This window comes from the organism of the source record quoted next, unplaced genomic scaffold, assembly GCF_019419815.1.
Source record: "Pyrus x bretschneideri cultivar Hongxiangsu unplaced genomic scaffold, Pyrus_bretschneideri_v1 Contig28, whole genome shotgun sequence".
NCBI classification, from domain to species: domain Eukaryota; kingdom Viridiplantae; phylum Streptophyta; class Magnoliopsida; order Rosales; family Rosaceae; genus Pyrus; species Pyrus x bretschneideri.
This window is the reverse complement of record NW_025999590.1, coordinates 1525139-1583907: the sequence shown is the minus strand read 5'-3', so window position 1 is coordinate 1583907 and position 58769 is coordinate 1525139. Positions and strand designations below refer to the sequence as shown.

The 58769-nt window shown below is 36.6% G+C and overlaps 5 protein-coding genes, 2 long non-coding RNA genes and 1 pseudogene across 9 annotated transcripts; 1 reads left to right on the top strand and 7 right to left on the bottom strand.

Annotated features, from left to right (window-relative positions):
* Window positions 1-3375: 3375 nt before the first annotated feature.
* LOC103952086 (putative GATA transcription factor 22) lies at window positions 3376-5527 on the bottom strand. Its single transcript, XM_009363618.3, has 3 exons — window positions 4967-5527; window positions 4019-4483; window positions 3376-3854 (listed from the first exon to the last, which is right to left on the bottom strand). The coding sequence occupies exons 1-3, from the start codon at window positions 5222-5224 to the stop codon at window positions 3510-3512; spliced, it is 1068 nt and encodes a 355-aa protein (XP_009361893.2). The 5' UTR covers window positions 5225-5527; the 3' UTR covers window positions 3376-3509.
* Window positions 5528-15049: 9522 nt separating this feature from the next.
* LOC125479183 (probable beta-1,3-galactosyltransferase 12) lies at window positions 15050-17997 on the bottom strand. Its single transcript, XM_048588256.1, has 7 exons — window positions 17404-17997; window positions 17017-17169; window positions 16835-16917; window positions 16647-16746; window positions 16422-16535; window positions 16106-16248; window positions 15050-15544 (listed from the first exon to the last, which is right to left on the bottom strand). Exons 1-7 carry the CDS (start codon window positions 17832-17834, stop codon window positions 15456-15458), a joined length of 1113 nt encoding a protein of 370 aa, XP_048444213.1. The 5' UTR covers window positions 17835-17997; the 3' UTR covers window positions 15050-15455.
* Window positions 17998-18642: 645 nt separating this feature from the next.
* LOC103952105 (zinc transporter 4, chloroplastic) lies at window positions 18643-21404 on the bottom strand. 2 transcript variants are annotated; one of them, XM_048588518.1, is made up of 4 exons: window positions 21127-21404; window positions 20987-21044; window positions 20080-20810; window positions 18643-19370 (listed from the first exon to the last, which is right to left on the bottom strand). In XM_048588518.1, exons 1-4 carry the CDS (start codon window positions 21139-21141, stop codon window positions 18915-18917), a joined length of 1260 nt encoding a protein of 419 aa, XP_048444475.1. In that variant the 5' UTR covers window positions 21142-21404; the 3' UTR covers window positions 18643-18914. The 2 variants fall into 2 exon arrangements, with proteins under 2 accessions (XP_048444475.1, XP_048444476.1); XM_048588519.1 differs by having other exon boundaries at window positions 20080-20796.
* A 3559-nt stretch (window positions 21405-24963) lies between these two features.
* Window positions 24964-28019, bottom strand: LOC125479373 (receptor-like protein 7). Its single transcript, XM_048588617.1, has 2 exons — window positions 26896-28019; window positions 24964-26596 (listed from the first exon to the last, which is right to left on the bottom strand). Exons 1-2 carry the CDS (start codon window positions 28017-28019, stop codon window positions 24964-24966), a joined length of 2757 nt encoding a protein of 918 aa, XP_048444574.1.
* Window positions 28020-31022: 3003 nt separating this feature from the next.
* Window positions 31023-31438, bottom strand: LOC125479209. Its single transcript, XR_007259884.1, has 2 exons — window positions 31300-31438; window positions 31023-31220 (listed from the first exon to the last, which is right to left on the bottom strand). It is a non-coding gene; the product is annotated as an uncharacterized LOC125479209 (long non-coding RNA).
* Window positions 31439-33893: 2455 nt separating this feature from the next.
* On the top strand, window positions 33894-35579 carry LOC125479236. Of its 2 annotated transcripts, XR_007259894.1 has the most exons (4): window positions 33894-34267; window positions 34632-34703; window positions 34790-34858; window positions 35155-35579. It is a non-coding gene; the product is annotated as an uncharacterized LOC125479236 (long non-coding RNA). The 2 variants fall into 2 exon arrangements; XR_007259893.1 differs by having other exon boundaries at window positions 34790-35579.
* A 2016-nt stretch (window positions 35580-37595) lies between these two features.
* On the bottom strand, window positions 37596-41273 carry LOC125479372 (amino acid permease 3-like). Its single transcript, XM_048588616.1, has 5 exons — window positions 41165-41273; window positions 40788-41021; window positions 40582-40678; window positions 38721-38935; window positions 37596-38389 (listed from the first exon to the last, which is right to left on the bottom strand). Exons 1-5 carry the CDS (start codon window positions 41271-41273, stop codon window positions 37596-37598), a joined length of 1449 nt encoding a protein of 482 aa, XP_048444573.1.
* Window positions 41274-44168: 2895 nt separating this feature from the next.
* LOC125479234 lies at window positions 44169-49180 on the bottom strand (annotated as a pseudogene).
* Window positions 49181-58769: the final 9589 nt, after the last annotated feature.

Genomic DNA, 58769 nt, shown 5'->3' with positions numbered 1-58769 from the left:
GGCACCTATCGAGAAAAGGATAGAATTTGTTTGGAGGGTATGAAAAACCCACAAAAATAATGAAAATTATGGTTCATAAAATCATGAATGTGTGGGAGGGATTGGAGGAAAGGAGATTGAGTTTCAATGGATCTGAATGAATGGCTTTGTCCAAATAGTGTTGAGGGAGGAGGGGAGGGAGAAAAAACATGAACCAAAGGAGTGCTTGATGCATATCTGCTGGATTTGGAGTGAGAATTTGAGAATCTTTTCTGTAATTTGTTGGCAGATTCTCTAACACGATAGGCTTATCTTCATGTATCACCTCACACACAAGGGTTAGATTATGGGCCTTACGACTCGTGTAATATTACAAATTTCTAAATTTAAGTGTAACAAGATGCATATCATTCTTTTTATGTTATGTATGCAAATATACACACAGCTACACTCAAGATTTTTTTAAGTGTAACAAGATACATATCATTTTTTTTATGTTATGTATGCAAATATACACGCAGCTACACTCAAGATTTTTCCAAATGCTTTAGATCTAAGCTAATGAACAGTGATGAAAGACCTAAAAGAATTATCACATTTGTGGTAATGGAGATTTGGTTGAATATTCCAACTCCAATCTTGTGAATTATTTGCCAGATTGACTATTTGGTGGGGCCAACTGTATTTGGTGAAGTTAGGGTTGGTGGGACAGAGATTCACTCGAAATGTTATTGTCCGGAATTTAAGAATCAAACAATTTAAGTCATTCAATTGAATCTAACGTTCATTAATAACTCATTTTATTAACTCACTTCACACAAATTAAAAACTCAAATCTCTCTTTCACATGAACCAAAAATTCAGATTTTCTGGTCCTTAAAATTGAGGTCCGAAGAAGAACTAAATCCGGATTTGGTATGTAATTTTGGTAAAGAATGACAGGGGATCATCCTTGAGAGGAGAAAGATGTCTGTGGCTGACAGTGTACGTTTCAACTGAACTGAGTCAGATGCTGTTGTTGTGGTTATATATTTGACGTTTTTATTAGTCTGATGTATTAATGACCGTCAAACTGTCAGAATCAACGGACCAGATTGTTTTTTTTGCTAATGTTGGGAATCCTGATTGGGTAGGTGAATCTAGGACTTGGTCTCAGCCTTTTAGTTTTTAATCCCTGGGAAGTGGGAATCCACTACAAAGGGCACTATGTGCATTTGAGATTAGAATTCGGTTGCAGCGGCATCATGGTATTTGTGGAAAATGATCGGTATCTACAGATTTATCACAATATAGAATAGTTTCAATTAGCATTAAGTGACATTATTGGATTGATTCTTAGCAAAAAAAAAAATATTATTGCTAGTTCATTGTGAGGTTAAGTCCACCCCTTCCCTTAGTGTAAATAATATCGACTGTTCAAAAAAAAAAACTTATGTGGTTTTTTTGTGAAATATTGACATCTGATCATTCATTTAAATCTCACTTAACAGTGTTAATTCTTCAACTTATCTCCTCAACAAAAAGAAGAAGAAATTAGTATTGGTCCCTAGTTACTAATGTTCATTGACTAAAACCTTATTAGTTTTTTTATTTTGATCGAAGTCCCAAACATTAATATAATAATGAATTTGCACGTCAGGACATCCAAAATCTAGTTTTCGAGTCGGTAAAGATTGATGAATGTTCAGCAAGTTTTAGGTGATCATGATAGATGGTAGGTGAAATTAATAAACTCCCATTTTAGTTCTTAAAGTTGGTAAATGAGAAGGAGGTCACTGTCATGAGGTAGGTTCAGTTTGATAATCTTTGACTACATGAGGCGGCCATGAAGTTTCCTTTCATGTCACAACATTCACTTCTGGGCTCAATTTCATAACCTTCCTTTTGGACCTATTATTTTTCAAATTTTCTTATCCAATAAGCGCAGCCCGTTGCATATGAAAATGTTTTACTTATTTAGAATGAGAGGAAGTAAGGAATCGAGAATGAAAAATTTTATTTGAACTCATCTAATATATTTCTACACCTAATTTATTTTCTACACCCATATTACTTTTAATTAAATTATCGATATCTCTTTATACCCAAATTTATTGCTTAAATTACCCTCACAAACTCAATTCAATTTATAAATTTATCTTTACACCCATTTAGAAATAAAAACTCAAAAACCAGTGTTCTGCATCGCATTCAAGAATTATGTGATGAGATGAGTGAAAAGGATGAGGTCACTTATGGCTCATTAGTTTCGGGGTACATGTTTCATGGTTTTGTTGACAAAGCCGTCGTTGTTTTTCGAGACAGTAAGAAGCCAAAGTTAAGTAATTGGAATGCTGTGATTTCTGGTTTAGTTCAGAACAACTGGCATAAAGAGGCATTAAATTTGATTCGCGTAATGCAGGCATGCGGTTGCAAACCAAATACCGTGACATTTTCAAGTATTCTTCCCACATTATCGTATTTATCAAATCTGAAAGTCAGGGAGGAAGTACATGCTTATGTTGTTAGAAACAATTGAATTTGTCTGCGCACAAAGGGATTTTGATCAAGCAAAAATCAGTGTGCTGCCAGTGCTATTATACATCGATACTCATGCAAAGTCGAGTTTTCTTTACCAGGCACAAAGAGATTTTGATCAAGCAAAATGTAAGAGTTTAATCATTTGGACATCAATAATCTCAGCCAATGCATCCCACAAAGATGCTGACACGTCTCTTGGCTTCTTTTATGAGATGCTGAATAGTGTGGTTCAACCAGAACAAGTGACATTTACAATATTATTAACAGCTTCTGCAAATCAGTGTTCTTCAAAATCATCATCCATTGGGTAGGGTTTAAAGTGACATTTAGCTAAAATGAACATAGGATAAAGATTGCATAGTGGTAGGGTTTGAATGTGAGTTTATTGATAAATTTTAATTTTATTGTTAGTTTTATTTTGTGTTTAATGGTAATTATGCAATAAAGTAAAAAAAAACAATTAACATTTAAAATTTAAGTTAGGTGTAGAAAGAGGTTATATGGGTTTAAATAAAATTTCTTATCCAGAATTTAAGAATAAGAGAAGTACGGAGTTCTTAATTGATTTGATTTTTAATTTTTCAGTATTAGATTATGAAATTTAAGGAAAAAGAATGAGAATTATTCTCATTCATCTCATTCCCTATAAATAAACATATTATTAATTTATGTATTCAAATATGCTAATTTTTATCATTAATGAAGGGAGGTGTTATTGGCACTCCAAAAATCTTATTTTACACTCCTTATAAGTGTATTTTTCTTTTCTAATATAGAAAGTTTGGAGTGTAGAATGAAATTTTTGGAGTGCTAATAACAATTTCCTTAATTAATAGCTCACAGTTTAACAATGCATAAAATAAATTACAGTTACAATTTCAGCAAACTCATGTTCTTCAAGTAACTCTTTCGATTTTTTATTACTCCTACACGTTAGCAAAACCACATAAAAGAGGGAGAAAAAATCCTCCTAAATAAAAGATTACGGAGAGCAAAAATGTAAATGGAAATCAAGAGTGATTAATTAGGCCACAAGACAGCTCCATAAGGAGGATTGCAGCTTCAGCAACATCCTGAGGAAACACTCGTTGAAAACCCAAACCTTTGAAACAAATCTTATTATTATTACTATTAATTTTTTTGTTGGGAGATACTGATGGAGTGTCGGTGACGATGAGCTTGCTCTTTTTCTTGCTATGGCTTCCCCGCGGTTTCTTCTCCTTGTTGGCCACCTTACCCTTGGCAGATGAAGTGTCAGTGGCGCCGACTACAAACCCATTTGCAGCAGCCGCCGCAGCCTCTGCCATGGCTCTTCTCGCTTTCCTCTGTCGGATTCCACATGCATTGCACAGCGACTGCAACAAACACATATACACACACATGAACCCAAACATGTATTTGCTTATTTATCTCTTGTCAAACAGTAAATTAATTTGAACCATTAGTCATGTTTATTTATGTGTCAGTATGTTCGGTTCAGATTCAGTCTCACAATATAAAAATCTTAGACAGCAACTACCTTGGGGCCGCGAGGACCGCTCCTCCAAAGTGGCGTTGTGCTTGTGTTACAGTCAGAACAAACCCTAACAGCTGGAGTAGTTTTGTTGCTATTTCTGGAAAAGCTGGTTTCATCACTGTTTTCTTGATACTGAACAACTCGGAATTTATGCTCAGCTATCTCCGCAGCTGCAGGTATATGATTTCCAGTGGTACCGGCCGGCCCGAGATCCGGGTTGGTCATCTTTTCCATCAACCTCATCTTGGAGGACATCCATTTTACTGCCCTTGGCCTAATATTATTATTACTTTTACCCTCCTCTTCTCCTCCTCTACCATTGATCTCCCTTTCATGATCAGCATATGCCGACATCAATCTATGGTCCTTGTTGCTTATAACGTCCACCACATGAGGCTGAACTAAAGAAGATGACGAGGATGCTTGATCATAAATACTTGTTCCACAATCCCGTATGTGCTTATCAACCTGAGATAAAAAAAATATATATAAAAAAAATAAAAAATAAAAACAAAAAAAGAGAACAAACGTGGCTTTTGGAGTCTCGGACAAAAGTCTTTGTTAACTTACTAACTGATTAACAATTTATCTAATGTAATTATAAGTGTGTGTCGTACATGCATGTGACAATCATACAATGATACAAAACGCTAAAAATTAGAGAACGAATATGGCTTTTGGAGTCTCGGACAAAAAATCAATGTTATATATATATATAGATGGTAGCTAATTCTGGAGAACAAATAATTCATTTGCCTATTAGTTTTAACTTTTATCTAAGAAAAACCCATCAAAATTAATCAATTATGAGATCATCAGATCACAGAAGTACCAAGTTTGATCATGGACTTGTGAAGAATCAATTAAAGGAAGATCGAGCTATATGAAAATTTAATTAAGATAATTAAGTTTAATATATACGTTCGTAGCTATATAGCTAGGTTTTCTTACCTTGTGATGGTATAATAGTGATTGACCATGACCAAGAGTAGTGGTAGTAGTAGGGGTGCTAGAACTCCCAGCTCTTTGATCTTCAAAGGAGTCGAAGAAAGTAGGAAATGATGAGATCAGAGAAGAACATGATGAAGCTGCAGCTTGATTAGTATATGATGATGATATAAAAAGTTTCAGGCGTTGATCCTGATCATTTGCTTGCTCGACATGGGAGAAAGGAGAGGATGGTGGGTTCAGATATACTGGAGTCATCATGTGAGGGAGAGAGAAAGAGAGAGAGATCTAGAGAGAGAAGAGAGGGAGAGAGAGATCTAGAGAGAGAAAGAGAGGAGGGAGATCTAGGGCGAGAAAGAGAGGGGTTAAAAGGGTGTTGTGTGTCGAGTGTCCAGCAAAGGAGGACAATATGGGATAGGGTAAAGGCTGATCAAAAGGTCCTGAGATATTCTGAAGTCTTATAAGAGAGAAAGAGCAAGAATCCGAATAGAGAGAGAGACAGAGAGAGAGAGACCTGAAAGGCTGAAAGACATTCACGTGACATCGTGTCAAGAGGACTCAGATAGATGGATAGATAAACAAGCTGCTGCTGCTGCAAGAAAATGACAAATACAAAGGAGCTATTGAACTCGCAATGGCACTCCAGTACAGTATGTATGACAAACCCTATTAATTTTCTGCGGTTTTCAACCCCCACTATTTTATACAACTTGATAATAAAAAATTCATCAAATACATACATACACGAGAGATTTTTTTAGTATAATCGGTACACGGAGTGGTACACCACGTGTCACTATACAAATAGTGAGATATGTGTGCTAAAAAGTTAATAACTTAAAAAATAAAATTTCTCATCACTCCTATTAAAACACGTGATGTACCACTTGTGTTTCCGTCACAACTAAAAATTTCTCACATACAACACACAACATGTAAAACTTTACCGCGCGTAAAATTCTATTTATCATGTGCGTGTTGTGTGCGTGTGTGAGGTCTTAGCTAGGGTTTTAGAGGTTCAAGTATCTATACTCATCACTGTTATTCCTCTGTGCACTGTTAACATCTTCTAAGTATTCTCTCACAAGTAGTCACCGCCAATACACTTTTTTCTTGTTTAGAGTATACGTAATGAGATCTTAATCTTTTCGTTTTTATAATACAATCTTATTCCTCTTCTCAAACTGGCAATAGCTAGAAGATCTTATATATGCTATTGTTTTTCCAATTTCGAGTTTAAATTTTGAGCGTTCACAATTCAATCTAACTAATATGTGAGGACGTATAAATATCTCACATCGATAGTTAGGAAGATTTTGTCCAATTAGATCTTTTAACAGCTTGATATATGCTCGGCAACAAAGTGAAATTTCAACTTCCTTCCATGTATAGATTAAAAAATAAGTAGTTTGAAGAATAGATTAGTACTCAGAGAAATTAAACCTAGAAAACTGTGCAGATATATATGAAGAGATTGGTATGGAATGGAATGTATATGGATAGCCTATTTGCATATGGGAGCGTCTCTCATGATCTCATCCTTAACCTTGCCAAAACTCATCAAATGCTGGCACAGGCTACAGACAGTGACAACCTCTCTTTCTCTCTCTTTCAATTTCTGATATTTTTCTTTCATTGCTCATCTTTATATTTCGATCTCCCTCTGTCCTTTTTTTTTTTTCTCACACTGATGACCAGGTCACATGGAGCAAGCAATGATTACTTCATCTGAAGGATATATGAAGGCAATTTCATTATATTCATTTATTTAGTCGTCTCACAAGATTTTTCCGTTAATTCTTGTCCGTTTCTAATTCGAAAAATCTTTGCTGCATTTTATAAGATCACATTGGTTTATACAGTGGTGCAGGACCAGGGGACCCCTTTTAAATCTAAAGCTGGCTGCGAGCACAATACCACTTGGTGAGGTTTGTTCTACAGTTTAACAATATATTGTTTTGGCTACGCCCGACTCAATAAATTTTGTTCAAAAAAGCAGTATAAACTCCACATCTACAGTACACACATATAGAAAAAAAATTACCCCAAGTTGCATGCATGTAAAAAAAATTAATTGGCAAAGAGTGGTAATATTCTTAAAATCGTGCGTTTGGATGAGGGACTTTAAAGTTCCATGAAACTTAATATATGTAAATTTGTTAAGAATGAAGTACAAAAATTTGATAGAGGGATTTGAAAATGCCAAGATGCAATACATTTGAGAAAACTTTCAAATGATTCTCATAAAGATGTCGTTCAAAAAGTTCTTTGTTTACCTTGTTTGTAGTGCATATGCAGTCTTTAGTAGAAGAATTCTAGTGATTAAGTAATTAATTAGTGCTATTACTGTTGTGCATTTTTAACAATTGAGTCTAAAATCTTTTGGTAGGTAAAAGTTCGTCATCCAAACATAAGGTCGAGAACTTATGCTAGACTTTCATCCTTGGAATCACTTGAATCTTGATCACACCCCATGAAATTATCTTGTTCGTACAATTAGTTATCGATTCCTATATCTAGTATGGCTTACTTCTTTTCCTCAACCATAACCATCCTATCGATCGGATCCCATCTTATATATTTAACACTATCTCGATCACTAAGAGAAGATGAAGAAGAATACAAATAGTGCTGTCTAGATTCCTAAATCACGACCATGAAATACCTAATCAACAACAATACCTAATCATGATCACAAAAGCTTAAAAAATCAACATCTTCGTTATAATTCATGAACATATGAGATCAAGAAACTTGCTACGTAATATGAGTTGTGTGAGTAAGTAGTGTGCACGAATGTTTGAAGTTGATTGGTTGATTAATATTGTCATGATATGGCTACAGATCTATATATTATATATTTGTGTACATAGATCTCAGTCGATCATAATATATATCATTTAGCATGCAACAAAAATATGGGGGATGATTTTATATAGGAATGTAGTTATCATCAAAATCTTGGTTTTGTAATTGGGGGGACAATTTGAGCTACGTGACACGACGACTACTTGTGTCGTTGCTTGGTGGGCATGCATGCATCGCTGTGTTTTGGCTTAAACCGTGTGGTAGCTCACCAAACCACAAACTAAATATTCATCTCCAACCTCACAATTCGTTATCTTTACAAATTAGTGGAAAATTCGATTAAGTTATATTATTTTTGGATTTATTCCCCCTGATTATTAGTTTTTGTTGAACTCTGATTATTATTTGTTAATTTTTAGGGTTTTAGTAAAACTCACCAGTATCAAAGTCACACAAATGGTAGAGTTAGGAATTTAAATAGGGGTGGGATAATTTATTTTCCTTGTACATGTAGTGAAATTTAAGCGTTGAGGGTACGCTAAATTTTATTTCAAGCAATATTAGACCATAACATGCTTATTTTAACGGCAAAATTTTTCATCGATAAAACTTGAGGTGTGCTAGAGCCCAGGGCAGCAACTGGCTGCCTTCCACACTCACTTTATCAAACTAATACTGCCTTATTCGTATCACACTCACTTAAGAGCACTTCTAGTGTAGGAAGGCCCTTGGGCAATAGACAACTCAATCTCCTTAAATGAATAATAAGTGCCTGCAATGAACAGTAAATGTCCAAGTGTATCTCCACCTCTAAATTGAATAACCCAGGCAATTCATATTAAAATATTAGTATTTTTATTTTATAAAATAATAAATGTTAACTTTACTTGTAGTTTCGGATAACAATAAAAGATTAGTTGAAAGTATTCGAAAATATTGAAATGTAGTGTAAGGTAGAAGAACATGGTTATGTATTTATATAAAAAAAAATTATAATTTTTATATTTATAATTTTTTTAATAATTTAAATTGTGTCTGACGTCATGAGATGACAGCCTTATGTCACATAGATAGGGCACTAGGCTAGGTGATTATTGTCTAACTTCGCCATGGGACTCGCCTTAGGTCTAATTACCAGAGTACGCTGTAGTGTTTTTGGGAGAGAGAGAGTGGATTGGGTTGCCTATCCCCAAAGTAATAAGCAACGGTGAAGCTGCTCTAAATCACTGTGAAAGGCTGAAGGCCTTAGCGGGGTGTTAACTGTTTTGGTGTATTTGGATCTCAAAGAATGGGTTCAAATTTTAAGTGTACATTCTGCAATTTCATTTCCTGGCCCATACTTGGCCTTCATTCACACAAAAACCAAACGAGCCTAACCAAGATTGGGCCCAGTGCCATGAGTTTATAGTACGGCTTCTGAAAACTGATGTCGTTACCGACTTCAGAAACCATAACTATGGTTTTACCGTGGAGATGTAAACATGGAATTGCTTGGAGACCACTCTAAACACAGACACAAATGTTTAATTATCTAAGAGCTCGTTTGTATGTATTTTTAAAATAGTTAAAAGCGTTTTTAGAGAAAATATTTTTTGGTTTCAAAAATACTTAAAGTTTTTTCTGGAAAAAGCACAAGTTAGCAGGAAGCACTTTAAGTGATTTTCCATAATTTAATTGCATTTTTACTAAGAATTGGTTCTAAAACCATTTCCACCAAAAACGCTTTCTGTCATTTTAGGACCCTCCTCAGTCCTCAGTGTCCTCAACTACCACAAGACCTTAAACCTGAAAGAAAATGAAGATATATATGAAAGGAAGGAAGGAGAAGGACCACCATATGGTCCGATGGTCCTGCACCGAAACGACGACAGCGACCACTACTGGCTTGGTCTGTCGTAGTGTGGACCATCACAAACCAAATCTCTAATATTAATTTTAATTAATAACAGCAGTGCAGAATGCAGATGGAAGTTGTAATAGTCATTGTAGTAGAAGCTGCTGTGCGTACTTGCTGTGTTGGAAACTCCTAAAGCTTTCTGCATAATTATTTCCAGATTTTCCATCAAAAGACTCACAGCATATATAATTTGCAATGGGGTTTGCTCTGTCACGTCCCTTTCAAATTATATGATCTCATTACATGGAGACATAACATGTATGACACGCGTTTATCGCTACTGCGGTGTTCCGATCCAATAATGCAATGACATGTAAGGAAAAAAACGTATACACGACATTGTATTATTGAACTGAACGCTGACTCCACATGACAGTGCAACATATTTCATGCAAGTTCTTCTCCAATACTTGGCTAGAAAATGGAGGACATGTTATAAAATTGAAGAAAATAAAACTAGGTAATTAATGGTTTTGCCAGTAAAACATTTTGTGCTTTTAAATATAGAGAGAGAAATTCGAACTTGGAGGAAAGTAGAAAAACTTCGTGATCGGAGTTTAGCACAATCTTTGTTGTTACAATGGGATCCCGAAGCAAATGAGGTTTTTCTCCTTGGTGTCAATTAGGCGGTTTGTAGACATTTTGTTGTTCTCGACAAGTCTTTTAGACTAACAGGTTTTATGTTACTTCAATTTGAAACTTGTTGATCTGCTCAGTTGCGTTTTACTATGATCGATTACACCTTCTTTTTTCCTCCTTAATTTGAAGATGGATTACTAATATCTCATCCATATGTGAAGACAAGACACACTTAAGACACTATCATACGTTTTAACTTTATTACATTATGCTTGAATTGATTTGAAATAGCGTCACAGCAAAAGTCATTCTCGAGGGCGGTCCAGCACTTGAAGAGCACTCAAAGCTAGGTTAGCTAGGTAGAGAGAGACTGATAAGGATAAGTGACACATATAGCAAAGATTCTATCGTTTAAAGACTGCAAGGCCAAAAGCCGAAGAAAAGCAAAGCCACAATTACTACTACTTTTCATTGCAATGGGATTCAATTTTGATGGTGCAGAAAACAGGTGTTGGATTTGTAAAGCATGCAACTTTCCATTTATGTTGTGGCCACATCTCTTGCAGCAATTTAGGTGAATGCGTCCAGGCCTGTTTGGCATGCTATATAGGACAGTGGGTCAACCTCTACATATATGTACCAAAGCAATGTCACATGTACTTCGTACTGTGAGTCTGTGAAACTTGAATTCAAGATGCCAATTATGCCACCATATGCTAGCTACTGCAGAGGGACAGATATCCACTTCGGATTTCACTGTCAGGAGATTAAGGAACAGGCAATTCAGACCACTCAGATTGAATCTAATAGTTCTCATTAACTCATTTTGCTTACCTACCTCACACAAACTAAGAACTCCGATTTATCTTTCACACACACTAAGACCCCAAATTTCCTGACCCTTAAGCTCTGGACAGTAAAGTCTAGAGAAGATCCAAATTCACTAGAGAGTAATAAGAGCTTAAATTAATAGTTCTACTTTATTAGGGACTGCTTGAAAATGTTTTTATAGAAAACACTTTGGTTATAGACGGGCTCATTTGAGTCACTTCTACATGAAGTATTTTTGGTCCTAAACCCTTTTGCTAGAAGTTGTTCTATAAATATGTTGAAATTTTTATCAAAATTTAATGCTTCTTCAAAAAGCACTTGAAAATACTTTACGAAAGAATACTTATACGACCAGAAATACTTTGAACTTTTATACCAAATACACTCAAATGTGTTTTTCATAGTCTGAAATCACTTTTGGCCACTTCAACGGCAGTCACAAGCCCTTAATAAAAGCATAACAACCAACATTCTTATTAGAAAAGTGAAGTACCTTAGAGCTTAATCACTTTTTCAGATTTTTTGAGAAAAATGCTTCCCATGGAAAGCACCTTGATCAGATGATAAAAGTGCTTCTGTCGCATTCACAACCGATTACATTTGAGATTTTCTTAGCTTCTTCCAATCAACAAAAAAGCACACATGTAGGCATGTACAACATTTTGCACAAGAGACAAGTAGATGGATTTGTTCGGAAACTGGCCTTATCAGAGGAAGTTGTTTTCAAGTTTGCTTTTACATACATGCATGTTTGGCAATTGGCCGAGCTAAGCTAGCTCATCCGATTTAATTTTCCCATTGCTGCAAAACAGGCAAATGTAACTCATCTATTTATTTTGTCAGTCAAATAATAGAGATGGTAGACTCGCACATCTTTGCTTAGCATCTCGAAAGGAGTCAGCAAAAATTTTTCTTAAAAGTGTTATTTGTTAATTTATTTGGCAATTTTATGCTATTTTAAAACTTTGCCATTTCAATTTAGGTAATGTTAGGGAGACCCTCTATGAAACAGTATTTTGTAAACCATATGACGTGGTTATTGATGATTGAATTACTAATCAAATACTAATTAAAGTATTTATCTCTTATTGATGAGACTTCACATAATTTGTAAATATGATCTAAAAAAGTTGTTCTACATGTCATTATTACTCCAACTCACTTTTCAACCAATTCTTCAGATTTTACTTTTCACTGTAGAATATTAATATCTTAGGTTTATCTTATCTTGTGGGGCCTAAATTTTATTTTCAAATCTTTTATTAAACAACACTTTCCAATAAAATATATTGCAGAGCTCAATTTGCTAACTTAAAAAAGTAGTTACTAGTCTTGTATATTACAAAGTCAGTTGCTACTTTTTTAGTTTGCTAAGTGGGTTGTTACCTTAGTTAAAATGGAGGTTTAACAAAATACTCCCGGTACTGTTCACTTTTAACGGAAAAACCACATTTATACATTTTCCTTTCCTAGTACTATTCATTATACCTTTAAAAATGATTTTTCATTAAAAGGAAAGTTTTTTTGAACTTTTCGTTAGTTTTCCCTAGTTAAAATGACATTTTTCCTTCGCGGCATAACAATCTAATTTTGGTACTCAATTGCTATCTCCCTTAGAATAAGAAATGATTCTCGCAGTTTCCCTTCCACATCCACTCATATTTTGTTTTAAAAGTAAATAAGTTAAAAGAAAAAGGATGGAAATAGGTATCATTGTTGAAATTTCTTAAGGAAGGAAAACAATTTATATGGAACAGGTTCATTGATGAGGCATCTCGATCTAATAATATAATGATATGTGAAGAAAAAGTTACACATGACAATGCATTATTAGATCAAAATGTTAAGTGACGATGAATTCGTTCCATGTAAGTCTTTCTCTTAAGAAAATTGCACTGAATGCTATGTCAAGGGATAAAGATGGATTCTTCTTTCAAATGACAATAAAATTTTCAATTTCCTAAGGCCATAAAAGCAAAATGACAAACAAACCATAATAATGTTTAAGTGTTTGCTTAATTGGTGGATAATAAAGCATAAATTCAAAAAAAATAATAATTCAAAAAAAAAATGATGAACTCTCCATTTCCGGAGTACTAGAAGAGACTATTACCAAAAGAAAAAGAAAAGAAAAAAGAAAAGAAGCAAAGAAAACAAAAGAAAGAAAAGGAAAGAAGAGAAGAGAAATTAATATCTAATAAGATTTACCTTTTTTGTTTATCAACTCTAATTTACGATTAATAATTCAAAATTTTGAACACAAATAAAAACGTAAATACTTTCATTAACTGACCTAACTTACACACGTAAATATTAGTAGCATATGACCATTTTTGAGTCCGGAAGCTTCCTTTCTACTCTTAATAAAACCTCACTATTTAAACTATTGATTTGATGTGTACGGACATTTTCTACAACAACAAAACATCCAGCTGAGCATCAGAACCATGGATCAAGGTCTACCGGGCCCCACGTGCTCATCAGCACTCTCTCCAGCCATTCATCATCAACCTCCCCTGCATGATCACAGCCGTCCATTCCTCCCTTCCCAACCACCAACCCATGAGTACCCCTCCCGCATTCACTCCTCCACGCCCCATTCTCCGGCGATCCACCTTTTTTTCCGGCTGGCCCCACGAACTCCACTCCAACCATCACCGTTGATGCGGAGTCAGAAACCGACGCCCCGCAGCTCTCGCTCTTCCCATTCCCGAGCACCAGCGACGGCGTCGGAAATGTCGCCGCCGGTGAAGACGGCTTAGTGCAATCAGAAGTAGCTGTAGTGGTGGTGGTAGCGGCGGGGGCGTTGGCGGTCGTTATCTCCTTGTAGAGCTCTTGCATGACCTCCTCAATCAACTCTTCTTTGATAGGAATCTCCGGCAAGAGCTCGTCACTGAGCTCCGGAAACTTTCCGGCGATGTAGACGGAGACGGAAGACTCCGGCGGAGGAAACTCTGGGGCAGCTGCTTCCATGCGGTCGGACTCTGATAAGAGTAAAACAGAGGAGAGAGCGGAGTGAGTGTGTGTGTTGTGTGTGAAAAAGCGAGGACAAATGGATTATAAATGGGGGAGAAAAGCACGTGACACGCTGGCAGGGGCTGTGCCACGTAGGAGACGTGGACCTGCGGTGATGACGTGGACGTATTTTATGTCGTGGTGAAGTTGAAACTGAAACTGAGGAATCGGAGCTGACGTACGTACAGACAAAAGTACTGTCCTCGGTAGCCAGATTTGGGAAGGGCTCGTGATTCTGTGCGGCTGATCTATATCGCTGGTCTTGTGTACGACCGTTGACATTTCCTTTGACCTTTTTATGTAAGCGGATCCGAAGGTCCGTATTTGGGGTAGTTGTACGACTTTAAACTGTGGTGGTGAAACTCGGATAACAAAAATTATTTGGTGCTCCGAGTACTGTGGTTGTATTAACCGTTAGGTCTTGATTTTCGCATTTTAAAACAAAAATTTAACGGTTAAAACATCATGACTTCTCCAAAATTTTATTTAAGAAAAACTTAAGTAGGACAATCAGTTGATCAAGTCATTCTCACAAAGAGTGGGATAATGTGCATTTGAGATTGTATTTACGTAGGATTGGATGGTAACCAAATGTAGAGATACGTTACCTTTGGAAGTGACCATCTAGTTAGTCAAGCTGTTGTACTGAAATTAAATTTTTCTCTTTTTTGAAGGGCATGGTTGAAAAATTCAATGTCTTTCTTAATTAAGCCTGGCAGTAGATTTCTAATTTAAAGGCAAATGGACTCGTATATGTTGTATTATTGTACCAGCTGTTGTCCAAATTGCTTGTGAAACAAAAATGCGTCGGTAAGGGTGGAGTGATCCAGGCATTCATAGTTGTGAAACTCACAAAGCAAAAACAACCAAATTAATCATGCGAGCGACTGTTCCTAGCAATTCTCATGTCATAGCTAGAGTATTTGGTCTTTGGGAGAAAATGATATCATTTCGAGTTTCCGTGACAAAATCAATAGTGACAATTTCTGTATGTCATAAAACAGAAACTGGACAGTCACAGGACAATTACAACACCAACATATAGTCTTCAAATCCATGTCTTCTGCACAAACACACTGGTATATTCATGTATTTCTTGTATGACTGGTATTGTACATATGCAGTGAAATCGAAGATTGCACTTCGATTTCCCTCAGACGGAGTGGATCGTAGAAAAATGCTCTGTTTATAATACATCACTTGTACAAGAAGTGCCGATAAATGGATAAAATACTCTCTCAAGTTCTCCGTAGCTGGCTGCAGGAGACTTCATTTTATCTTTTAAGAAACAAGGTACTGTCAATGAAGCCAACTGACCTTCCTCTATTACTGTCGTTGGAGGGCATTGTATGCCGTAGTTCATTATCTGTCATCAGGAGGCAGCGTCGGACTTTTGGAGCACATTCTCATCGCATGAAGCTCTCTCAGCCTAATAGCTGGGTTGCACAAACCTACAAGTTTTCAAGATTTTTCTCACATCACTGCATCTGACGGATAAACACCCTTTTCAAAACATTTCTATTTCGGACTAAGGCCAACACAGTACACGTAGAAGAAGCCATGTTGTCTGTTCAAAACTATCAGAGACGTTATTTCTTTAACAATCAAATTCTTTGGTAAACAAGACATTTAGTGCTTTTCATTTGCTATGTCCAAGACTGGAGTTCTGGTATTACTTATCACAAACGCCAGCCAGAACAAGAGATCTAGGTAAATTTTGTTTCAAAGGGAAATACTGGCCAACAATCCTGTTTAAAGAGTACTCGACGGAAAGGTCATCCTCAGTCAACTTGAAAACGTTTTATTCTTTGAACGTAAGAATATGGTCTTATCGAATTTAGCATAAGAAGAATTATTGCACCAGTTTTCTTATTAAAGGTAAGAAAAGCCTCCGTCTATGTAGATGATAATACCAGAAATCAACCATTGGTCTCTCAAATTTAATTTCCAGTATAACTAGGAATTTTCTTTAAATATTTGTGACTAACAATGTGATCTGTTGGATAAAGTACCTGAACATTTTGGGATGTCCCACACTGCAATGGATGTGAGCGTGCAACGAGGGTCACATAATGCCCGATTATCCTCATGATTGACATTCATAGCAAGCATCCATGATCCAATCGTGACGTCCTCATTGCTAAACATTCTCAAACTGAAAGCCAGGAAATACATCTATCAAACAAAGGGACGTCCATACGAAATGAGAAGCTAAAACTAAAGCCTAAGCAAATTCAACATATAACTTATTGAAACGAGGCAAAAGCTGACAATTGAAAGAAACAATGGCTAACATAAAGAAAAACGAATAAAAAACAGGTGATTGACCTGTTATTTCTAGCGACTGCTAATGAAGCTACCACCTCTGCAGACAGAACATAAATAGGACCAAAAGCATGCTGAAAGTATTCATTCCCAATTAGATGTCCTGATTTCTCATACCTGAACAATAAACAGACCGTTGATGAATTACAAACGGACAGATTATTACAAAAAATGTTAACCGAGCACAAAGGTAAACAATCTGGGACAACAAGTTGAAAACCAACAAACCATTTCATTTTAGGGTCAGTGACTACTGGTCCTTTCTTCATGCATCCAATGTAGGTTTGTGGATGTGTTCGTTCCTTGGCTAGAAGCGTTGCTAGTCGATCTGAAAAATTACGGAAGCATCAGTAAACTCCAATGTACTCATTTTCACGGCTTCATGACAGCATATAGCCTGGCACTATAATATATACCTGGACGCAAATAAATGTCATCATTGGCTTTGACGTAGTAATCTGCTTCGAAAAGTTGAAATGCTGCTTTGAAAAATGCCAACCTGCGAAACAGCGTGATTAAGCAATATGACATGAACTGCCAAGAACACAAATCCATCATCGACATGACAAAAACTTAAATAAAAACTGATGACTCTTACGTTTTCCACGGAAGGTTTAAATATTCTTCATTGATATCAATAACCAAAAAGTCTCTGTTCTTATCGATCTCTTTCTGAAGCTCCGCCATCTTCTTTGCATCCTTCGACCGCCCGATAACGAACCTAAATGCTAAACTAGTAGCTTGTTCCAACCTACAAGATAATGTTACAAATTTACTCTCCCAATATAAGGAGCTAAAGGACATTCAATCAGACCCAGATTGTCGATCTTAATCTTAGTTAAGCTAATCAAAATCAATGCTAAGTAATTGATCATACAAAACCCAGAAGTGATATCAAGCAGGTGCACATAAACTATAAATTTAGTAACTTAACAAAATTTGATAAAAACCAACATCAGATTGACTGCAAAAAGCTGAAATTTACCTCAAAAGGCCAGCTGGGTCGGAAGGAAACCAAGTGTTCCGCAACGCTGCACGGCGATCGGCCGAGCCGAACCAGGTCTGAATTCCGACGAACCCAAGAAGCTTGGGCCGATCAACCAAGCCACCAATTTTATCACCGACCTGCCGAGACTTCGACAGAGAGTAGAACCCCCGGAATGTGTCGTCCGATTTGCCGCATCGGAAAATGGGAATGGGGGTCGGGCGGCGGAAGGCGGCGACGGTGAAGATGGTTCCGGCGAGGCCGATGAAGAGGGAGACGAGTGAAAAGACGATAATGGGCAGGGGAGTGCGGGTGGGGACAGTGGCAGGATGGGGCTTTAGGGGCTTGAGGAGCTTGGAGGAGTAGGAGGGCGAGGTGGCGGTGGCGGTGGCGGTGGGGAGAGAAGATTGGCGGTGGAAAAAGAGTGGCATTTTTGTCACTTCCCACAGTGTGCAGTGTGAAGTGTCCTAGATCTCAGGGCTGCTGAAGATTTGAGAGGTTGGAAGTTACCATTCAACTTGGGTTTTAGTTCCTTTCAGTTTCACTTTGATTTCTTTCTTTTTTGGGTTTTTCATTTACTTTTCTTTCTATCAGTTTTGGTTCTCCATTACCAACTCTAATTGGATTTCCATCTTTTCAGGAGTTTTTTGTCCAATACGTCCGTTTTTTGTTGATAATGTATCAATATCATATATTATTGACATGAATTCTCTATGCATGTCGTTTTTTAACATAAGCAGAGTTTATAATAATATTATTGATGATATAACAATGACAATCAATATCGACATGTTAATTGTTTGACATATCACATGAAATGTTAACTGAAAACCGCCTAGAATGATAAATACACAAATTTTAATTGCTGCAAAATGATTTCATTTTAGTATTTTGATCAATATGTTGTGAATACTTGGTTTCATCAGTTCTACCAATTGAGATTTGTAAATTCATCTTAGCCAATTCTCTAAAGTTAATTAATTAAAAACAAGATAAGTTAAATTGTTTTAAGAATCACAAGATTAGTGATCGTGACACATAGTTTGGACTGAAAGTTAATTAAAAAGAATCAAATTTTAATTGCATTAGAGACACTTCTTTTGTTTCATTGTTATGAGTGTGGCAGAGTTGAGAATACTGACACTTTGTTTAACCAACATGTAAAATAAATGTAACGCAAATGAGGTGCTTTGTTAGATGTGTACGTGAAAAATTATGATTAAAAACAAAGATATAAAGTAAGGTAAGAGTGACCACAATTGAAGATCGTTTAAAATGACTTGACACAAAATCCAACGTAGTAGCGTTCTAAAATTCATACAGCCGAATCCTCCTACTAGGATAAGGTTTAGTCTTTGTTGACAAAAGTAATGGAGATTTTATATTATATTTGAGCCATCGCATTCTGAATGACTACAACTAACTCTTCCCTATCACAGAAAACATGTGGAAAGAATTTCAATTTCACTTGGAATACTAAAACATTAACCTCCCAAAAACACATAAGAAAATTAAGCCCAAATTGCAAGTAATGACATCAATCCAGCTCCAACGAAGAGACAGCAATAAGATACAACTTGGAGCCTGAAATTGCAGCTCATCCTCTTACTCAAAAAATCAGCAGCAATTAGGTCAACCAACGCCATGTACACTAGAATTCCGGCCGACATGGAATCCAAGATGCCCTCGGTGACCAAAGCTCTTGCACTGTACGGGTTGTAGAACGAGGAAATGGCGGTCCCAACGCCTATCCCAAGCGGGGTTGTGATGGCGAAAAAACAGGCCATTAGGGTTGTTGATAGGGTCTTGAATTGTGCTTGAGATATGCAGCCTCCAAGTGCAAAACCTTCAAAGAACTGATGGAATGACAATGCTGCAACCAAGGGTCTTATGGTGCATGGGCTCTGTGAAACTCCCAGTGATAGGCCAATGATCACTGAATGTGATACAATCCCAAGTTCCAAAATCTGCACAAGAAACAATATATTAAACGCCGCAATAACAACCACCCACCCGCAAGCACGAATGTCTAGATGAGCCAACGAGCGCTACTGATTCTAACATTTACTAAACAAGGTGAAATTTCAATAACTTGTACTCCAAAATACTACGACGACCCAACATTTCAGATAAATATAAGTTATACTATTTCCCAGTCTAGCTCAGCTCATGAACATTCCAATCTCAAGTTCTCGACTGCCCACACACCCTTCCAAATGGCTGGCATCGGCACGAAAAAGTTTAACATGCTCAATCAACTTAATGGGATTAACTTTTAAATTCGAAATTCCGTTCATTTTTATTTCGCTTACTTTTTCTCAGTGTTCACTTCACTTAGATTGATTTTGTCACGACACGTGGCAGAATGACGCATAATTTTTACCTACGAAGTAGACCAGCATAACTTTGAGAAAATTTTAATTGTGACGGGAACACAATTGGTACATCACTTATTTAATAGAAATGGTGAGAAATTTTATGTTTTAATTTATTAAAATTTTAATACACATATCCCATAATTTGAATAATGACACGTGATGTACATCCCGTATACCGATCACATTAAAAAATCACTCTATAACTCTATGGACCCTAAATTAAAGAGCAATAATTAACACGCAAACAACAAAAAGTAAGGCGGTAAAATAAATAAAAATAAAACCGAAATAAAAGTACCTGAGAAACGACCACGTGCCGGACACCACCGTCCTCGTCATCATCCCCGAACCCGTGAGAATGCCCGTGCCCGTGCGAATCGTGCCCGTGTTCCTGTTCGGATTCCCTCGCCACGTGCCCGTCACATCCGGCCTGGCCGTGCGCGTGGCTGTGTCTGTGGTGCGCCGCGTGCGCATGCATCCCAACAATGTGCATCCCACCGCCTTCCTCTTCCCCAAACACCTTCCCATTCCACTCCTTCGCCGGCTGTTCGGGACCCGGACCCGGACCCGCCTCAATCTCCGGGTCATCCGACCCAACCCGCACCTGGTCCTCGGCGGGGCGAGTCTTCCCCTGTTTCCTCTCGTAATACTGGGTCCCAACAAAGTCAACGAGCAACGTGGCAAGCGAGGCCATCATGGCGAAAAATCCCGAGAAGGGGAACTTGGTCCAGGGGTATTCGGGCAGGCACGGGTCGTTCAGGGCGGCCGACCCGTCCGGGAGCATGTGGACAAACCCGGTGGCAAGAATTACCCCAGCGGCGAAGGCCTTGGCGGCGACGAAGAGGCTACCGTCGGTGCGGAGAAAGCTGCGGTTCTTACAGACGAGGGGAATTGCGACTCCGACGACTCCGGTCACGAGAATCGAAGCGACGGCGATTAGCTTGAGGACGAGCGCCGCCGACTCGTCGCGGCAAGCCTCGAGCTCCGCGCTCCCGCAGCTCGTGTTGGCCATGGACTGCAAAAGGGACTCTGATTTGAGCGCCCAAATGAAAAACAGAACCGCAAAAAACAAAGCAGATTTCAGAAAATCGAGACTTGTTCTTGTTCTTCAATTAGCTAATTTGGTTTTAATCTTAACTTTTAATTCGACTGCAGAAATCCCAATTCGGATTTTCAGAGTGGGAGATGACATTAATGAGTATTACCTTTGAAAAGCCGAGATTTTTCTAGGAAGCCTGGAGGGCAGAGCAACGGCCAAAGATCCTGCACAGAAAACGCAGCGTTTCAGTCAGAGAATTGCAGAGAAATCGGGAAATCGAGAGAGAGAGAGAGAGAGAGAGCGAACCTCAACGAACGACATGGGAATTATAGTACGTGGGTTTATAAAAGATGGAATCTTGTGAAAATTGATGATCTGATCGACGAACACGAATCCCGATTGGGTTGATTTCTTTTGATCAGGCGGAGGACACGAGTTCAGTCATGGCGTGTGTTGGGAGAGAAGAGTGTAGAGAGAGAGAGAGAGAAGAAGAAGAGAGAGTTGATGGAGAAATGGTGTCGACATTTTTCTACGAAAGGGAGGAAGCGTGGGAAGGTGAAGGGGCTGGGGTTGCGACTTTTTGCCAAACTAAGAGCGCGAGAGTGTCGACATTTTCCCCACATTTTAATAAGAGTAAATTGCTCCTTCGATTTTAATCAAATTTGAGCAATAGTTTCATAATTTATCAAAATGTATAGTTATAGTTATTTTCATCAATTTCGTCAAAATTTTGTTAAAATAAGTTATGTTGAAATAACTATTTATATAATTAGGATCCCTCAACTCATCAAAGTATGTAATTATGGTCCTTTTCGTCAACTGCGTCAAAATTTTTGTCAAAATGAATTATGTTGGAAGAACCATTGCTACAATTGGGTTAAAGTTATGAGACCATTTCTCCAGTTGAATTAAAGTTGAGGGACCAATGGTAATGAATTTTTAGTTGAGGGATCATAGGTGCACATTTTGATGAGTTGATGGACCAATGATGATGAATTTTTAGTTGAGGAACTATTACTCCAATTGAGTTAAAGTTAAATGACTATATCTACAATTTACTCTTTTAATAAAGGGAATTGTTATTAGCATTCCAAAAATCTCATTCTGGACTCCAAAAATCTCATTCTACATCCCAAACTTTCTATAATAAGAAAGAAAAATATACTTATGAGAGTGTAAAATGAGATTTTTAAAGTGCCAATAACAATTTCCTTAATAAATTGAGATTTCTACTTTAAACGGAAAAAGAAGCCGTAACGTGATTGAAAACGTAGTGAGTTGCCGTATATAGAATATTAGAAAATGATTTAAAAGAAGTCATAACGTGATTGAAAACGTAGTGAGTTGCTGTATATAGAATAGTAGAAAATGATTTGTCATTTGGGCTCTTTTCCTTGCCGATGTTGAATGTCGTCATCGGCGTCACATGTTTTTTTACATTTTTTCTTCCGGAGGTTTTTATGATAGACTCACTTTGCAGGGATTACAACCGCTCGCTCGTTATCTAGCTCAAATTCTTATTTTGGATTTTATTGTGGTATGTAAAAAATTGGCTGTGTTTTGCTTGAATTTTTATTTTGGACTTTATTGAAATTTACAGAAATTCAGGTGAATTCAATTCAAATTTAAAGGGTTTTAAAAATTCAGAAATACTCTACTCAAATTTTATTTGAAAAGATAATTATGTGTTATGAATTTTGGTAAATTTTGGAAGCGGACATTTTTGTTCATCACATTTACATGATGCCGTTAGATTAGTTTATGTTTTGAGATCTGTGTTTATCTATTACACATATTTCAAAATTTAAATTTATCTAACGGTGATAAATAAAGTGGTGAGCAACATCATTATTCATCACTTAAGAATGGTGAATAAAAATATTTCCATTATTTGAAAGGTATCTTCTTCACCTTCTTCCCTTGAGATTTGGTGAAAATTGACTCAAATTTATAACTCCATTAAATCTTTTAAAATCTAAATTTAATAAAGCTTATGTAATAATCTTCCTTTCCAATCACGTCTGTTCATTGTATATCATGTGACCAATTTTCGTCAGGTACTGTTTATATTTAATTTTAAATAAAAAAAATTATAATAATTTTGACTGCACAATATACGATGAACGAATGTGATTGGAGGATCGCCGGAATCCTCACAAAGAGGATCCCAAGATGATCCTCATTTTTATTTAGCATGTTAGTTCTGGTTCCACTTCCACATTCATGATATTTTGGGCCAACGATATTGGAGTAGGGCTATATTATGAGAGTCTTAATCTCCTAAGGTCTTTAAATGAGGAATGTGAGGATGAAATGCTAACCGTAAGATTATATTAGTTTAGAACCAAAGACTTATTATATTTGACAACTTAATAAAACAACACCAACTTAAAATCTATAAACCTTTAGAAAACTTATTTTGCTTTATTAAGTTGTCAAAATTTTTAAACATTTAGATATAAACTAATATAATATTGTAGTTAGTGGACATTTGATCCTCACATGTCGTTGAAATGAATACCTTAAGAGAGCAGGACTCATGATCACGAACCTTCATAGTTCATACCAGGACATGCAAAACAATAAAACCCAAACAAGGGTAACTACATATGTAAGGCCCAATTGTTTGCTCATAGCTTGCCTTTTATAAAGTTCGTCTAACATTTTGTTTGACACAATGATATTCTGTTTAAGGTGTAATAATTTTCCGTAGGCCAAACAATAACTGAATTATAATAGTTATGCATCAAGTTTATTATTCATGTAAGTCGAATTTAAGACTTTTTAATACTACAAAGGAAAATACTATCCTTTTGAGTTGAAGCGTACGTATTACATTCTCTTACCAACAACTGAGATGCCACTTCGGCGAATCCCGGGTGTATGCATTAGTCGTGCATTGAAATCATTGTTTATGCGAGACTGACATTACATGTCTCTACAGTAGCTCCCATTACATGAAAGTCTTTTTGGTTGCTTACCCACCTTCTTTTGTTCTCGTGACCACTACTTCTACAAAGCATGATGACATAATCCGATCGCTTGCGCAACATCCTCATTTGGTGTCGAGGAATCTTGAGCTGGACCACTACAAGGTGGCCGGAAAGCTGACGCAGGACTTTGGTACTGAAAATATTATATGGTGCCTGCTGTCTGCCGGTTGCAAAAAGATGAATCTTTGGTGTTGGAGAAATTTGTTAGGGATTTTCCCTTGGCATAAGTTGCAGAGGGATTGATCATATAGACTATTGAATGAGTGAGCAGTCAATGAGTTGCAGAAGGAATTTGAGATTTAAAATCTTCATTGGCAGCAATTTGAGGCTTTGAAGATGTTAAAGATCGAAGCTGACTGCTGGAGTTGCGAATCCCATGAATTATGGATCCACGGCTGAGGTCAAGACCAACTGCATAGCCACTAGTGCTTCAAGTTACTCCGGATCAAGAACAGCAGTCGATACTTGCATTCCAAGTAATAAGCTTGGTGGAAGCAGAAGAATTGAAGGTAAGGGTTTGCTTCAAGTGAAACAAGGATAACTGGTAGCCTTCATTGCAATTGCTTTCAACTGAAGTAACAGTCATGATCAAGAACATAAAGATCTCAAAATCGGTGTCGGCCAACAAGCTGAGGATTTCGGGATCTCTTGGTCTTTCTAATGTGCGTGTTGTCGGCGGGCCAACTCGCGGCCTGGGGGCCGAGCGAGTAAAACGTGATTTGCGGTTGTCTGTGACTGAGGAAGAAACTCGTCGCGGTCAGGTTCTTCGTGCCTGACTGTGAAACGCGTTACAGGTCTTGTGAGGTGATAGGCGAATTCAAATGTTCTTGTGATGGGCGAGAAATTGATAGCGTCGAGAGACTCGCACGTGATGGATATGGTGAGTAGATTAGGTTATCGATGGAGTGGTAGGTGATATGGATGTGTATGATGAATCGTATCAACTTGAACGTACTGGTCGTGGGGATTGATTTGATAAAGAACTCAATTATGAACTAAAATAATCTAAATAAAATTTAAAGTGCAAAGCAGAAACAAAATCTAAATTACGAAACTAAAATACTGAAACGAACTTTTGAAATTACTGAATTGAAGTACTGGATAAACATGAAATCACAGTGAAGAACAAAAAACAATTAAAAGATAACATCTAAAAGAACATCTGGAATCCATTTCTTTTGTCCAGATGAGGGAGCATCTTAAAGAACATGTTCTCCAAAGCCTCGTAATACCAGTTCCTCCATCCCTCGCAAAACATCAGTGACCCGATGACAAATCCAAGGCCGACAAAATATCCAATTTCAGCACTCAGAATATCCCAATTAATCTCACCGCCATAATTCGGATCGCTTCCATTTGACATTGGTGGCGACGACATCGGTGGTCTGTCATATGCTGTCAAAGGAGGCCCCCATAAATCCGTGTTACCTTCGAAGGAAGATTTTGGAAATGTTGAAAACTGAGTGCTGCTTGGGATCTTGCCAACCAAGTGATTGGTTGAGAGGTTCATGAATGCGAGGAAATGGAGTTTGGAAAATTCTGGTGGAATCTGCCCACTCAGGTTGTTCACTGAGAGATCTAAAGACTCCAGGTTTCCCAAGTTACTCAATGATGATGGAATTTCACCTGTGAAAGCATTGTTGGAGAAGTTGAGAATATACAATGATTTGAGTTCTCCAATTTCTTCAGGTATTTGTCCATGGAATTTATTGCCAGAGAAGTCGATTGCGGTGAAGATAGTTAGAATCTTTACCAGGTCCATCGTCAAATCTTTGCTCACAATTGTTACTGAGTCCTGATAGTAAATACCGTAACCGGCTCTGTTCTCATACTGAAGGTGATTTGCATCAGCTTTGTTATCCTTCATAGCTTTCCATGTTGTCAACAATCCTCCAGGTAGTTCGCCATTGAAATTGTTGTGAGCTACATCTATGATTTGAAGCACTGGCCAGGTGCCATTGGTACTCGGACATCCAATGCCTCCGTAGAATTTATTGGATCGGAGAACAAGGACTCGCAAGGTGGAAATGCTCTTCAAATAGCAGGGAAAAGTATCCATTATCTGATTGTATCCAAGGTTTAATACCACTAATTTTGTGCAGCTGACTAGAGATTTTGGAAGCAGGCCTTTGATTTGATTTCCACTGAGGTCTAGAGTTTCTAAATTGCAATGCTCATCAAATTTGTAAGAAATGTTCTCTGTAAGGTTGTTTCTCCGAAAATTAAGCACTGCAAGCGTCTTCATTGTAGTCAAGCACTGAGGAATCATACCACTGAGTGAATTATTGGACAGATCAAGAATCTCAAGAGTTGACAGATTGCACAACGATCTCGGAATGATGCCATGGAGGTTATTGCTTGAAAGTGAGACGAGTTTGGTGGTCGTCAAGAACTCACCAATGTTAGTCGGTATGGTAGAGCTCAAATTATTTCTGGAGTAATCCAAAATCCACATTGTAGGTGCTGAGAAAACTGGGATTTGTCCTTGAAGCTGGTTAGAGTGAAGGTCGAGCACACTTAGAGCAGAAGTGAGATTGGGTAAAGGACTAAAACTTGCCAGGGAGTTGCATGAAATATTTAGATAATGAAGAAATTTGAGCCCCCATATCCAGTTTGGTATCTCTCCATGAATTTGATTTTCTGCAAGATCCAAGGTGCCTAAATTGGGTAGATATTTCAAGAAATCAGGAAATGTTCTCAGCTTGGTAGAACTTAAAATCACTGTAACCAATCGAGGCAAGGATGAATACGAGGAATTGATACCGGTACGATCAATGAACAAGCTGGTGCATGAAAGATTAAGAAAAACCAGATTTCTCAGCTTCTGAAGACCACTTAGAGGAAACGAGCCTTCCAAGTTGTTTGAAGAAAGTGAAAGAAACTGAAGAAACTAAAAATAAACATCGGTACTGGCCCTTTGAGATTGTTGAAATCCAAAAACAAGGAGCTTAATTGGTTCGAAGAAGAGACGCTGGAGAACTCATGGAAATGGTGCGAGAACTTATTGTTGCAAAGCACCAATGTTTGCAGCAGTGGAAGAGAAAACATAGACAATGGAATTCCTCCATCAAGCAGGTTGTACCTCAAGCTGACAAACATCAACTCGACAAGGTTTTCCCAATGAGTGGAATTAATGGAACCGCTGAACTTGTTCTCTGACATGTCTAAATCATACAAGTGTCTGAGATTTTCTATTGACTTTGGGATTGATCCATAGAAATTGCAGAATGAGAGATCTATCATGGACAACATTTTGAGGTTGCCAATAGAGTCCGGCAATAACCCCGAAAAATTTGTGCGGCTCAAGTCCAGAGTTTGAAGAGATCCGTTGTTCGGAAATTCTGGTAAGGAACCTTGAAGCAGCGGATTGAAGGACAAGTCAATATGCTGTAGTCTAGATATGTGGAAGATTTCTTGGGGAAATGTTCCATACAACTGACATCCATGAAGACTCAAGGAAGTCAAGTTTGAAAAATTGGCGAAGAAGGATGAAACCGGAGTAGATATGGCATTAGAATCCAATCGAATCACGGATAGAGATGAAAGCTTGGCAAGAGAGTCATCAATAGGTACCAGAAGATCAGTGTTGGACAAGCTCAGCACCCTCAGCTTTGGAAGTGAAGAAGATATTACTTGGCACCAGTCACTCGTTTTTCCTGATATTTTTACCGAATCAAGATATAATACTTCAAGCTCGGTGAGATTCCGAATCAGCATGCTTAAATTGGGGTTCTCAAGTTTTAAGTAAGTTTCAGAAAGATCAAGAACAATCAACCTTGTCAAGCGCGAAATCTCAATTGGGATTTGCCCCAAAAAGACATTTTGGGATAGATTTAGATACCTTAAATTTGCAAGCTTTCCGATAGAAGATGGAATTTGAGAGTGGTGATAACCGTTATCAGCAAATTTGAGGCTTTGAAGATGTTGAAGATCGAAGAGACTGCTGGAGTTGTCAATCCCACTTAGGATCCGTTCCTCGCTGAGGTCCAGACCAACTGCATAGCCATTAGCACTGCAATTTACTCCGACCCAAAAACAGCAGTCGATACTTGCATTCCAAGTAACAAGCTTGGTGGAAGCAGAAGAACTGAAGTTAAGACTTTGCTTCAAGCGGATCAACGACGACTGGTCATCTTCATTGCACTTGCTTTCGGCTGGAGTAACAGTCCCGATCAAGAACATAAGGGAAATGAGCAAAATTTTCATTTTGTAATAAAATTTGAAGCATAAGACAGATGAAGGAAATATGCAGGAGGTTTGAATGTTGATATGGTGGGTTTTAATCTCATGGCATTTGCGCGTTGGCTTCACCTTAAAACCTTTTCTTTTTATACCTAATCAAACAGACAAAGCAATACAAACAAAACGTGAAAAGGCAAAAGAAGAATGATTAATTAAAGTTAATTAGTTCACTAATTTTCCTGGTAAGATGATGCTCATCAACTTAATTTTATTAAGTATCGAAGTATCAATCAGGTTTTCGATCTCTCTCTGACTGTCCTTTTCCTGCTGTCTGGGTTGGATTTTGATTGAGGGACTGCAATGTTGATCCAAGCTCTCCAATACCTTTTAATTTGTGTGGGGGACTTAGACAAGGCCGGCCATGAGAATTTAAGGGCTCGAGGCGAGCTATAAAAGATGGAAGATACAAGTAACAGAGCCTTTACCAACATACCAACCACAAGCTATTGACAATAGGCAGTTTTTTTTTTTTTTTTAATTATTATTTTCTTTCCATTTATCATACTCCAACATATAAATTCTTTGAGGCGCCTATCAGGGCCGGCCATGGACTTATAACAGGATCTAGTACACCTAAAAAACTAAATGTTTTTCATTTGAGACAAGATAATGGTAGAAATAGAACCTTAACTTAGCACTAGAGAGAGAGAAAAAAATTGTGGAGAAAGTGTGAATTGAAAGTATAGACCGTCCTAAAAAAATACCCTTTCAGGCTGTCAAATTTGTTTAGATCGACGGCCGGGAGCCCCACTCCAATTTTACCACTTACCCAATCCGTCAAGCATGGAGCTTTACCACCTTCACCGCATTTAGTCATCTTTTTACTTTTATATTTTTCTGTAGAAGGCAAAGGACAAGCTCCGAGTCTGACCCCACAAATCATAATAAACCATATCGCAACCACTCATGCAAGGGGATGTAGGAATGGTATCAGAGCCCACGTGTCAACCACTACTAATCCCTCACGTGTAACCCCCATTTAGTGGTGGTTCACACGTGAGCTCTGATACCACGTTGAAATTTTTTAGATCAACGGGCCTAGGGAGGTCTACTCTAACGACACCGATACTATCCCCAATTATGTTCCCAACTTTACCACCTGTCAAAACCGTCAAGTCTAGGATTTTACTACAAAAAGCCTCGGTATTAATTAGAATGGGGCAATCCTATTTAAAATCATTGCTTTTCTTTACCTCCACCGACATGGGACTGCTAACACAGGCACCTGGAAGCTACAATCTCCATGGATCACGACGAAGAAGCTGCATTGGAGGTATGCAGATGTTACTTACATAGCATCCATTTATAAGACGCTGTGTGTTTTAAATTTTTACTACCAACAGATTAAAAGCTCGAGGGTTTTTGGTTGTACATTTAGCAGCTTTCATCTCCATCAACCTGAAGGATTTCAGAAAGGTAACTTTTGGCCGACGTTGTGTTGATAACAGTAAATCAATTTTTTTTACCATTGCCATTTATGCAATTACACAACACTTCGAGCAAAACCCAGAAGTTGCATTTACCTTTCTGATACTGTAACTAAGGGTTTTCTTCCTTCTTTTTTCCCCTCTGAGAAACAAGTAAAAAATAAAAAAAAACTAGTTAGTATAAGAATATCACTACGGAATATAATCCACTATTGATTAATTTAACTCAGAAGACCAAGTCTCCTGCTAATTTGGGGTTTATTTCAAATGCACTGATGCATGACAGCAACGGATATTTAATTGGGATGCTGAGGTGCTACTGATCTTTGACACTTTTGCAGGCCAAGAGGAAGCGGTCGATGTAGCTATGGCGAAACTCTGTTAATTACTCACTGTCTCTATCCACCTTTACCTATTTTTCTTGTGTTTATATCATTACTATAATAATCCATTTAGTCAATTCTCTTACAAGCTTGTTTCTTAGGAATGACGATGAAACTTCATCGAATTCCCTCCTCATCAGCGGTAACAGGAAAACTTCCTTCTGGTTTAATTACTTTTTTTTATTTTTTATGTTCAAACTGATTGTTGTTGTATTCAAAATCCTACCGTCCATCATTTTATCAGTAAGTTTCTTTGTCTCTCTCAACACCTCAAATTTCAAACATTCCAATAGAGTATTCAAACATGACCAAGAACCGTATGATCAACCCTGTCTTTCTTCACTTCTTCCTAATATCTAGGACGTCCTTGGCCGTAGCACAAAACACAACATTAATTCCAATAAATGTGGAAGTAGTTCTTGATTTGGATACCTGGTTTGGGACTCTGCAGGGGATGTTGTTGTTGCAGCTGCTCTCTACCTCCTCTTTTTCCTGTTTTCTTTTTCCTTGACTCAAATATGTTCTACTATCTTTTAGAATATCAATGGAATTGATGCCCACAAATGGTTCAAATGGTCGCACTTGGGGTCTTCCACATTATTTGGTGTGGTTAGAAAGAAAACATATATACCAAAGAAACTTGCAAGAGATAAAAAATTTGTCACCTAATGAAGAGCACCCGTATGATATGTCGTTCGGTACTCTCACTGGAGATGCTTCTTTGTGTGATAGTATGTGAGCTTCGTGTAATCTACTGAGCACGACCAAAGGGTGCCCGGTATGGCTCATCCAAGCGACCCTTCTCAGTTTGGCTTAGTTGGGAAGGGCCAAATTTGTTCGGATCTGTTTGGGTTCGAATTTGTCTGTGCTCAAATGATCTGGTTGTAGATGATTGGATTATTAATTAAGTGTCGATTAATGTGTTTGCTTCTTATTGGTGACACATTATTTGGTTTAAAAAATTTGGTCTCCTTCACATTATCCTTGTCTATATAGGTAAGGAGAAATTTTTTCTTGTGACCGGAACACCACGTGTTTTTATATAAATGGTGGAAAATTGTATTTTTTAAGTTATTAACTTTTTTAACACACATAGCCCACTATTTGTATAGTGACACGTGGTGTATCATCTCGTATTCTGGTTACACTAAAAAATCTCTTATAAATGAGGGTGAGGTGGTATTTTATTGAAGTGCAAGCCATCATAGGGCTACAAATGCTTATAAACAAAACTTGATATGCCAATTAAATAATCATGTCCCAAGTTCGAATCTCCGCACTCAGTTAGATGGAATCCACCGAATGTTGCCATCATTGATTCATTTTCGGATATGGAAGAAATGAACAGATTTTCACTGCACCCAAAACCAAAACAGTTTGAGTAAACATTTCGTCTATTCGGAAACGAAGTGTGGAAGTTTGTAATACGATTACCTTAACAAACCCGAGAATCCACGAATCCGAGATCGTCGTGGCAAAGCAACTGGCATAAGTTGCAGGAAGGAATGAGACAGAATGCATGAGTTGATCCATTCTGTTTCTATCAGGACGAGTAATCTTCCATATAGACGCATATGTATGTATGTATGTATATTATACAAAACCTTGGTGAGGACGATAGAGAGCAGTTGAACAAAGCAGTGAGAGAGATGAAGTAATCGTGAACGAGATGTGTCGACATTATTTGACACGGTGACGACACTTGTTCATTGACTGTTTACTTGCTTAATCAATCAACTGCGCTCATGTTTACTTATATAAGAAGTGGGAGAAGTTATGACTCAAAAAAAAGAAAACAAGGAACGAGAGAGGTTAAGATTTAATGAAGATTTTAGTTAAACTTAGTTAAATCTCAACTGTTCATCCGTAAAAAATGATGTGCACGAAATTTTGTAGTTGAGTTGTGTTGAAATATTCTGCTCTACCGTATCTTTGACAAAAGAATAGTTTAAATATCTTAACCCAACTTCAACTAATACCAAGACCTTTTGTGATAAAACCTCACATCTGTCGACATGTGCAGGTGATAATTAACAAGTTGGGGACAATATTGATGCTATTGGAAGTGGGCATTTGGCTCGTATTTCTAATAATTCAACATGGTATCAGACTCATGGAGTGGGTCTCTTGGCCCCACTTATAGGGTGAGTCCCCTTGGTAGTATGGATCCGTGTTGAAATATTTCATATCAACTGTATATTTGAGAAAGAAAAGTTTAAATATCATAACCCAACTACAACTAATACCGAAACATTTTGTGATAAAACCCCACACATGTCGAATTGTTTAAGTGATAATTAACAAGTTGAGAATAATATTGGTGTTTGGAAGTAAACCTTTGACCCATCTCTTTGATAATTAGACAAGATCGACAAGAACCGGGTCCAGCGGATTTCTAGCAAGTTGGGCCAGTCCAATGAGAAATGAGCCCATTTGTATTGTGTTTGCCTGCAAGACTGCTACCGACTATTTGGAGTAAACAAAAGAAAAGGCGGAGGGGGAGGGCCATGTTAGCAGGTTACCATGCTGTGTGTCAAAATTTACTAGACAACGCCGGCCATGCCCATTGCCCATGTTGCCCCTATTTCCGGCAAAAATGATTAAAAATGTAACTTTGCACTTCAAACGCTTCCACTATCTTCAATGTGACCCATTGAAACTACCCTAATCACTGATAAGAGTTGTGAACGATGAACATGTTTACTTGAAAGTAAGAGGTGATAACGAGTCATGAAAGTTGAAAGGAAAAGAAGTTGTACAAAAGACACTACACTTAACCAATCTAGCTAATTCTCAAATTTTCGAGCATTCAATTACGGATTGTAAAATGAAACCCAAATGTTGATTTATCTCAACCTTCGTGTGTATCAGTAATCGCAAAAGAAATAAAGAATCCAACGTTCATTTGATTCACTTTATGTTACATCAAGTTTACTAATTTAGTACATTTTAGACATGCAAACTAGTACATAGAAGAAGAATATCCTATACCCAACTGTTCTTTCTTTCTACATAGATTTGGTATAAGGAAAACTCCACTTTAACTGTACGCCACTATCTGTAAAGATTGGAGAGAACCCTTGACTAATAAAGGTAATAAGACCTTCGTAAACGCAGTCGTTTCAAGTGCACAAGCAAATGCCATAGATGGTTGCTGTTGCCGTATCAAACTCGGAACATCAGGTGCAAAAAGTGATCACTCTTGCCAACTCCACCGCAAAGCCCGTTGATCCCGCATATTCTTTATTTTCTACACAAACATAATTTTTTTGTTAAAAAAATGTAAACGACATTGAAAAGAGATAGATCGAACTTAGAATCTTGAACGCTAACGTAAAATAACAAACGCTACAAGTCCTAAGTCGATTAGCCTCTATTTAATCCACCCACAACCTTACATTTTGTCACAACCACTTCTTTTCTGTCCGTTTCTCACACGCATACCCATCACTCACCCTCACGTTCCCTCCAGATCATAACAATAAAAATAATAATAATAAATAAATCAACAAGTAAATTTCCACACAAAACACCAAGAACCCTACACAAGGTGATGAAAATCTCCACCCAAATAAAGGAGGCAGAGAAGCGCACACCACACAGAAGCTTTCTAATCTGCCCTTCTTCTTCATCTCCCAATTTTTACACCTTCCACTCTCTCTCTTTAACACTGTCAGCCATGTTTGAAGAATCCGTGACATCCCTGCCTTGAATTTGGGCTTCCATGAACAGCTGGTTCACTCCCACTGTTCTCTTCCTCCTCCTCAATGTCATGATTGGCACCATCGCCATTGCTTCAAACTTGGTTCCACCCAGAAACACCAGGACCCAGAGCAGTACCACCACCAGAACCACCACCAAGGCGGATGCCTCGCCGGATCTCCTTCTATGCTGCAGAGGCTCAAATCCATCAACCTCTACCAGTACAGATCCCCGGAGCCACACGCCGCCACTTTCGAGAAACACCCGGAAACTACTGAGGATACCCATTACGCCTTTAACCACGCCCACGAACTTGAACATGATTGTGCGAGGAGAGACCAAATCCATATATATCCAACTGTTGACAGTTTCCTCCTATTAAGTAAAACTGTCATCCCATAATACGAGTGGCTTAAACCACTCCCTCAGAGTTCTATTCCCAATCAAGTTTGATATAAATAGTTATATTATTTATCTCCTAATACATTTATAATTCTATTTCTTATTTAATATAATAGAGATGAAATGATGTGGCAAAACTGAGATAAATTGGATGAAGTGAACAGAAGACTGTTGGATATACAGAAATTACTGCAGCAGAGAGCTGGGGAAGGAGGGAGTGGCTTGGAGAATTTGGTTTCCGGAAGTAGTACAGAAACCGCTCCGCCGGAGCAAACTGAAGGGAATGGTGGGGAACAAGGTGAGTTGATTGGAACTAAATTTATAGACATGCTTGGTGTCGATTTTCTTTTGCCTTTTTTGGAATATAGCTTTTGTTGTAGCAATAAGCATTACTTAATATTTAGCTAATTTTAGATCAGACATGGTAATTAAACCCGATCATCTGATATTGATTTTGCTTTCATTGAATATTGACTCCATGGCTAGCCTGGTCTTTCTCAAACACCACAATTAATTTCAATTTGTGATTAATCCTTTTATTAAATTTAAGTTTGATTCTATCAAAAAGTATTTATACTTTATGTGCAAATACATATATGATACCGCCTATATAGTTTGTATAATGTTGGTAAGAATATTGAGTGTTTTTTGTGTGCGTACAGAATGGACAATGTGTTGTTGACGAATACGAAACATGAGACGTGGACGTGGTTTACTTCGTATGGCAAAGACAGGTTAGTTTGATTGTAATTGCTTTTTTCGTTTGGTTGAATTGGAAGTTGGTCAGCTTGAATTTAATTAGTACATGCTGAAATTACAGGTTTTGTTAATGCTGATGACAGAAATCAACCCCAGTTCAAAATGAAAAGATATGGTTATTTTCGTTGTTGTAAGAACTGAGAACTCAGTACTCTTTCTCTAAGTTTCCCATTTTTTAAATTAAGAAACATGGTTAGTTTTTTATACCTATTTTGTGATGATTCACTAAGAATTGTTAATCGTTTTAATACATGTGAGATGGGATTTCTACTTTTTCAAATCCGTTTGCATTTTTGTAAATTACTTAATTAGATAGTCAAATTTTCATGTGTGTGTCGATATGTTATCACGATGGTTTAATTAGATGATCAAATCCGTTTGATATTTATTCTTTTGCCCTATTGTCGATTTTGTTGTCTGCTTCAGGCTTGATGTTTATATTCATGACTATTTGTTGAGGAGAAAATTACTTTCGTCTGCATATGTGTTTATAACAGAAGGGAATGTTGCTACAGATCCAGTACGTAATTTTGCCAACCTTTGATTCATTCTCAACTCACTTAATGATTATGTTTTTAGAAAATCCAGCTTAGCATGCGTCAACGATTTTTTATAATTACTGTTTCGTTCCCCGGGATGACATGATCTGATTGTACGTTTTTTTTTTTTTTCTTTTTTAAGATTTTTAATGAATATTTTACAATATATATGGTGAGTAAGTACTAAAAACTTAAAACCCTTTTTTTTTTCTTTTTTTTTTTTTTAATTCTTTCCACTTTTTGAAATGAAGAAATTAGGTTACTTTTTTTTTTGGTCATTCACTGAATGTGATTAAGGCCTGGTTTGGTACTGAGGTGATTCTGAAAAAAGCTGGTATCAAAACAAGCTGGGAGCTGTTTTTGTGTTTGGTAAACATTTAGCTTCAGCTTTTTTTCACAGTTTTGGGTGAAAAAAAAGCCAAAAACAAAAAGCTGCAAAACCCAGTTTTGACAAACCAGCTTTTTTTCACATCTGTTTTACATAAAAGTTTACCAAACACTATAATAATGCTTTTTTTTTTCCTAAACACTTTTACAAAAAAATTTACCAAACACTCTGCTGCTTTATTTCACAGCTGCTTATTCTCACAGCACAGCAGAAGCAGTTTTTTTTTCAAAGCACAGAAATACCAAACCAACCCTAAAAGTCGGACATCAACCTGGTACACTACTCACATTTTTTCCTGCTTTTAGGGAATTTGTTGCTGAATTTTATTTCTCAATGTGCCTGATTTTTTTTTTTTTTTTATTTACAGATGGATTTGGTGTTTAAATTTTCTTTTTATAATTTTGGGGGTTTTGTTTGTGTGCTAGGATGCTGCGTGTGGCTATCTGATTTCATTCTTTTCTGCTTTCAGGAAATGCTGGAGTTCGAATTTTGGGGTTTTGCTGAAGGTATATAATTTGCGGGGTTGTAATAAATAACTTTTTCTTCGTTCTTTATCATAAGCACTATGGATTTGAATTGCATTGAGGTTGTTGCTGGTGTTGTGCTTTCTATGGATATTTTGAAGGCGTTACGTGATTTACTGCGTCTAGGCCGACCTTGCTCACGGAGATCTTCGCTGATGGTAAACTATTAATCTCTGAGATCTGTTTCTTTTTTTTAATTTCACATGTGTGGCTATTTATTGAAATTTGATCTGCCAAGAACTGGAGATGCTCCAGCCCATGTTTGTTTAACAATGTTGTATTATTCATTATATAGTTTCACAAAGATTGTGCATAATTCTTGTTGAACTTGGTTTGGTTTTCTTTTGCTTAGGAATAGAGTGAGCAAATTACAGTTGGACCAAGTCTTGAATGATGAATTGAGCCAGACTATTGAGGTCTCTTTGTCAAGTTGAATTTTCATTCTTTTTTTTTTTCCTTCCGCATTTGTAATGCTCATTTCTTGACTCAAACATTGCTTATGAAGTGAATGAATTTGCATAATCTTAAATATAATATTCAATTCCGCAAAAACCTGCGGGCACCGTTACTAAATAAATCTGTATGCAAGATAAAGTGGTCTAACTGATATCTGATCGTTTATATTTTCTTTGATTTTCAAACATTATTGTTCCACTAGACTAAGAGCTAAATTAAAATTGTTTAGAAGTATTTAATCTGGTCTGATTTTTTAGAGAATCAATTGCTTCAAACTAAACTTTATTTAACATCCAAAACTTAGCAGTTTTTTGTGTTGAGTGTTGACCGTATGCACAGAGAAGAAGAAAACAAATCTCACTTTCTTATTTTCTAGCCCACCCACCACCCCCAACCCTTCTCACTGTCTCTCCTCTTTTGAAGCCCTTTATACTCACGGTAAATAATTTTGGATTTTTCCTTTCAGTCTTTTCACCAACAATTTTATTTATTATTTGAATATTGTGAAAGTTGTGTTTTAGATGTTTTGAAAGTTGAATCTGTGATTTTTTATTTTATTTTTTTAATCTTGGTATATATTCTGTTATTTCATAGTTTTGGATGATGTTGGATTGAAAAGTTTTTTTGTAAAACTTATAGTTATTTAAAGTGTTTAACCTGTTCTTACATGTACTCTCATAAATTATAGCTGATTTGTTAATTTCTTACCAAAATAAGCATATCATTTTGTAAATTTATTCTTATTCTAGCAGGAACCGCAATGCTATAAAATCAGTGTTATTCCAGACAAAACCTTTATTCACAACATTGGGTATGACTGTACCTAAATTGAAACAATTTACTACAACACAACCTTTTTTTTTTATTTTAAACATAATCTTTCATGCATTTTCTAATCCCAACTTTCTAGTGTGCGCGCGCGTGTGTATATATAGTGCTACAACATATATGCTAAACTCATCAGTAGCTGGTCTTGAATGGCTTGTAGATCTTAAGATCACTAATCACGGCAGCAATTGATCCAGCAACAACTGCTATGGTGATTATAAAGCAAGCAGCATTCAAGATTTGGAGGCAAAGCCATCTTGTGCTCCACTTTGGTATCCTCTTTTGAGCAATGTACATCTCCACAGGGAAGTAAACTGTGAGCGGCCAAAATCCCAAAGCCCCTAGAAGTCCAACGACATCATTGAAAAATGGCAGGATCATGGAGATCACAGTGGTGACAATCACAAAAGATGTCCTCCAAACCAATCTGAAGAGGTTGAGATTGTAAGAACCGAAAACAGGGATTCGGAATTTGATGTCTTTGGTGATGAACTGGCTATGTGGGTACTTTTCTTTTGCTGTTTTCTCAACAAATGCATAGAGGGGCTGCACAGAGACTTGGTAAGCGCCAATAAGGTGGATGACAATGGCGGCGTTGGCTATGTCGATGAGCCAGTAGGGGTTGAAGAAGCCAAAACCAGTGAGGAGGTTTCTGGGGGATGAGTCTCCGAAAGCAGCGTAGCCCATGCAACCACACAACATGTAGAATAGGGTTGTGGTAGACACACTGACTAGAGTTGCCTTCTTCATTATCTTGGCTTCAGATGGAGGGGATTTTAATGTGTCCTGAATTTCAATGAGGACAAGAGAGTATGAGTAGGCAGAGGCTATGTCACCAACTGCTTGGAATCTCCTCCATATTTTTTCCGTTTCAGTCACTGTTTCAGTGTCTATTCCAGTCATACTTCCTCTGATAGTTCCAGTTTCTGGTAATAGCAAGCAAAAAATATCATAAGTCAGCTAACATGTTTTAATCTAAAAACTAGCAATGTAACGGTAAATATATATCAACAGTCAGTTTTTTAATAAAGAAGAGATATCAGTTTAGCAGCTGAACTATTAACTGTTAATTTGTACGAGAAATTTTTAGTTGTGATCGGAACACGGAAGATATACAACGTGTTTTTATATTAGTGGTTGAAATTTTTTATGTTTTAAGTTATTAACTTTTTAACATACATATCTCATAATTTGTATAATAACACGTGATGTACCACCTCGTCTACCGATCATATTGAAAAATCTCTCAATTTGTACCTACGATTGTGGCGATTCCGAGCCCAAGTCCGATTGAGGAATAAGTGAAGGACATGACTGCAGCAACAATGGAGAGCCACCACAACTGATCAAAGTCTGGAATTTGAGAGAATATGATTTCTGCTACGCCAAAAGCGATCGTGTATGGATTGCTGTTTACATGGCAAGGTGCTTTGTCACCATTCTTGTAGAAGCAATTAGACCTCTTAATTGCTCTGTTTAATTAATCATAAAAAAGTACAATTAGCCAAAAGAAACGTCATTTAATGATTAAGAAAAAAAAAAAAAAAAAAAAAAACCTTATTTAACGTTAGACCATCTCCAACCCTAACATATAACCTACTTTTACCCTTCTATTCCCTCCAAATCCAACCCAACCCAAGCTTAAAATTGGACCTAAAACCTATTACCTCAAACAAAGCCAGACTTAGCCCATGATTAGCGAGGTTGACCCACTATATATGTATTTTTTTATTTAGTTTTATATTTATAAATTTATTGAATGCAACGGTTAAGATCTAATTTTACGAAATTCAACGGTAAAAACAAAAATTTAATTGTCAAATTTAAATTTAACGGCTAAAGTAATTAATTTTTTTTTATGTGTTTCATATTTTTTCTTAGTGCCGGTTAATGGGTCTACTGGTTGCATAAAGTGGAGAAAAAGCATTTTGGCTAGAGGTAGCCGTCTCTCTAACTAGTTGTTTCTTTGTTTGGGGACCTTTTTAATCTTTCAAAAGACCCTCTGCATCTTCCATTTTCCTCTCTTATGGATGATCGATCAAGAGCATTTCTAGCAGACTAGTTAATTCATTTTCGAGTAAAAAACCGATCCATCTTTTATTTCACCTCACGACATTTCTAGCATATTAGCTAAACTCCATTTTTAGTAAGAAGCCTTTCTATCTTTTGCTCAGGTTAAGAGCATTTTTTAGTATTTGTTATAATCTAAATATTTTTAGGTTAAAATGTTCATAAAATTAAATTAAGCTAGTCTACATAATTTTTTCTTTTAAAAAAGTTGCTTCAAGAAAAAAAATTAGCCTAAATTCATTATTTAATAATCTGGGACTAAAATTTTAGGCTATAAGGGTTGGAGTAGAAAAACTGTTTTTGAGTTAAAACCTAAGGGCATGTTTGGTACTCTGCTTGAATCCAACTTTTTAAACTCAAAAACAATTTTCAAATTTTAGGCCTTAAAAACTATTTTGGTAGGACTATTCTTAAAAATTGAACTCAAGATTAACTCAAAAATATAGTCTATTATCTAAAAACATAAAAAATGAGTTTTTAGAGTTTTTAAACTTAAACTCACTCCTTTCTTTTCTCTCCCTCCTCATCTCTCACTCCAAATCTATCTCTCTCTTTTCTTTTTTCTTTCTCTCTCTCTCTCTCTCTTTTTTAACCTTTATCGTCTCTCCTTCAATCCGCTCTCTTCATTCTCTCAGTTATTTCTCTCACTCATCTTCCTCTCTATCTTCTCTGATCCTCTTTTTTTTTTCTCTTTCCTTCAATCATCTCTTACTTTCTTTCCTCCTCTCTCCTCTTTCTCCCTCTCCTGCGACCCCACTTTTTAAATTTCTTTGTTAAGTTTAAGTCGTATGATTTAAAAATTTTAAATCACAAACTAATCAAGTTTTTGAGTCTTAAAGAAAATTGTTTTCAACAAATGTTCTTAAGAAATGTTTTGAGAAATAATAAAAATTTTCAAATAGACCCTAAATTTTCTGGGCTAAAAATTTTAGGTTTTAGGCCAAGGGTTAGAGATGGTCTTATAAAACTAAAATCACCAAGTTTTTTTTTTTTTTTTTTTTTAACAAATCACCAAGTTTTTAATTAATCATAGATTTAGATAACTTACACCATGCTTTTGGATGACGCTATAGTGTAGCTAATGGCAACTCCAAATAAGAGATTCAAGTACTGAACAAGCCCACAAACTTTCACCTTGAACCCACCTGAAAATTTGAGATTAAAAGAATAAAAATTTGAGCTTTAGAATTTTTAGCAAGAGACCAACTCTTTCACATGGGCAAAAAGTACTTAAAAAAGGTTATAAAATCTTACCAAGGTTGGATCGGACGGCATCGGTGTAAGTATAGTTTCTCTTTCCGGTGACAGGATCGCCGGAACGATAGCAGGCAGAGAGAAGAGTTGAAGTGTAGTAAGTGACAAAGGAGAACATGAGCATCACAGCAGGACCAGCCACCCATCCAAGCTGAGCTGTTGCCCAAGCCAAGGACAAAACTCCGGACCCAATTACAGCAGTAATAATACGAGCACTTGCAGTCCAAACAGTTCCTGGTAAATAAACAAAAGATTAGTAACAACGAAACTCGATTGCAAGCAGATAGATATAAATTGCTCTCTTCAACCGGCCTAACCCACTTCAGTTTCGTAAACCGAACAGAACATGAATAATGTGTTAGAGAAGTGGAGTTTACCAGTTCTTTTGAGACGGCCGTCGTTGTCATAGCACTTGGAGCCTGCTTCTGGAGGCATAGGGACTGAGAGTTCAAAGCCTTGGCGGGGATTAATCTGGTTATCACCCATTTTGCTCATAAAGTTCATAAAAACCCAAGACTTTTGCAGTATAAATATACAAATATATATATATCTATATCTATGATAAAACAGAGAAGGGAAAGATGATCTTTCTGCAAATAAAAAGATGGGATGTATTTAAAAGACTGAGAAATTATAAGAGAGCTGAAAACCCAGAAGAAGGTGGAATTTTTTGGTGTAGTGAAGAAAGAATGCGGAAGTGTGGTTTATATACAGTTTTGAGGCAGGAAAGTCATGGACACGCGCACGTCAACGGCCAAAACAAGTTTTGTCCATGTCACCCTAATCCCACTTGACTCAAAAAGGATTGTCAAAATCTCTCTCAGCCTTTCGACATTTTAGTTACTGTGTGACCGACGGCCACTTTCTCACTGCCCTCATTTTCGACAACAAAGCGTTTTTTTCTTTCGGCTTTTTATTCAAAATATATGTAAGATTGACATAGTTCTTTATTTTAGTCTTTAAGATTTAAAATCGATAATAGTGGACCTTGACATTATACATTGTCAATCATTTTGATCATTCTTTGAGAAATCTCTATTAAATTGAGGGTATTTTTGTCAAATAAACTTCTCTCCTTGAACTAATGGTTTTTTCAATCGATGGACAATCTCTTGGACCACTTCTATCGATTTTAAATTTCAGTGATCAAGAACATAAAGATCTCAAAATCGGTCTCAGCCAACAAGGTGTGGATTTCAGGATCTCTTGGTCTTTCTAATGTCTGTGTTGCGGGCATGCCACCTCTCGGCCTGTGAGCCCTTGTCTAACCTCTTTCAAAACGACTGTGACCAAGGAAGGAACGGCGTCGTAGTCCGTAAGTGCTCATGCGCATACATCAACGACCAAGGCAAGTTTTGTCCATGTCACAAACCCCAATCCAAAAATCCAACTTGACTCAAAAAGGATTTTCAAAATCTCTCTCAACCTTTCGACATTTTAGTTACTGTGTGACCCACGACCACTTTCTCACTGCCCTCATTTTCGAAAGGCGTTATTGATCTTCAACGATAGGTCTTATGATGCGAGGGGTGAATCGAATATTCTTGTGATGGGTGAGAATTTGATAGGGTCGAGATTAAAATACTAAAATGAATAAATTATTGAATTGAAGTGCTATGTAACAAAGTAGTTAAAAGGTAAATTCCACCTAGTGCAGAATGGAAAGTTAGAGTGATATAATGCAAAAGTGTGGTTGGTGTAGGACCTAACAAATGACATAGAGGGTCCTACTTATACTATTGAATTAAATTTCAATCTATGCCCGTACAATCTTCCGTTTCTTGATTGCCTCCATCAGCCTTAATTGGTCTCCAACTTAATACGGGTCTAACCCCTAATACGTTGCTCCACAATTCAAAGAAATTTTCATTGTGATCAGAATACGGGTGGTATACCACGTATTTTTATATAAATGATGGGAAATTTTATTGTTCAAGTTATTAACTTTTTAACACACATATCCCACTTTTTGTATAATGATACGTAGTGTACCATCTCGTATTCTAGATACACTGAAAATTCTCTCCACAATTCACGTTTAAGATTTACAAATTCGAAACTTTATTCTCTCTTGACAGCTTTACCACGAGCATTGATCTTGCTAAGAGCACTTCCATCAGAGGTGGGATAGGCTGGCACACAGCCAAAAAAATGGTCTGACACCAAGGGAAGTCACTCCAGCCCACGGAATTGCCTGGCACCCAGCCCAAGCTGGTCTCCAGGCCAACCCAAAATTAATAGACCTTGGGACCGGCCTATATGACGCCATGGATGGAAAGAGCCACAGAGGTAGAAGGCAAATGGCCTGAAAGTGACGTCAGGGATGGAATGAATTTGCATAATCTTAAATATAATTTTCAATCCCGCAGAAACCCGCGAGCACCGTTACTAGATAAATTTGTATGCAAGATAAGTGGTCTAACTGATATCTGATCGTTTATATTTTCTTTGATTTTCAAACATTATTGTTCCACTAGACTAAGAGCTAAATTAAAATTGTTTAGAAGTATTTAATCTGGTCTGATTTTTTAGAGAATCAATTGCTTCAAACTAAACTTTATTTAACGTCCAAAACTTAGCAGTTTTTTGTGTTGAGTGTTGACCGTGCAAATATTATGAAAGATGGGGCAGCAAATATTAGAAAGACGATGAAGAACCGCTATTAGCTCTCAAGCCATGCAATTTCCCACCAAAATTTCGGATCCGCAGTCGTTCCTCCTCCACGAAGTTTTATTTTCCGTACACAAATGCACAGAGCAAAAGAAAACAAATCCCATTTTCTTATTTTCCAGGCCCCCCACCTCCCCCCCAACCCACTGTTTATCCTCTTTTGAAGCCTTTTATGCTCAAGGTAAATAATTTTGGATTTTTCCTTTCAGCCTTTTCACCAACAATTTTATTTATTATTTGAATATTGTGAAAATTATGTTTTATATGTTGTGAAAGTTGAATCTGTGAATTTTTTTTTTTTTTAATCTTGGTATATATTCTGTTATTTCATAGTTTTGGATGACGTTGGATTGAAAAGCTTTTCTGTATAACTTATAGTTATTTAAAGTGTTTTATCCGTACTTACATTTACTCTTATAAATTATACCTGATTTGTTAATTTCTTGCCAAAATAAGCAAATCATTTTGTAAATTTGTTCTTATTCTAGCAGGAACCGCAATGCAGATATAAAATCAGTGTTATTCCACACAAAACTTTATTCACAACATTGGGTATGATTGTTCAAAATTTCAATTCATTGTACCTAAATTGAAACAATTTACTACAACACAACCTTTTTTATATTTTAAACATAATCTTTCATGCATTTTCTAATCCCTACTTTCTAGTGTATATATATAGATAGTGCTACAACATATATGCTAAACTCATCAGTAGCCGGTCTTGAATGGCTTGTAGATCTTAATTAAGATCACTAATCACAGCAGCAAATGATCCAGCAACAACTGCTATGGTGATTATAAGGCAAGCAGCACTCAAGATTTGGAGGCAAAGCCATCTTGTGCTCCACTTTGGTATCCTCTTTTGAGCAATGTACATCTCCACAGGGAAGTAAACTGTGAGCGGCCAAAATCCCAAAACCCCTAGAAGTCCAACGACATCATTGAAAAATGGCAGGATCATGAGATCACAGTGGTGACAATCACAAAAGATGTCCTCCAAACCAATCTGAAGAGGTTGAGATTGTAAGAACCCAAAACGGGGATTCGGAATTTGGTGTCTTTGGTGATGAACTGGCTATGTGGGCACTTTTGTTTTGCTGTTTTCTCAACAAATGCATAGAGGGCCTGCAGAAAGACTTGGTAAGCGCCAAAAAGGCGGATGACAATGGTGGCGCTGGCTATGTCGATGAGCCAGTAGGGGTTGAAGAAGCCAAAACCAGTGAGGAGGTTTCTAGGGGATGAGTCTCCGAAAGCAGCGTAGCCCATGCAACCAAACAACATGTAGAAAAGAGTTGTGGTAGACACACTAGAGTTGCCTTCTTCATTTTCTTGGCTTCGGATGGAGGGGATTTTAATGTGTCCTGAATTTCAATGAGGACAAGAGAGTATGAGTAGGCAAAGGCTATGTCACCAACTGCTTGGAATCTCCTCCATATTTTTTCTGTTTCAGTGTCTATTCCAGTCATACTTCCTCTGATAGTTCCAGTTTCTGGTAATAGCAAGCAAAAAATATCATAAGTCAGATAACATGTTTTAATCTAAAAACTAGCAATGTAACGGTAAATATATATCAACAGTCAGTTTTTTAATAAAGAAGAGATATCAGTTTAGCAAGATAAACTTGTGTGGGGCTTGGCTTGCCATTGAACTTCGCTGAGTGGCACTACAATCCACTCAAAATTCGCCACGTGGCAAATTTTAAATATAATCTGTTATCATTATTTTATATTTAAAATTTTTATAATTATTTTTTAACTAATTAATATATTATATATATTAATGTTATGTTTCCTTTTTTATTTATTTCCCCTTATTTTTCGTTTCTTTCTTTCTTTAACAAAAAAAAAAAAGTTATGCACCCACTCCAATTTTTTCATGGAAAGCAACCAAGAATCTGTAAGTTTCTTTTCCTTCTTTATACAATAGTTGCTTTGATCATGTGACATGAATAACCCAGATGACCCACGATAGAAGGAGGAGATGCACAAAGTTTGTTTAATCATTTCAAGGAAAGGCAAGCAAAGGATTCCAAATTTTTCTATTTGATACAAGTGGTCCACCTAAATCGGATGACAAATTTTTTTTTGGAGAGATGACAGGTCAAAGTTAGACCATGATTGCTTTGGAGATGCTTTATGCTTTGATACTACATTTCGAACTAACAAGTACAATTTGATTTGCGTTGTATTTGTTGTATTTGTCACATGATCAAAGCAACTATTGTATAAAGAAAGAAAAGAAACTTACAGATTCTTAGTTGCTTTCCATGATAAACTTGGAGTGGATGCATAAGTTTTTTTTGTTTTTTTTGTTTTTTTTGAAGAAAGAAATAAACGAAACTAGGAAAGAAAGAATGGGGAGGGAGTACTGAAACCCAAGCCCTACGGCAAAACAAAGTGTATTTTTTTTTGGGGTTTGGGGGGGTGGTTGTGAAGAAAAAAAAGGGGGAAAGAAATGAAAAAGGAAACATAACATTAATACATATAATATATTAATTAGTTAAAAATAATTATAAAAATTTTAAATATAAAAGAATGATAAAAGATTATATTTAAGACTTGCCACATGGCGAGTTTTGAGTGGATTGTAGTGTCACTCAACGAAGTTTAGTGGCAAGCTAAGCCCCACACAAGTTTTTCTCCAGTTTAGCAACTGAACTAATAACTATTAATTTGTACGAAAAATTTTTAATTGTGATAGGAACACGAAGGGTATACTACGTGTTTTTATATTAGCGGTGGAAATTTTTTATGTCTTAAGTTATTAACTTTTTAACATACATATCTCACAATTTGTATAATAACACGTAATATATCATCTCGTATACCAATCACATTGAAAAATCACTCAATTTGTACCTACGATTTTGGCGATTCCGAGCCCAAGTCCGATTGAGGAATAAGTGAAGGACATGACTGCAGCAACAATGGAGAGCCACCACAACTGATCAAAGTCTGGAATTTGAGAGAATATGATTTCTGCTACGCCAAAAGCGATCGTGTATGGATTGCTGTTTACATGGCAAGGTGCTTTGTCACCATTCTTGTAGAAGCAATTAGACCTCTTAATTGCTCTGTTTAACTAATCATAAAAAAGTACAATTAGCCAAAAGAAACGTCATTTAATGATTTAAATAAATAAAAAAAAACCTTATTTAATGTTAGACCATCTTCAACCCTAACATATAACCTATTTTTATCCTTCTATTGCCTCCAAATCCAACCCAACCCAAGCTTAAAATTGGACCTAAAACCTATTACCTCAAACAAAGCCAGATTTAGCCCATGATTAGGGAGACTGGCTCACCATATATGTATTTTATATTTAGTTTTATATTTATAAATTCATTGAATGTAACGGTTAAGATATAATTTGACGAAATTTAACGGCTAAAGTAATTAAATTTTTTTTCTTATGTGTTTCATATTTTTTCATGGTGTCGGTTAATGGGTCTACTGGTTGCATAAAGTGGAGAAAAAGCATTTTGGCTAGAGGTAGCCGTCTCTCTAACTAGTTGTTTCTTTGTTTGGGGACCTTTTTAATCTTTCAAAAGACCCTCTGCATCTTCCCTTTTCCTCTCTTATGGATGATCGATCAAGAGCATTTCTAGCAGACTTGTTAATTCATTTTCGAGTAAAAAACCGATCCATCTTTTATTTCACCTCACAACATTTCTAGCATATTAGCTAAACTCCATTTTTAGTAAGAAGCCTTTCTATCTTTTGCTCAGGTTAAGAGCATTTTTTAGTATTTGTTATAATCTAAATATTTTTAGTTTAAAATGTTCATAAAATTAAATTAAGATAGTCTACATAATTTTTTTTCTTTTAAAAAAGTTGCTTCAAGAAAAAAAATTAGCCTAAATTCATTATTTAATAATCTGGGACTAAAATTTTAGGCTAAAGAGTTGGAGTAGAAAAGTTGTTTCTGGGTTAAAACCTAAGGGCATGTTTGGTATTATACTTAAATCCAACTTTTTAAACTCAAAAACAATTTTCAAGTTTTAGGCCTTAAAAACTATTTTGGTAGGACTATTTTAAAATTTTGAACTCAAGACTAACTAAAAAATATAGTATATTCTCTAAAAATATAAAAAGTGAGTTTTTAGAGTTTTTAAACTTAAACTTACTCATTTCTTTTCTCTCCCTCCTCCCCTCTCACTCCAAATCTATCTCTCTCTTTTCTTCTTTCTTTCTCTTTTTTTTTTTAACCTTTTTCGTCTCTCCTCCAATCCGCTCTCTTCATTCTCTCAGTTCTTTCTCTCACTCCTCTTCCTCTCTATCTCGTCTGATCCTCTCTCTTTTTTCTCTTTCCTTCAATCATCTCTTACTTTCTTTTCTCTTTTCTCCTCTTTCTCCCTCTCTTGCGACCCCCCCTTTTAGATTTCTTTGTCTAGTTTCCCTTTTTAGATTTCTTTGTCTAGTTTAAGTCGTAAGATTTAAAAATTTTAAATCGCAAACTAATCAAGTTTTTGAGTCTTAAAGAAAATTGTTTTCAACAAATGTTCTTAAGAAATGTTTTGAGAAATAATAAAAATTTTCAAATAGGATACCAAACAAACCCTAAATTTTCTGGGCTAAAAATTTTAGGTTTTAGGCCAAGGGTTGGAGATGGTCTTATAAAACTAAAATCACCAAGTTTTTTTTTTTTTTTTTGAACAAATCACCAAGTTTTTAATTAATCATAGATTTAGATAACTTACACCATGCTTTTGGATGACGCTATAGTGTAGCTAATGGCAACTCCAAATAAGAGATTCAAGTACTGAACAAGCCCACAAACTTTCACCTTGAACCCACCTGAAAATTTGAGATTAAAAGAATAAAAATTTGAGCTTTAGAATTTTTATCAAGAGACCAACTCTTTCACATGGGTAAAAAGTACTTAAAAAAGGTTATAAAATCTTACCAAGGTTGGATCGGACGGCATCGGTGTAAGTATAGTTTCTCTTTCCGGTGACAGGATCGCCGGAACGATAGCAGACAGAGAGAAGAGTTTAAGTGTAGTAAGTGACAAAGGAGAACATGAGCATCACAGCAGGACCAGCCACCCATCCAAGCTGAGCTGTTGCCCAAGCCAAGGACAAAACTCCGGACCCAATTACAGCAGTAATAATACGAGCATTTGCAATCCAAACAGTTCCTGGTAAATAAACAAAAGATTAGTAACAACGAAACTCGATTGCAAGCAGATAGATATAAATTGCTCTCTTCAACCGGCCTAACCCACTTCAGTTTCGTAAACCGAACAGAACATGAATAATGTGTTAGAGAAGTGGAGTTTACCAGTTCTTTTGAGACGGCCGTCGTCGTCATAGCACTTGGAGCCTGCTTCTTGAGCCATAGGGACTGAGAGTTCAAAGCCTTGGCGTGAAGGAATGCGGGAGTGGTTTATATAACAGTTGAGGCAAAGTCATGGCAAAAAAACAAAAACAAAAAAAAACTTAATAGAATGTTGTCATACACGTGGCTAAACGAGAAATTGGCAGAGGTTGGAAGAAGGAGATCGACGGAGGAAAGTTCGGCCGAAGTGAGAGGGACGGGATGAAATCTGGGGCCCAAAGGAAGTGAGGAGGGACGGGAAGAGGGACGGCATGAGATCTGGGGCCCAAAGGAGAAATTGGCACGTTAATAGGTTATGGTTGCTTGGTTCGTTGTTTGGTTATACGTTTAGAGAGTTTTGTAAATTACACGTGGCTATATTTAACTGGATCACGTGCCATTGACAGTATATGGGGTCCTCGTATCATCCTTAAAATTATGCGCATACAGCCCAAATCAAGTTTTGTCTGTGTCACCAAACACACCCCAATATGGGTAATTTTTACAAAGGAACTTTAACAAAAACCAGTACTGTTCATTTTAACGAAAAATCATATTTTTACATTAAAAAGTCAATCCTGATTGTATTCACTATACCTTTTATTTTGTACTTATCGTTAAAATTCAAAATTTTCAAGTCATTTTCATTAGTTTTTTTTTTCTATAATATGTTAATTATAAAAATCATAAAAATTCTCAAAATTATCGAAAAGCTTCGCTCAACCCGACTTGGCAACAGGTTTTGTGTTGCTATAATCATATTAGTGAAAGATTTATACTGATTCTGGTCCTTTAATTTTTTATAAGATTTCTAAACACAAAACCCTAGCCGTCCCATTTACTCCTATTTCATCTCCTCTTTGTTCTAACTTCTCAGCCTCTCTCTCTCTTGCAAGTGTCGCCATCTCATTCTCAGTCTCTCACCCCCGCAACCCGCGAATTCCTCTCGCTGTTTCGAGTCTCGACCCACGATTTTGTTTGCAAGGTTAGTCTCATGGTTATTTCTCTCATGTTTTACAGATTTTCTTTTCAATTTTATGGGTTTTGCGATTTTTTTTCCTTCTTTTGGCTGGGAACTGAAGCAACAATCTTACTCTTTAGTTGCTTTCGGGGTGTATGGCTGCTTTTTCCCTTTTGTTATTTTTCGTGATCTATTTTCTTTGATTTAGGTCTAAAATTCTAACGGCCTTATGTTCTACTTGGGTAAGCAATATTCAATAAGACAAGGGTGGTAAGTTTTTGCATATTTTTTCTTTCATCTCATGACTTGTTTAAGCTTCGGTTCATGACTGATGCTTGTGGATTTCGATAGTGATAGTACAGTCAGGGTCGTTTTGTTCTGAAATGGGAAGTAAGACATATGACTCGTGACATGAGCCATGGACCGTGGACCGTGGTGGTTGTGATGAATCATGATGGTACCACGGTTGCCGATGTTTATATATGCCTTCATTTTGGTTCTGTGTTAAAGTTCAGGATCGGCTTCACTAGCCTTTCCTTGCTGCTTGATCTGCTTTACCATCAATTTTGATCACAGTTTTCAAATTTTACGATTGGTGTGTTATTTGTTTCTTATGCATCAAATACCATTAGCGTCTACGATTACCTGAATATACAAAATGCATCAAGATGAAGCAAGAATTTGGGAACCGGGATGTTGGGATTTGTTATGTAAAAAGAACCCTGAATCATTAGCCCTCCATATCGAATCATAGTTGTTGCATCACCTGTTCACATGCAAATCCTTATTTGTCTATCAAAATTGGTCAACATTTTATGGATTATTCAATATTCATCTTAAAAGCCATCGGATTATGGACCTCTCTGTTTGTTATCTTAAATGATCTTTCACCTTCCCTAATTGAATCTTCTTATATGTTTTGTATCTTAATTAGATGAAGTTAAATGCATCGAAGACCTCGAGCTCAAGCTCAAACTCAATGAGATGAAGTCAAATGGCAAGTAGAAGTTCAAGGAAATGTGCTATGTTGCCTCTTAGGCCGTCTAAGCGTTGAGCTTGAGGACTTGAAGAGAAGAAGTGTGTGCAAGACATGAAACCTTGAAGGTTTATTTGACTTTATGACTTTAGTTAAGTGGAATATTTCTTTAAAGTTTGGACTTTGTTGTGTTTATATTAGGTGTGAAATACTTGAAGTGTGACGTTTATTTGAAATTTGGACTTCTTGAAGACTTAAACTTTGATGTTTATTTTAAGTTTGGACTTTGGAAGACTTGATTGATGATTCTAGTTGAACTTTAAATGCTTATTTTTATTGTCTTTGATTCTAGTTGGAATGCTTATGTTATAATTGTGTTAGAGATGTTAAAATTACATATTTCAAAAAAAAAATTTCATTTTTTGAAAAAAAAAGGAAAATCGAAACCTAAACAAAAAAAAAAAAAAAAAAAAAAACCAAATTGAATCGAAATTTAAGTTCGATTTCGATTTTGACAAAAAATCAAACCGATTTGAACCGAACCCAGTCTTTCATCCCAACCCTAATCTCCAACTTGACTAAAAAAAGATTTTCAAAAGCTCTCTCGACCTTTTGATATTTTAGCTACTTTGTGACCCACCGCGAAAACCACTTGCTCATTGCCCTCCTTTTCAACAATAACACGTAAATTTCTTTTGACTTTTTATTTAAAACTAGCCTCTCCGCACACACGTGCGTGCGTGAAGCATTTTTGCATCATGGGCGCCACTCGCCCCTAAAGGTGTATTGTGTTAGTTGTTTTCTTTCTCATATAGATTTTTACTTTGTTCATGAACGTAAAATGTATTATGATTATATATATATATATATATATGGGCAATTGCACATTTACAATGTATAAGGTGTATTATGATTTTTACTTTGTTCATGAACGTAAAATGTATTTTTTTTTTAAATATAAAATACGAAATTTATTAAACTAACTGTATTATGATTTAATTCAACACCATTTGCACATTTACATAATAAGGGCAAACCTCTTATTAAATTAAAGAGATACAAACAACTATTGAATTAATCTGTCAACTCCTTCCACATTGCTTGACATTTATTCTATCTTAGATCTCACCTGCTATCAAATCAAAAAGTTGATGTGATGAGAAACGAACCTCTGCATAAGAAAAAGGTCATGTTGCATTGTAGTCCAAAAGAAACCAACTGAATCAATTTTAGAGATAATTGCAAGCTTTAAATTGTATGCTAACGCGTCTTGGTCATATTTTCATCTTGACACTATATGGAAAGCTTACAACAAAATATAAATGGTTACTGAAGCTTTTTCTTGATTTCCAAACCCTTTGGTCTGCCAAATTCACAATTTGCATTATATGTACTTCTTATGCAGCAACATAATGCATTACAATTAGAAAATACAATACCCAATATCCATGAGATCAAATTCATTTGAAGTCATGGAAAAGGAAAACAATAAAAACCTTAACTAAGCTTTTTTAATCATCAACATGAATTTACTTCCCCTCCATTTTTCACACAACCGTGCTTCTGACTGCAAGAGTACATTTACCCAAAACTTGTTAGAAAAAAATATGCCACAGGTCACCAACAGGTAAAATTTGAAGTTTTAATGCAAAAAAAAAAAAAAAATCTGCTACTGATATATTGATAAATAGAATCAAACACACACGTTTATTCCTTCATACCTGATGATATTCAGTGCAATTGCCAATTGCATAGGGCCAGTTTAATTAAATTCCTAATTGCATTTGGTATATATAAACTTCAATGTCCAGGTTCTCGTTATACTTGACTCTCTCTTATCTTCATTTACTCGTTGCCTTCTCAGAGTCTTCATAATATGCACACCATGATCACCTCGGATCTTATTTGACGGCCACGTCGAAGAAGTCGTCGTATCCTATCACCAAGGAGCTTAGAGTAAACAAATTTTTGGTTAGAAAGAAATCAAACTTCATATCAACCGCATAAGAATGCAAGCATTATCCCTACTGTGTTTTTCAAAAAATAAAAAAATAAAAAAATGTCCAAACCATGCGAACTGGTTATAAAACAACCCATAAACTGCTAAAGAAAAGAAAACTCAAATTGCCCAAAAACAGAAATGAGATGCTCTACAAAATCATAATCTCATCAATCTTTCTTCAACTCAAGCAACTGGAACTACATAGCCTTGCCCATACTCTAATGTTGAACATCTCAGTCCCAACCCGCACACCCATAATTATGTACTCACTCCTTTAACCGCATCAACTCTCCCATTCACACAGCCATTGAACAAATGATCCACCACCCGCTGAACAACGCCAATGCAATCACATTCTTCTCCATTTTCTTCACTCCAAATCGTGTCAATCGAAGCACTTCCCCCATGTACATCATCACATCCCCGACGCAGATCATGTGCTAGTAGTCAATGTTCGTACCATGTTTTATCGTACCCTTTATCTCCTAAATTATGTAGACTCGTGCTGCTTCGATCCCACGTGTCCTTTACACTTCCAGAACGTTATTGGTTGCCAATTAGAAAACTATTCACAACCAAACTCAGAAATTAGACATACAAATGAACAACCCACAACTTTAGCACTATAAAACCCAAATAATAGGAGTTTATCAAGAGACCGAATAAGACTATGTTAGAGGGGGATTTGGTGGCCGACCTGCAAATTGTAGTATTTTGTTGATCCTAATTCACAGAAGCACCAAATTGAAAGGTGGATGAAGAAGAAGGCAAGTAATCAACGATTTGAGATAGCGGTCTGTGCGGTTGAGTTTTTACCCCCTTTGTATGAACAGTGAGACCGAGTAACCGGTTGAAGTCCTCTGAACGTGTGGTGGTAGGCTGCAGTTTCCATCGTGCAAACTCTGCAACCGCTAGAGTTCGATGGGTAGTTTCCATCCTGCAAACTCTGGAATGGGGTTAGGGTAGTTTCAAGGGAATTTTAACGAAAAACTCTCGAGTACTGTTTATTTTAACGAAAAATCACATTTTTACATTAAAATGTCAATTCTGGTACTATTTAATTTTTCTTTTATTTTGTCTTTATTGTTAAAACTCAAAATTTTCAAACCATTTTAATTAGTTTTCCTTAGTTTCAATCGTGCTTTTATATAGATAAATATATATATATATATTTTTTTTTTTTTGTGAAAAGAAAGAATGTAAACAGTATTATAAATAATCGAAGGTTCACAATTGTTTAGACAGTGTAGGTCTCATTTATCTAACAGTTGTAAACTACCATTCTTCATATGCATGCACACATACATTGTCCGCAGCCAAATATCTACAAATTGTGTATTACTATTTAACCCTATCATATTTGCGTATATTACAATTATACCGTATTCTATTAGGATAATTTGGTTATTTTTTTAATTTTGAAGTGAGGGCATTTTAGGGGTTTAGAATGCTTCACCAAACTGGCCTCTCATTTTGTGTGTATAGATATTTGTAAGATTGACATAGCTCTTTATTTTAGTTTCTAATATTTAAAATCGATAATAGTGGACTTTGACATTATCCATTGCCAACCATTTTGGTCATTCTTTGAGAAATCTCTATCAATTTGATGGTATTTTTGTCAAATCAACTTCTTTCCTTGAACTAATGGTTTCTTCAATTTAACAGAATTTTTTTTTTTATAGAATGATCAAAATGATTTACGATGGACAATCCCTTGGATCATTTATATTGATTTTAAATTTCAATGATCAAGAACATAAAGATCTCAAAATTGGTCTCGCCCAACAAGCCATGGATTTCGGGATCTCTTGGTCCTTCTAATGTCTGTGTTGTAAGCATGCCACCTCGCAGCCTGCGAGCCCTTGTCTAACCTCTTTCAAAACGATTGTGACCAAGGAAAGAACGGTCGTCTGGGTCGTAGTCCGTAAGTTCTATGTGCCTTTATGTACAATGATTTTGAAAGGCGTTCTAAGTTCTAAGGTCGTAAGTTCTAAGTTCTATGTGCCTTTTTAAAAGGAACGGTCGTCTGGGTCTGGGTCGTAAACTAAAGAGAGGGGGTGAGTTTAGCCTCACAATGGGCTATCAATAATATAGTTCAAATTCGCATTTGACGATAATCTAACCTAAAATTTCTCACTTACAAGTGAAGAGGAATACCACTAGACCCTAGTACTAATTGACAAATTTATTTTAGAATTGAATTATTTTACTTTAGAATTCTAATTAGGGAGAGGTATATGCAATTTTGTGTTATTTTAGAATTGACTTGTTTTATTTTAGAATTCTAAATAGGGAGGGGTATATTAGGGATATTAAAATTTTCACAATTTTGGTGTACTCCTGTTATATATAGTGTCACATCCTGGCCCAGGCCCCCACCACATCCCGGGCTCGACTCCACCGTAGCACGATAATGTTCACTTTAGGCCCCTACCACACCCTCACGGTTTTGTTTATGAGAACTCACACGAGAACTTCCCAGTAGGTCACCCATCCTGGGATTGCTCTCGCACGAACTCGCTTAACTTCGGAGTTCCAATAGAACCCGAAGCCAATGAGCTCTCAAAAAGCATCGTACTAGGTAAAGATAGGAATATAGATATAAGGCTTACAAGATCCTCACCCCTGGGTGATGTGGGATCTTACATATAGAGATGCAAATCGCGCCTAGAAAACATTACAAAACCAATAAAGAAAGCCCTAAAATTAAACACGCACACTCATGTTTTGATTTTTTGCAATATATAATTATAATTACTATAATTGAGAAGTTAAACGTAGCCAGGTTTGTTGAACTTGTTAGTAAAGTGTTATTTAGTTTGCATATTAATGAAGAAATATGCTTTTAAGATTCTCGGAGCATACTTCAGAGAATCTTGTCATGCTAAGGGACTAACACGCAAGCACATTACATATCTTAGTAATTTGAGTAGATAGTGTGACGATCGACTTGGACCATTCGAGATGAATTGGGCTCGAGGACTTGTCGGCTGTGGGCTTCTAGAGAATGTGGCCCGCTACCCCCTTTGTTTCACTAACGATCTACATATTTTATCCAAAACAAAGTAGTCATACACAGAAAATGTTTTCATTGGTCGGAATTTTTTATGCTCCCACATCTACCACAATAGTATGCTTATTGAAGCACAAGTTGTTTATTTGACTGTAGAAAACTGCTTGATTGTTAGTGGCGACTTTAGAAAACACTATACATACCACATAAATTTTCATTTAGTCGTCATGTGATAAAAATGGTCACTCACCCTTACATTTCCATTTCAGAAGTAGGTTTCCATAGTTGCTGACCACCTAGTGACCGAAGAGTTGGACTTATCACCACCATTGTCATCCTCGTCCAGCTTTTATATCTAAATAAATCTTTTACTTATGAAATTAATATGAGATCTTCGCTCCTCCTAGGTGAAAACAGTAAGTACAGGAGGAAAGAAACCACTCCATGTGGGCTCGACTTGTTCTTGTGGTCTCGAGCAACAAAATGGACAAGATCTTTTTGGACCTCTAAAAATCCAAAATTTCCAATTTGATCACTCAATAGGATAATACAAATCTCCATCTTCTCTCTCATAGTTTGAAGAACCTATGCACGACCAGGCTAATGGGGACCGGATCAGTAAACTACCTGATTGTGTTCTAGCCTACATTGTGTCGAAATTAACTATGAAAGATTTGGTTAGAACCCGAATACTGTCGAAACAATGGCTAAATCTCTGGGAATCAAGGAGAAATCTTGATTTCGATTTTCCCAACATGTTCGATCAATCATGAAGAACAAAATTCCTTATATAGTTGAAAATAGTACAAACAGATAGATTTCTTGTGAGAATTAAGGTTTTGTTCGTCAGTCTGATTTTCGACACAACAATCTTTTTTTAAGCAAATGAGGACTTTCGTGAACTCGTTCGACAACAAGTATTCTTTTTGGCTACTCTTTCGTTCATAGGTTGGTTGTCAAAGACGAACTCAATACAAATGATATTCTGAGTAACAAAAGAATATATATACTTGGTTATTAACAAGTCGACGAATATCCCCATTTGCTCAAAAATGATAATCATATGGAAAAAGGACACAGCAAACAAACCTGAACCCTTACAGGAAATCTAAAATGGCGACCTCAAGCTAACAAGGCTCCTTACTGAGCGAGGATCGGGCGGAACCTCTTCCTTTACTTTGCAAAGAAGCAACATTTCCGTTTGCGCCAAAACTCGCCCTCTCTTACAAGAAATCTACTTTCAAGAAATTTACACATTAATCAAAACTTTATATGCCAATTAAATAATCATGTCCCAAGTTCGAATCTCCGCTCTCAGTTAGATGGAATCCACCGAATGTTGCCATCATTGATTCATTTTCGGCTATGGAAGAAATGAAGAGATTTTCACTGCACCCAAAACCAAAACAGTTTGAGTAAACATTTCGTCTATTCGGAAACGAAGTGTGGAAGTTTGTAATACGATTACCTTAACAAACCCGAGAATCCACGAATCCGAGATCGTCGTGGCAAAGCAACTGGCATAAGTTGCAGGAAGGAATGAGACAGAAAGTCGATCCATTATGTTTCTATCAGGACGAGTAATCTTCCATATAGACGCATATGTATGTATGTATATTATACAAAACCTTGGTGAGGACGATATATAGAGAGCAGTTGAACCAAGCAGTGAGAGAGATGAAGTAATCGTGAACGAGAATGTGTCGACATTATTTGACACGGTGACGACACTTTTGTTCATCGACTGTTTACTTGCTTAATCAATTGGATTTGGATCCTCTCCTAAGCCCAAGGAGAGGATCCTCTTGACCAAAGAGTGTGGGCATTCAACAGTTACAAACAGGGGAACCTCTTTAAAGTTATAATAATTATAGTCGTTGGATAAAAATCCAATGATCCACACTTCTTGGTCAGGAGTATCCTCTCCTTGAGCTCAGGAAAGGATTCAAATCCTAATCAATCAACTGCGCTCATGTTTACTTATATAAGAAGTGGGAGAAGTTATGACTCAAAAAAAGAAAACAAGGAAGGAGAATGGTTAAGATTTTAGTTAAACTTAGTTAAATCTCAACCATTCATCCGTGAAGAATGATGTGCACAAAATTTTGTAGTTGATTGAAATATTCCGCATCGACTGTATCTATGTCAAAAGAATAGTTTAAATATATTAACCCAACTCCAACTAATACTGAGGTCTTTTGTGATAAAACCTCACACCTATCAAAATGTATATGTGGTAATTAACAAATTGGGGACTAATATTAGTGTTGTTGGAAGTTGGCCTTTGGCCTGTCTCTCTGATAATTCGACATGGTATCAAAGTCATGGAGTGGGTCCCTTGGTCCCTCGTATAGGGTGAGTCCCCTTGGCAGTATGGATCTGTGTTAAAATATTTCATATCGACTGTATTTTTGAGAAAGATGAGTTTAAATATCATAATCCAACTCCAACTAATACCGAGACCTTTTGTGATAACCCCACACATGTCAAATTGTGCAGGTGATAATTAACAAATTGGGTAACATTGGTGTTTGGAAGTAAATTTTTGGTGGCCCGTCTCTCTGATAAGTAGACAGGCTCGACATGAATCGAGTCAAGTGGATTTCTAGCAAGTTGGGCTAGTCCAATGAGAAACGTGTGCATGTGATAATTAACAAGTTGAAAATAATATTGATGTTTGGAAGTAAACATTTAGTCCGTCTCTCTGATAATTAGACAGGCTTGACACGAACCGAGTCCAGTAGATTTCTAGCAAGTTGGGCCAGTTCAATGAGAAACGAGCCCATTTGTATCGTGTTTGCCTCCTAGACTGCTACGGACTGTTTGGAGTAAACAAAACAAAAGGTAGAGGGGGAGGGCCATGTTGGCATGTTACCATGCCGTGTGTTGACATTCAATATTTAATAGACAACGCCGTCCCATTGCCCATGTTGCCCCTATTGCCGGCACAAATGATTAAAATGTAACTATACACTTCAAACACTTCCACTATCTTTAATGTGACCCATTGAAACTACCCTAATCACTGATAAG

Bases quoted from the DNA above. Each gene is read 5' to 3' on its own strand.
- LOC125479372 (XM_048588616.1), bottom strand. From the start codon at position 41,273: ATGGGTGATAACCAGATTAATCCCCGCCAAGGCTTTGAACTCTCAGTC. The intron at 38,936-40,581 runs GTAAGTTATCTA...TTAATTAAACAG, and splicing joins GCGTCATCCAAAAGCATGGT to AGCAATTAAGAGGTCTAATT. The intron at 38,390-38,720 runs GTACAAATTGAG...TGCTATTACCAG, and splicing joins CGGAATCGCCACAATCGTAG to AAACTGGAACTATCAGAGGA.
- LOC125479373 (XM_048588617.1), bottom strand. From the start codon at position 28,019: ATGAAAATTTTGCTCATTTCCCTTATGTTCTTGATCGGGACTGTTACT. The intron at 26,597-26,895 runs GTACAACCTGCT...TTCATGCACCAG, and splicing joins TTGATGTTTGTCAGCTTGAG to CTTGTTCATTGATCGTACCG.
- LOC125479183 (XM_048588256.1), bottom strand. From the start codon at position 17,834: ATGCCACTCTTTTTCCACCGCCAATCTTCTCTCCCCACCGCCACCGCC. The intron at 17,170-17,403 runs GTAAATTTCAGC...ATTATCTTGTAG, and splicing joins GACCCAGCTGGCCTTTTGAG to GTTGGAACAAGCTACTAGTT. The intron at 16,918-17,016 runs GTAAGAGTCATC...GCTGTTTCGCAG, and splicing joins TTAAACCTTCCGTGGAAAAC to GTTGGCATTTTTCAAAGCAG.
- LOC103952086 (XM_009363618.3), bottom strand. From the start codon at position 5,224: ATGATGACTCCAGTATATCTGAACCCACCATCCTCTCCTTTCTCCCAT. The intron at 4,484-4,966 runs GTAAGAAAACCT...TTTTTATCTCAG, and splicing joins CACTATTATACCATCACAAG to GTTGATAAGCACATACGGGA. The intron at 3,855-4,018 runs GTAGTTGCTGTC...TGTTTGTTGCAG, and splicing joins GCGGTCCTCGCGGCCCCAAG to TCGCTGTGCAATGCATGTGG.
- LOC103952105 (XM_048588518.1), bottom strand. The intron at 20,811-20,986 runs GTAATACTCATT...CGCTCAAATCAG, and splicing joins AAAATCTCGGCTTTTCAAAG to AGTCCCTTTTGCAGTCCATG. The intron at 19,371-20,079 runs GTACTTTTATTT...TTTCTTGTGCAG, and splicing joins GGCACGTGGTCGTTTCTCAG to ATTTTGGAACTTGGGATTGT.